A 67,515-nucleotide genomic window follows, 5' to 3' on the forward strand; every position below is an offset into this window, starting at 1 on the left:
TGAGTCTTACTTTTGACAAGATTTTTCGTCTTTAGGCACATTCTGATGTCAGAAAGAAGTTTCAGATTTCAGCTGCAAAGGCAATCTGTGACAAGAAGAATAATGACCAGAAGAAAAGTAGCCTGTGGTAGAGCAGTAATCTCTTGTCAAAAAGTGCTTTCATTCAAGTACAGCAACCTCATAGACATTTCCATCTATTTCAGTAGAGTCCTTAAATGACGGAAAAGGAAAATAGTTTATCCCTAAAAGGATGTTCTTCACAGTCTGTTTGCTGTTCATATTCACGTCCACATTGTGCCAAGAAGTGTACAGCCATGCTTAAACTCAGAGACCTTTGAACATCTCATTCTCCCTGCACATGATGTAATTCTCTCCCACATGGTACAAACTGTGGGGAGAACCTGTCAGCATTAGCCCAAATGTAAACAACACTGAAAGCAAGGTCAGAGAGGGGAGTGAGCAGATGCTGGTGGTAATTATGCAAAGTGCAGTCTGAATATTATACAGTTACTTCTAAGAAACCTTTCTCTCATTCTCCATCGACTGGAGCCACCATGGAGCTGTTGGAGCGGTTCCAGAGGAGGGTGACAAAGATGATCCGAGGGCAGGAGCACCTTTCCTATAAAGAAAGACAGGCTGAGAGAGTTGAGGTTGTTCAACCTGGAGAAGAGAAGGATCCAGAGACACCTTCTAGCAGCCTTCCAGTACCTAAAGGGGCCTACAAGAAAGCTGGAGAGGGACATTTTACAAGGGTGTGTGGTGATAAGACAAGGGGCAATGGCTTTAAACTGAAAGAGGGGAGATTTAGATTAGATATAAGGAAGAAATTTTTTATATTGAGGGTGGTAAGACACTGGAACAGGTTGCCCAGAGAAGCTGTGGATGCCCCATCCCTGGAAGTGTTCAAGGCCAGGTTGGATGAGGTTTTGGGCAACCTGATCTAGTGGAAGGTGTCCTTGCCTGTGGCAGGGAGGTTAGAACTAGATGATCTTTAAGGTCTCTTCCAACCCAAACCATGAGCAGGGCTACGACCTTATTGGCATCACGGAGACGTGGTGGGACGACTCCTATGACTGGAGTGTCAACATGGAGGGGTATAAGCTTTTTGGAAAGGACAGGAAGGGGAGACGAGGAGGGGGTGTCGCTCTCTATGTCAGCAACCGGCTGGAGTGCGTCGAGCTTCGCCTGGGGTCGGAGGAGGAGCTGACAGAGAGCTTATGGGTCAAGATTAGAGGACGGGGACGGATAGAGGATGTTACGGTAGGGGTCTGTTACAGGCCACCTGGCCAGGAGGACAGAGCAGATGAGGCGCTTTATAGCCAGATAGGAGCAGCCTCGCGGTCACAAGCCCTGGTCCTCATGGGAGACCTCAACCACCCTGACATCTGTTGGAGAGACAATACGGCAGGGCACAGGCAGTCCAGGAGGTTCCTGGAATGCGTGGACGACAATTTCCTCCTGCAGGTGATAGAGGAGCCGACAAGAAGGGGTGCCATGCTTGACCTTGTGCTCATCAACAGGGAGGGACTGGTGGGCGATGTGGAAACTTAAGGACAGTCCTGGCTGCAGTGACCACGACACAGTGGAGTTCAAGATCCATGGGGCAGCAAGGAAACTATACACCAAGCTCTGTACCCTAGACTTCAAGAAGGCAGACTTCGGCCTCTTCAAGGACCTGATGGGCAAAGTACCGTGGGAGGCGGCCCTGGAGGGACGAGGGGCCCAGGAAAGTTGGTCCACATTCAAGGAGCACCTCCTCCAAGCTCAGCAGAGGTGCATCCCGATGAAGAACAAGTCGGGCAAAAAGACCAGGAAGCCTGCGTGGATGAGCAAGGAGCTCCTGGACCAACTGAAAATGAAGAGGATAGCCTATAGAGGGTGGAAGCAGAGACAGATAGCCTGGGAGGAATACAGAGAAGCTGTACGAGTGACCAGGGATCAGGTGAGGAAGGCTAAAGCCCTGAAGGAATTGAATTTGGCAAGGGATATAAAAAGCAATAAGAAAGCCTCTATAGGTATGTAGGGGACAAAAGGAAGTCCAAGGAGAATGTAGGCCCCCTGCGGAAGGATACTGGTGCTCTGGTTACCGGCGACATAGAGAAGGCTGAGGTACTCAATGACTTTTTTGCCTCAGTCTTCACTAATAAAGCCTCTTGTCTTACCGCCCAAGCTGTGGAAAGAACTAGCAGGGACTGTGAGGATGAACCACCGCCCACTGTACTTGAAGAGCAGGTTCGGGAACATCTGAGGAACTTGAAAGTGCACAAGTCCATGGGACCTGATGAGATCCATCCGCGGGTCCTGAAGGAACTGGCGGATGAAGTTGCCAAGCCACTGGCCATTGTATTTGAGAAGTCGTGGCGGTCTGGCGAGGTCCCCGATGACTGGAAGAGAGGGAACATAACCCCCATCTTTAAAAAAGGGAACAAGGAGGACCCGGGCAACTACAGGCCGGTCAGCCTCACCTCTGTGCCTGGCAAGGTCATGGAGCAGATTCTCCTGGGAACCATGCTAAGGCACATGGAGAGCAAGGAGGTGGTGGGTGACAGCCAGCATGGCTTCACCAAAGGCAGATCGTGCCTGACCAACTTGGTGGCCTTTTATGATGGGGTGACAGCATCGGTGGACAAGGGTCGACCAATGGATATCATCTACCTGGACTTGTGCAAAGCCTTTGACACTGTCCCGCACGACATTCTTCTCTCTAAACTAGAGAGGCATGGGTTTGACGGATGGACCACTCGGTGGATAAGGAATTGGCTCAATGGCCGCACTCAGAGAGTAGTGGTCAACGGCTCGATGTCCAAGTGGAGACCGGTCACGAGTGGCGTCCCTCAGGGGTCCGTGTTGGGCCCAGGCCCTCTTCAACATCTTTGTCGGTGACGTGGACAGTGGCATGGAGTGCACCCTCAGCAAGTTCGCTGATGACACCAAGCTGTGTGGTGCTGTCGACACGCTGGAAGGGAGGGATGCCATCCAGAGGGACCTCGACAGGCTGGAGAGGTGGGCCTGTGCCAACCTCATGAAGTTCAACCAGGCCAAGTGCAAGGTCCTACATCTGGGTCATGGCAATCCCAGGCACAAATACAGACTGGGCGGAGAATGGATCGAGAGCAGCCCTGAGGAGAAGGACTTGGGGGTACTGGTGGACGAGAAGCTCAATATGAGCCGGTAATGTGCTCTTGCGGCCCAGAAAGCCAACCGCATCTTGGGCTGCATCAAGAGGAGCGTGGCCAGCAGGTCGAGAGAGGTGACTCTCCCCCTCTACTCTGCCCTCGTGAGACCTCACTTGGAGTATTGCGTCCAGTTCTGGAGCCCCCAACACAAGAAGGACATGGACCAGCTGGAGAGGGTCCAGAGGAGGGCCACGAAGATGATAAGAGGGCTGGAGCACCTTTCCTATGAGGACAGGCTGAAAGAGTTGGGGCTGTTCAGCCTGGAGAAGAGGAGGCTCCGGGGTGACCTGATAGCGGTCTTCCAGTACCTCAAGGGGGCCTACAAGAAAGATGGGGAGAGACTGTTCAGGAGGGCCTGTTGTGATAGGACAAGGGGTAATGGTTTTAAAATAGAGGGAGGTAGATTCAGGTTGGATATTAGGAAAAAATTTTTTACCATGAGAGTTGTAGAACACTGGAACAGGTTGCCCAGAGAGGTGGTGGATGCTCCATCCCTGGAGACATTCAAGGCCAGGTTGGACGAGGCCCTGAGCAACCTGATCTAGTTGGAGATATCCCTGTTCCTTGCAGGGGGGTTGGACTAGATGACCTTTGAAGGTCCCTTCCAGCCCTAACCATTCTATGATTCTATGATTCTATGACTGTCCATATGCAGATTCATGCTGAAAACAGTGTTCCCACAGTTATTAGAGCCCTCAACCAGGGAAAGCAAGATTGGACCAACCTCCTGTCTAAAAAATTTCAGGTGAAAGACTGCCCAAATAGCACTCTACCTAGCAGCTTTACAAATCTTGAAGTAATTTTACATACAGAGCCTGTGCCAGGTTACAAACATGAACTACACAAGCAGCTGTATCATTGTAAGTCTTCATGCCATGAGTGATTCAGGAGGATGGTCTTAGACACAATCTGCTAATCTCAAAGCATGTTGTGATTAGCAACCTTTCTGTGGCAGAAGCAACAACAACTCGCTTTACATGAGGGAGGAGTCTTTATCAAGAGATTTTTAATATTTTGTGCAAGTAATGTCCTCTGCTGGGTATGAATAGGATTTGAGAAGAAACACAGAAGGTCCATCCTTCAGGACAAATACAACCATGGGTGGAGACTTTATCCTGAAACTTTATCCTAGAAAAATTCAGCATATGAAAGATTAGCCACAGAAGTCCCTTTAAGCTTTTTAACTCAAACAGTGAATTCAGATTTAAGTTGGTACAGGATTTGTAGACGCAAGAGCAGATGCCTTTAAGCAAATGTACTAGAGAAGCACAGAAGAAAACCAAAACTGTTTCTACAAGCAGGCATAAAGACAAAAATGACTGCCAAAATAACTTTTACTAAGTTAATGGAGAGGTTCCAATTTTTTAGATTTTTACATATATACTAAATTGACATGGTGAAGATTTCCCTGGTGACAACAGATCCCTGCCCACACGTTATCCCCAAAACTTATACCACTTTTTTTATATACATGTGCCAAACAATGTTTTTCTTGCTATTGACATGGATATTTCTCAGTGTAAGTGAACAAACCCACTTTACTTGCCTGGACCATCCTGTTAACTTTCCACAATATGAAGATGCTTGAGTTTCAGGGACAAGACCCAGAGATTGCTATCAAGAGCAAGAAACTGTGGTAACTGCACACAGGAACAAAGGAAGTAGAGGAAAGAGAATTTTGTGGGCACATGGGGTAATTAGGATGCTTAATTCCTCACCTGTAGTGCCCTCAGGCTGAGCAGGACAGGGCAGAGGCTCTTGCCAGATAGTCTCACCTTGGTATTGGGAAGTGTCTGAGCAATCTCAAAGACAAGTGCGGGCAAAGACCTCAACCTCCTAGCTTGCAGAAAAATTGATATAAGGCTACCCCTATGTGGAAAATGATCTTTAGAGTATTGTGTCATTACCCATTGATGATCTGATGGTGTAAAACATAAGGCTTCCCACCAGGTGATGACTGACAGGAGAGTTTGGCTCCAGCCACATGGCATCCAGATATTCACTGTCTCAACAAAAATACTCCATAGTCACTGTTGAGTTGGATTTGCCATAAGTTTAAGAGAGCATCTTCCACTCTGCTTGCATTCTGAAGACATTTATATGCAAACATTGATGTATGAGCAATCAAACATGCTAGGCTTTTAGGTGACTGAAAGGCTAATTTTAAACAGCTAGGTTGACCAGAAGAGCATGACTAATAAGTCAAATGGCAATATTTTTTACTGATTTTTGCATCACCAAGAATTATTCAGGGTAAGGATGATTTCACGTCATTAACTTCACTGTTATCTTCTTGTTTTTCATTTGAAGTTCTTTAAACCACTTACTCAAGAAATCCCTTGCATGGCCTTGACATTTACTCTCTTTCAACAAGCTGAAAACGAGAGACGACGTTTATTTCCACAGCTTATTTGACACGAGCTTCTATTCAGCCCTGGATCACAAGAAAGTAGGTGGGAAGCAGTGAATACTGTTTCCACAGTGCTGAAAATGAATGCAGATCTTCAATATGACAATTTGGCAGAGAGCTGTTCAAGCGGCTGTCTGCTAGTACCTACAAACACACGCAGAACACAAGCGAAAAGAAAGTAACTTCTGGAAACTTCCTAATCTATTTTGTTGGGCTGGATGTATTCCGTCCCAGAAATGAAAGACAGAAGGGCCTTATATCAGTCTCTGAAGTTCAAACCTTTTATTTTAATCATGTGTCATGGTTTGATGTGGAGGGGGTGGGGGTTCTGGTGGCAGGAGAGGGGCTTTGCTCCCTGTGACCTCCCCGGCTTTGGAACCAGGTTAGACTTGGTTCTGGCCACCAGATCAGACTGCCATCCCCCTCGGGGTTGAGCCAATAGGGCGCCTCTGCAAATTGCCCTATTTAAGTTGGGACAAAGGAACCGAAAAAGGTGCTTTTGCCCAGGATCGAGCAGAGAAGGGAGGAGGGCACTGCCCCCGCTCCCTGGCTCCCAGCTGGGCAGCTGCCTGCGTTGGGCTGGCGCCGCCCACGGAGAATGGCGGCGGCGGAGCCAGCTGGGGAACTCAGGGGCACCCCACTCCCGGGGTGCCCACTGGGCTGAGTTCACTCAGAGAGGACTGAGATCTGAGAGAAACAGCTGCATCGACAGCAGGTCAGTGAGGATGGAGCGGGAGGAGGTGTGCCGGAGCCGAGTTTCCCCTGCGGCTGATGGTGAGATAGCAGGCGGCCCCCCTGCAACCAGGACGGCCTCGGTGAAGTAGAGACCCACTTGCAGCCCATGGAGAGGAGATGCCTGAGCCTGAGGATGGTTGTGTTGGGGTGCACGACAAGGCAGAGAGGCATCTGGAGTCTGCGTGACGACCCACGCCAGAGCGAGTGGCTACAGCTCCCTAAGTATCCGAGACTGTGGTAAAGCCCACACTAGGGCAATCTGTGGGGAAGGATTGCATTCTGTGGGCTGGACTCACGCTGGAGAAGTTTGTGGATTTTTCCTCGTGAGTAGGGGATCCACTGGAGCAGGGGAAAAGGGTGTAAGGACTCCTCCTCCTTTAAGAAAGAAGCAGCAGTAACAGCACGGAATGAACTGACCTGCACTCCCCCAGTCCCTGCTCCCTGCGCCACTGGGGGGGGGGTCGGGGGGAGGAAGGTGTCAGTTTTAAGATCTGGCTTTGTTTCTTTTTATCCTCTCACGTAACCGGTTTTGTTCCCCTTTGTCCTTTTAAGTAACCATCAATAAATTGTTTTGCTTTTAAGAAAGCCCAGTCTGTTTTGCCCAGGACCATGGTTGGTGGGTGCTCCCTCTGTTCTTGTCTCATCCCTCAGTCCCTTTATTATATTTTTCTCCTCTCCACTTTACTGAAGAAGGAGAGACTGTGTGAATTTTAGCTGCTGGATCAGCCTAAAACCACGACATCATGCAATACCCACATAAAGGTCTTCTTTTCCAATCTGATATTTGTAAAATTAAACTGGCAGCCAGAATTAGAAATGTCAACTGAGGGTCAGAAGCAGAGGTAACTATAACTCGTGTATCAGCCAAAACTTTCAAATCAACAATACCCTATACACGCAATGTGAGGATGATATAGCAGTCAGCTGACTGAAGTTAATTTGCTTTAGAATCATAGGATATCTCAAGTTGGAAGGGACTCACAAGGATCATCAATTCCAACTCCTTGCTCCTCGCAGGACTACCTAAAACTAAACCATATGCCTAAGAGCATCGTCCAGACACTCCTTGAACTCTGACAGGCTTGGTGTCATGACCACTTCTCTGGAAAGCCCGTTCCAGTGATCAACCACCCTTTCAGTGAAGAACTTTTTCCTAATGTTCAATCTGAATATTATTGATGTTTGTTAGATCACTTTAGAGATTACTAATAAGAGTAATTATATTGTGGCACTTGCTTCTCAGCTAACTTCCTAGTCACTATCAGTAGGGAAAAAACAACTACTTTTAGAGTACAATTTCTTTGATTTACTTTATATGTCTGCCTCAGGATGAGATGAATCATGTTGCAGGATTCTGGAAATCTCTGTTTTACTCCTTTCATTTAAATGGTGGTCTATCATCATTAGTTCAGATAATTTTGATGCTATAAATCCAACATATATCTTCAGCAAAGGAACTATAACATTTCCTCATGCATGTTACACAGCACCAAAGAATATTTGAAAACAGTACCCGACATATTGTAGAAACAACAGCCAAAAAATCTTCTCTTCCATTACAAAGTTACGAGTGTCAATATTACTGAAGTGAGAATAAAGAATTGTGTGGCGGCTAAATTTTACACGGAAAGAACAGAAATAACTATAGGCTACTTCAGAATGGGTTATTCAATATAACTATACATAGACCATTAGGAATAATCACGTATTTCTGTATCAAGGTTGCAACTTAAAGGATTGCCATATAAAAACTAATCTTCTACAGACCAGTTCAAGGACACTGTATACAAAACCTAGGGCACTCTGATGGAAGTAATTCTGACTGTACTATTATTAGGACATTTTTCCTCACTGCAGTGAAACATTTGCATGGAATGAACATCTCCATTCCTCCAAAGTTCATCATCTATTTATTTCCTAGCAATTTGCTGAGATATCATGATTAGGCTGTTAATTTTAAGGAGAAAATAAACAAGCTTGGTTCTGAAGTGGGTACTAGCATGGCCAGGAAGGTTTCTCCTTGTTGCAGTCTGAAGGGAATGGGCGTCATGCACAGTCTCTGAAGGCTCTGGTTTCCAACAATTTTAGAAGAGACAACAGGCACAAACTGAGGTTCCCTCTGAATCACATTCTTTACTGTTAGGGTGACCAAGCACTAGCACACGTTGCCCATGGAGGTAGTAGAGTCTCCATCCTTGGACAAAAGCTGTCTGGACACAGTCCTGGGCAACCAAGTCTAGGTGCCCTGCTTGAGCAAGGACGTTGCACCAGATGACCTCCAGAGGTCCCTTCTGTGATTAAGTGAATTTTTAGAAGTTCTAGTAGCTACTTTGCTTATTATTATTTGCAACCTGCATTTGGTCTCTGCTGTTTAGGCTCTAAGATAGAATTCTTCTTACTCAGTTTACCAGCTATTTTACACCCAAGCAGGTGCAACATTTGCCAACGTCAGTCATTCAAGCCTCAGCAGTTACTTTTTCTGCATCATGTCTACATTGAAGCAAGATATTAAAACATTACAAGCTGAGTGAAGAAGTGTTGTTCTTCCTTCTGTCTTTGTATTGGTCATCCCACACATGTACGGGCAACTTTTTGCAAAAAAAAAAAAAAAACCCAAACCCAAAGATGACAGGGGTAGGGGGCATTCATTTTTTGTTTAATACCATATCACAGCCTCTCTGAACCTTGTAGCATGATCCCAAAGGGAATAAAGGACTGGGCTATCTCTTTTTTTTTTTTTGACAAGATGTCAGACTCCAACACACCTCTAAGACATTATCTCTAAGATGGTATTATGGCATCTGCACTTACCCATGTGAGCCGACTTGAAAGGGTCATCTACCAGGCAATGTTTCTTCCCAACCCCATTCACATCTCCCTTCCTCCTGCCCACTGCCTACAGCAGGCTTGAAATCTGTTGATGCTCCCAAGGGACATCTCATATACAGAGTTGGTCAGCCTGCTTCATATTCTCTGTATGAACACACAAGGCCGAAGACTGGAAGCAAAGGCATTATCTTCCAGAACAGTTCATGAAAGTTTCACCAAATCTGGAGGTGAGAAAACGCAGAGTAACTGCAGATACACCAGCTTGGTCCAGTACTCCATCTGGCAGACAAATATCTTGCATAGCAACACAAAGAAGATGGTGCCAAGTGAAGTTTCAGCAAGATAAAAATAACAAGAAGTAAAAATTAGAAATTACTGAATTATGTAGGAATTAACATAATGTTCATATTGCAAAGCTAACAAGTATTACATCTGGGGGAAAAAAAAGTCCCTGCAGCTGACAGAATGAGGGACTACGAATACAATGCTGTAATTTTTGGAACAAATTAAGAACAAAAGAAATAAAACTGGTTTCACTACTAATGATAACGTTGTTGACAATGCAAAAACATTCAATTAAGTCTTCTGCATTCAGAAACAAAATATGTTTGTGCCACATGAGGATGTTGAAATACTTTCCTGTCCATTAGCAAACCAGAAGGAAGTTAAGCAAACATTGACTAGGTATAAATATTTCAAAATCAGCAGATCTAGACAATTTACAGTAAACCATGAAAGAATTTCCTGAAGAATGCTGCTGTTACTACTTCCAATAAATCTTAGCATTCTCAGAAAATTCCAGAAGATAATCTAAAAAATTTTAGTATTATTCAAAATAATAAGTTACTTGTAGACAGATTACAACAAGAACTATTCCCACTTAAAAATAATCACAGAAGTTGAAACACAATTAACTGGAAGAGAATTAAAAGAAAATAATTCAATCAGAAATAATCGATGTGGTTTCCAGGAAAACAAAGCTTGCCAAGCAAATCTAATATTCATTCCTGAATATATTTTTTGTACCATGAAGTTGAAATTATGCTATGCAAAGAAAAAGCAGAAACATCAAAATCTTGCAAGATTAACTGGCCACTCTCAACAGATAAGCTTTTCTATAAAAGTGTTATCAAACAGCTGCTTCCACTGATGTTATAAAGGACATAACATTACTAATGAATTAGTAACAAATTAATTAATCATCAGTGATCTGGAAGTAAATATGAAATCACGGCCGATGAAGTTTGCAGATGACAATACCTGGCAAGATGATAAACAGTGGTAACGACATCAGTTGCACAGACGAATCTGCGTGACTGTGGTGAAACGGCACCAGGCTGAGCTCATTTTAACAAAGACAAATGCCACTGCGTCAAGGAATGTAGATCTTATCCCAGGAATGGAAAGTAAGCCAACATGAACATCCAATGTACAAATTCAGAAAGGACTAGAAAAATTTTAAGTATGTATTAAAACTGCCAAGTCTTTAACTATACTGAAATCCTGTATACAGTCCTGGTATCCATATTTTAAGGACGACTCTGGAAAATTTATGAAGGTAGAAAAAAAGAGCCACAAAACTTGAATGACACACGTTTTAGTGAGAGAGAGTGCATGAGCTTAGTTTGTTTGGCTTATCCAAAAGGAAACTTGGATACTGAGAAATTATTTGATTACACCACCTAAGTACCTCCACAAGGAGAAACAGCAGGACAATCAAGGAGCATTTTACTCTAGTGCAGAGCATCATAAAGAGAATCAATGGCTGGAAGCTAATGCCAGAGAAATTCAAATGAGACACACCCATCACCATCAGAACAATGAACCATTGCAACACACTGGAAAGGGAAGTATTTTCCCTCTTCATGCCTTCAAACCATGGACTGGACGTTTCTCTGAAAGGTATGATTTAGCTGGACACGTTATGCTTTAGTCAAACAAATTATTGGGCTCACTACAGAGATAAGAGGGATAAATTTAATGGCTTGTGATATATGACAGACGAGACCAGATGAAGTAACGCACACCCTGAGGCTAAACTCTATTAATTGATTTATTGGTGGTTTATGCTGCCATCCATTGCTACAGTATCTGAGCACTTTCATATTAAATCAATAGCAATAGGGAAATCCCTTGTGGACTTCAAGGAACTTCTGGAACTTTTGCTTTTAGGAGTAAAACTAATCAGAAGGGGATTTTTAAGGTCTTCTAGAGGAGGTCAGAAAGTCTGTATTTATCCTCCTTGTTACAGACTGTATATTACTATATTTCCTTTGTGCTTATACAGTATTTTGAAGCAGTGAGCCAGAGATTTAAGTCAGGCACAGTAGTGCTAAAATGGTTCTGTTTAAGAAACACAGTGACGTTTGTCATCTCTAATGCTTGCAAACGTGCCAGTGGGTATCATGATAGAACCATCTCTGACCTCTGCTTTCCAGCGTTGTTTAAGGTAATGGATACCTGCTTTGCTGATACTAAGAAGAAACATTTGCATCCTCAAAGAGTCACAATTTAGACGAAGAGCAGTAGTAGGCCCAACGCACCATATAATCTAGTCCTTAAAAACTACATATCTTCAGAGACAAGACACCACTCTAAGAGGATAACGTGTCTGTTCTACAACAATTCTCATTCCAAAACAATTGGATTTGTTATATCTAACAGTTATTATAGACTCATGCTATAGGATGCAGTGCCCTCAAAATACATGTATTTTGCAAAAAGATAATTAAATTGACCTTGGACTCTACACATGATAAAAACATGAAAGTACTTTTTGTGCAAAACTTCAACCCAATGTACTTTTTGACAAGTGTGCCTTAACAAAGCAACTTCTAATTAATTTAGACACTGCTTGAGGTCTAAAACACCAAAAATTGAAAAAATTCTCTAGACGTTTCATTTTTCTTACAATCACAAACTGTTAACACTTTATTCTTCAAGCTAAATCAATTTTCATTAATTACATTCTATCCTTCTGGCCAAAGAAAGATCAAGGGATCAAGGTAGTCAAGCAGGATTACAGAAAAAATATGGTATTGATCTATTTTTTTAAGCAATATCCTGCTATTACTTATTTTTGCTGGTTTATTCATTGTTTTTATGGACCAGTGAAGAAGGTGCTTCTCAAAACCCATGCATTTCAATGGGCTATTTGCAGACGTTAATTTTTCAGCTAGAACAATTATACATACTGTGCACTCGCTATTGCATTCTGTAATCCCTCTAAAACTTTGTTTGGGCTTTTGAAGTCATAAATCAATTTTCTCTTTGTATGTGCACAGAAAGAAGACTCAACTGAAGAAGGCTTTTCCCTCAGAGGTTGCCCAGCACCTACAGGACCAGGGCAGAGGCCAAGCTCCTCACTGCACACCAGCTGCCCTGGCACTTGTCGTTTGTTCACACTGTTCTCCAAAACCCCACTGAGCCTGTCTGCCTCAGGCAAGCAGAATAGTTTTGATCACCTCTGTTTTAATTGTAACAGCGTCATCAGTCAAGCTTTCTTCCTGAAAGCATGCCTCTTGTAAAAAGCCTTTATCCCTACAGAAAAATAAGGAAGATCAAAATTTTCTAACAGTCTACACAAAGCTGAAAGGAAAACGAAGTTTGTTCTCCGAGCTACAGCCAAGAAACACACTGCTTAAGAACTACTTTGGGTCAAGAACGTGCTCATGTGTGGAAGGATACCTGAGACATGTGAACAATCCAGCCTTTCCTGGGAGCACGTGCCTGGATGCAGAAAGGGAATTCGACACCATGATGACGTTGCTTCCGGGATGCAACCAGTCATACTCAGGGGTGGGCTATTGTTTGTATTGTAACCAATCATAGATTGCCAAGTCTTGTTTAGAAAGCTATAAAGCACGCTGAGTGTATGCAAATAAAGGTTCACTTGTTTGATCACATTGATCGTGTCAGGTGTCCTCACTCATCTCCCGCAATTGGCGCCCGAACAGGGACCCTCAGAATCCTCACAGCAAAGTTGCAAGACTTGGCGAGGAAGAGGGTGGAAGGCCGACCGAATGATCCGCTGCCCCGGCGGAATGAGCAGTGACCTGCCCAGTCACTAAGTGGAAAAAGGTGCACCTGTTTAGTCGCTGGATCGACGCTGGAATCTCGCCTAGAAGAGGTGAGCGGTCGGGGAGACAGATGGGGTTGGATAAGCAACAAGAGGCTGTCCTAAATCTGCTCCAACACATGCTCTCTGTGAGAGGACTTAAATATGAATCCTCGGCTCTTAAAGGGCTGTTAATGTGGGCATGGAACAAAGAATTAATCCCCTCAGTAGGAGTCGTTTTTGAACTCGCTACGTGGGAAGCCATAGGCAGAGAGCTATGGGATGATATCAGTTCGGGGGGAGCGAGTGCAAAGGAGGCGAATAAATATGCTACCCTGTGGAAGTCAATTAAAGAAGCGTTACATAGCATGAAAGTCGAACGAACTGTTGCTACTGCTGTAGGTGCTGTGGCTCCTGAAGCTGCTCTTAGTACAATAACTGGCATCGTCTTCATCCTCCTCTTCACTCTCATGATCATCGTCTCTATCTTTTTTACGCGAATTTCTGTGCTTATCAAAGTAGAAACTGCGAAGTCAGGGACCACGTGCTTAGAACCGCGCCGAAATGGCGGCAGCCAAAATGGCGACAGCATGCGCCAAGATGGCGGCAGCACGTGGGCAGAAAAAGGGGACTCGGAAGAGAAGGGGGAAGAACTACAAAGGGGCGGGGGAACAGGCGGACGGTCCTACCGGCCTAAGTACCGCCTCTACCCTGACCTCCCACCACCCCGCCGAGAGCTCCACCCAGTGGACGAACCTTTGTCCGCACCGATTTCTTTGGGAGAACAACAGAAAAAGGAACTATCTGAAGAAGTCTTGCAGCAAGTTATGGACAAATTCTCGGAATTAAAAACGACAGATGCCAACGAGAGGAAAAATCTCCATAATACACCTAATCCTTTTGCTATGCCGTTATCACCGCCAGTGCCGACTGCTCCACCACCCTTTGCGCCACCGGATGAAGAAGAAAAAAGCAGAAGATGGAAGGGAGTTATTCGTGAAGCCTTAATCGAAGGAAATTTTCTACCATCTGCCTTTCCCATTATCACAGACCATGGGGGAAATAGAAAATGGGAACCTTTTGACTGGAAAATTTTAGAAAAGGCACGTTCTGCGGTATCGCAATATGGGCTTCAATCCAGTTATACTCAACAACTGTTGCAATTTATTTTCACAGCAGATGTGCTGATACCACATGATTCTCAACAAGTTGCTAATATTCTTTTGTCCCCTTCTCAGCAGCTTTTGTTTTCCAGGGCCTGGCAACAACTATGTGAACGTGAAGCTGCACGACCTCGGCAGCAGGGAGATCCTCTATATGGCGTTCAAGCACAAATGCTGATGGGTCAAGGTCCTTTTTCAAATACGGCATTACAGCAAGGGTTTCTGGGAGAAGTATTGCAGTTGTCACAACAATTAGCTTATCAAGCAATGATTTCAATTAGAGAACCAGGAAAAGTATATTCTTTTGCAAATACTAAACAAGGCCCCCAGGAAAGTTTTCCTTCCTTTATTGATCGTTTACATCAGGCTGTTCGAAGTCATCCTGATTTGGACGAGACAATGAAGGAACAAGTCTTTAAAATGTTTGCCTTTGAGAATGCTAATGATAAAGCAAAAAGGGTCTTGAGCACATTGCCTAGAGATGCCCAAGTGGCAGATATGTTAGAAGTTATGGAACGCACCACCGGTCCTGCATCTTTAGTTGCTGCTGCGGTATATAGTGCTGTTCGTCCTCTATTAGAACAAAAAGGGGGAGGAGCTAAGCAAAAGAAATGCTTTAATTGTGGGAAATCAGGCCATTACAGAAATCAATGTAAACAGCCACAACAACAGCAGCAATATAGTAGCAAGAAATGGTGCAAAAATTGCAAAAGGGATAATCATAATACCAATGAGTGCCGGAAGCAGGGAAACTGGAAACCGAGCGCGCCAGCCCCGCGCGCGATGATAGTAAATCAGGGAGCAACACCAGTATCAAGTCAGGAATTTGTTCCCTCCGTGCCGCCACCACAGGAAGTGCCGGAGTGGATGTGGAAACCACAGTAGATTCAACGCTCGTATCTGACAAAGTAGTAGTAATAGATACAAATGTAAAAGGACCATTAGGTGAAAGGTTATCAGCCTTATTAATTGGTCGCTCATCTACATCACGTCAAGGTATTTTTGTATTACCAGGAGTTATTGATGCAGACTACACAGGGATTATTAAGGTCATGGTATATACGTTAACTCCACCTGTTTTTATTCCAAAGGGCAGTAAAATTGCTCAACTAGTGCCTTTCCGTGCCTGTGTGCCTTCATCTGATGACTCTATAAAGATTTAAAAACAGGGAAATGGGAAGGACCAGTAGAATTAAAAGTAACAGGCAGAGGATATATGTGTTTACTTACAGGAAACGGACCACTGTGGGTTCCGGCGAAGTGGGTAAAACCATATATACCCGAAGCAAACTAGAATGTGGCTTCTTCCCACAGATACATACTGGTTACTGACAAGAAATGGTTCAAAAGACTCATAATAAGATTTCATGTTAATATGTAAACTGGTTTTATGTTTCTTGTTGTTTGGTATATTGCAGGTGTGGGGGTTGCTTGTATGCTTAATAATTTGTCTGTTACACTTGCTCACGAAAATGATTGAACGGGTTGTAAAACAAGTCTGGATTGTTCAAAAACAAGAAGGGGGATGTGTGGAAGGATACCTGAGACATGTGAACAATCCAGCCTTTCCTGGGAGCACGTGCCTGGATGCAGAAAGGGAATTCGACACCATGATGACGTTGCTTCCGGGATGCAACCAGTCATACTCAGGGGTGGGCTATTGTTTGTATTGTAACCAATCATAGATTGCCAAGTCTTGTTTAGAAAGCTATAAAGCACGCTGAGTGTATGCAAATAAAGGTTCACTTGTTTGATCACATTGATCGTGTCAGGTGTCCTCACTCATCTCCCGCACTCATGTGTCCAGGCATGTGCTCATCCATTAGCACCATGGAGAAAGCAGCACGCCCACTCCAGCGTACCCTTTTGGCTTGAAACAGTACAGTTAGCTTACCACAGCAAACAGCCCAGTTCTGAAAGCACGTACCTGGTGGCAGAAGCAATGTTGGTTAATGGTGGACCAGTCCCCATACCCAGAAAAGGCATCATGAGAACAGATGGAGTGACACCTACTCCTGGAACAGACAGGCAGCAAGGAGACCAGAGAGGTAGTGGAGAAAGGAGGCAAGCCAGGAACAGCAAGCAGGAAAGATGAGAGCCCATGACAGGGCAGTCAGGTATCAACCAGTACATCAAGTGTACTCACTAGACCAGTGAAAATATAAAATCAAAAGACAAATACAGAATATAACACACACTGGGTAGCAGAAGTGGGTTTTATTTCTTGGGTTTAGATTTGTGTTCCCAATTCACCTTGGATAACACTAACCATGGCATAAAAAACTTAAACCAAAACAACAAAATAAAACACAGCAGAATATTCTGAAATGAGAAAAACAGGAATACTAGTGACTAGTCAGAAAATGCATGACATCATACTTCTGAAGTTTCACAATATCCAACAGGCAAGTGGAGTGTCTCCCAGACACCAGCCTGCTCAGTGAGACACAGTAGGTTAGCATTATAAGGCTAAAACATCAGCTTTAATTAAATTTGATTTCTAGTCTTAAAACAGTTAAAACTCATTATATTGCTTTCATTTTCCTGGAAGCCTAAAAAAATCCATGCCCTAAATACTCATTAATTCAACCACAAAGATTTGCAGTTTAAGGTAACTTCTACATCTACTTTTGTATTTCAAAGTAATTCACATTAATATTACAGACTGATTTAATGTGAATTGCTCTAGAAAAATGTGTACACGAATGACTGACAGAACATCAAGATTCCTAAGACATAGATTAAAAAAAAAAAAGAATCTGTTGTACTCAGATTATAATTCTGAGAATGAGGATATGATATTAAAGGACCCAAAGGAAGAACAGGAGAGAAAGCGACCTCCCAGAATACGAAGGTAGTAGAAAATACATTAGGTTATTTAATAAATTGTTCATCTCACTTGGTTTAATAATACAAACTACAAAAAATAGAAAGGTCCTTCAGGAATACACAAAAATCGTTTTTAGAAATCAGTGTTCGATGCTAGAAATAGTGAGGAAATCAAAGACAGCGCATTTGGCAGCACTTCTCCAAGCAGTGAGGAAGTCACAGGCAAGTTCCAATTGCCCTCCATGACCATACAGAATCTGACACACAGAAACACATCACTAGCAATAAACTTCGCAGTATCTTTCCTTTCCTAGTAAAATTCTGTTTGGTTTCAAGGGGACATTTATTAAAGCAAACTCCCAAATTCTTGCTTTGCTCTAAAAAGACAAACAAATCATTATCTGCTGAAAATAGCACAGAGGAAAAAAAAAGGGGAATTTGAGTGAGCATATCCGTTCAACAGGCACCTTGAAAAGGCAGTCACAAGTCTTAAAGACTGTAGACTTAAGACTGATTATACTCTTACAGGCGTCTAACTGACTTACTTTGGAACTCTGGGAACATAATATACCTTTATCTTACAAGTTTGGCACTCTTTAAAACAGCAATAAGCTACGTCAAACCCGATGAGGTCCTGCTCTTGCAGACCTGTTTTGATAAACAGTGCAAGGAATTGTCTTGACTTTTAATTTACGAGTAAGGCCATGACCAGTGACAAGCATGTTCCTAAACGAAGGTGTTAATGTGTCAGGAGAAGCTATCAAGTTTCTTCTCCTCTGGCTTGACACGGATGCAGAAAGTTGGGTTTTGGGGTTGGTTTTTTTTAAGCGTCATATGGAATTCTAAAACACAGCGGGGCAGGAACTAACAAGGAGATCTTGAATAACTCCATCTTTTTCCCTCCACTTTCAGCATGACCATTAGAAAAAAAAACACTAAAACCAGTATCACTAAATATCTACAGCAATGACTTAAAGAGCTGCCATTCCTTTCCTTGGAGTTCAAAGGAAACAAGGAATCAAGTCTTTTCGGAGATACCTGGTCATTTGTCCACATAAGGAGCTGACACAGGAAAACTCAAATGATTTGACCGAATCAAGGATGCTAACCCTGAACACACCCCACCAAATCAGAAATTAGGCTCAAAAAATTAGGGAAAAGGGGGAGGGGAGAAGAAAGAAGCCTTGTAGAAATTTGCTAGCAAATATAGAGGAAGATGCACATTCATAAATTTAAATGTGGACTCTCTAAGAAAGAATTCAATGCAACTGTGCATAAAGCAATTACAAAAACTGAAGAGACACAACTGAACTTCAATGCAAGAATTTCTGATTACTTTAAATTCCTTCAAGAAACTTAAATTTTAATAGGCCCACAAAGGCTTAAAAAACGCATTGGGGAACCACAAATCTTATATCTTACGACAACGTTGGAGGTCAAACTGTTGTTATACAGATCCACTAAGTGGTTACAAGAGAGAGATTTTGAGAACTACTTTAAAAATTAGATTTTCTCCTCACTTCCTGAAGTGGAAAATTCACTGTTATCTCTGCAAACATCTTCTGTTCTTAAACCTGAGTAATAGTTTCTAGTAGTCTACTAGGACTACAAAGCAACTGTGAAGCAATCTGCATTTCTACAGAAAATTATCCTGTGTTACTTAAGGTTTAGCAGTTAAATACAGAGAGCAAGTTGTGTTTCTCTGTAGAGTTAAACTTGGATCAAACAACGTTGTTCTTTTTTCTAAGGAAACTTAAAGTATGTACACTAGTGTTTTAATTTGTTTAAATCTGACTTGCTGGGTTCATACTTTGCCCACTTAGGCAACTTGAACAAATAGCTTGGCTGTTACTTGCCCAAAACTTTGTAGGAATTTAAGTTATTCTTCTCAAATATGTAGATAAATTCAGCTGGACAGAACTGAAGTGCCAAAAATGAAAACATGTAGCAGAAGATATCCAAAAAGATTAGAGACACAACAGAAAAAAAAACTAAGGTTCCTTTTGAAAAATTCAAGTTATGACATCACTTCTCAGTGTTTCTGTGCACGGAAGTGCTCACACTGACAGCAATGGCCACATAAGACCCATCTAACATCTGTTTCAAGATCCATGGTGATGAGAAGTATCTTCTCCTTACTTCATACTTCTGTTGTCTATGCTACAAAAGAATCCATTTCCTGCTAACAAAGAAAAAGCCATACGCTCACATTACTGTTCTTTGCAACTTAGTTTAATACACAAAATTACTGGAGCTATTCCAAACGCCATCTATTCACAAAGTAGTGAAGTAGGCAGGGAAGCATTTATAATTACTGTAATCGTATTAGATACCACAGGAGAGAATGTAAAAATAAAAACTATTCAAAATGGACAATTTATTTAAAAAAAATAGAGACACAACAGTCTACACATTCATTTAAATTACACAGGAGTATTCCACTTAACAAGGTCAAAAAAAAAAAGTTATATAGTCAGTAAATGAATATTGTTAAACCTGTTCGATAGTTGAAATATTTTAATTTTAAACAGAACTAGACAATGAAATGAACTTAAGATTTCAAGAAATGGAAATTCTAGACATGTCCATGTATTTGGAGACACCTTTATTAACCAGATAAGAGAAACCAGAAGTCTATAGAGTTTTCCTACAGATAAGCTAAAAAAGTAGAAGACTGATTTTACCCCTCAGTTTCATCCCATTTAATCCACCATAAATACCATCACATCCATAAATGTGTGTAAATAAACCAGCAGTGCTTAATTTCTATTTTCACTCAAAGTAAGAGAGCCCAATAATGTACATATAGATAATTCATTACGCTTTCAGCTTACCTCTTACATGTTCTGCTTCTAAACATTCCAAGCAGACCCAGACCCTTCCTTCCTCCCACCACTACACTGCAGTTATTTCATTTCCATGCTATCTAGATGGGAAGTATAATTTGGGAGAAAGAGAAGAAAGAGGATTGACTTCTCAGTCATCCTGTTACGGAAATTGCACAGACAGAAGCGTGGAAAGCCTGTGTGGTCAGACTATGTCTAGCATGGAGAGAAGCTTGGTACAAATTAACAAAAAAGTTGACAGTTCAGTTTTCCAAACAACGTTTTCCCAGAAGTTTATAGCTTGACCAAATTTAGATCAAAACTAGCGAAGGCCAACTCCATATTGCTTTAAAACCAGTTTAAAACCAGAATAAGGAAAAATAAAATATTTCTTTAAATCTGTTTTCTTAACCTTTCTAAATGTAAATTGAAAGCTTACCAAAACCAATTCAACTGGCATTAAGGTCACCTTCAGTCTAAATTTTTTAGCAAAACTACAAATAACTGAAAAGACATTTTCATAAGGCTTATGCAGCCTTATTAACAGGCAGAGGTACAAGTACCATACCTAAGGTGTTTCGGTGCCATTACGGGATAGCTGGCCTTTCATATTACCTACACAGAGAGTGAGAATTTCCTACAAATGAGATAACACATCTTCAAATAGATCTCTTCTACCACGAGACTGTGATCCCTTTAAACAGAGACAGAATAACGGTACTGTTATATAGACATAAATCAAGTATGATGAAGACAGATTTATCTTCGTTTAACCTGAATGTACATTTCCTCATGTTTACATTTTTATATGAAACTTTACACTTCTATTAGCATTAAATAATTTTATAATAAATAAATCAGTAAAAATGGGATTTCTGAAGTTGGGTAATTTATCAGGTCCTACTTTGCCGGTCGGCAGAAAAAGCAATGTTTCTAAAAGTAAAGAGCAATAAAGATTCATAGGCTAGATGTAAGTTTCTATACTTATATGCACATAAACTTACAAATCAGGTATTTAAATGTTTGAGAGTATAACTGGTTTCTATCGCACTACTTGGTTTTCCAGTCTTCTTACTGTCTCCAAATGTTTTCTTTGTAAGTCAGGTTTGTTTTTAAAGGTAGGCTATCTTTCTAAATTTAAGAAATAAGGATTACAAAACTAAAAATTTATTTGAAACCAGTAAATACTCTGGAGACTTACCTAAAGATAATGGAAGGTACTAATATAAAAAAAAAAAAACCACACAGTCAAAACTAGAAAGTTTCTGCAAAGATAAACACAAAAAACAGGTCAAGAGACAGAATTTTTAAATACAAGCACACAGTACAAGTAAAAAAAAAAGCCAAAGACAAATTGATATAAAAATCAGCATTTATGTAAAAAAATAATGCATTGTATATTGTAAAATCAATTAATAACAGTATTCACCTTCACACAGACTTCTAGATTTTTCAGACTTCAAAAGGTTACATAGCAAGGAAAAGAGACCATAACTACATGTGAGGCAGACTACTTCCTAGTTTCCATCCCAGAAATTTACACCCTGAGCCAGCAGGGAGAACAGAAGAACATAAACTCTGCTTACAATGGAGTGTGTTTTTCTACTACTAAAGCATTCATCCAGCTCACATGGATACATAAGTCAGTCACAAATTAAGCTGCTAAAATGAGGTTGGGATGAAGGTGCAAGTCAGTGAGTGGATCCTCCATGTTCAACACACAGGAACTTTTCTGGAATCCAAAAACTCACTTTATGAAAACTTCATCTCAGTTAGGTTATCCAAGTTCAAATATACTTTACAAATACATTTCATACCATGCAAGTTTAAATAATATTTTACTGTAACACTAGAACTCAACCTTTTTCTTCATGTTTTTTCTCTGAAAAAAAGTTTGTATTACATAAACAAAACATTTTTTTTTCACTTAGTTAACTAAAGAAAGCCTAACTCTTACTGTTGTAAAACACTATCACCCTACTGACAGTAATGCATTCATGTAGTTGAGGGTCTGCCTCAAAACGATTTTAAAGCCACGTTATTAAAAAATATGGTAACAGGACATATTCTCTAAGAAACTCATCTAATATACAAGTCTGATGAAGCATCAGAACTCTTATTACAGCTCTTCACTTTTTAGGTACTAAATACTCTATAAACATGTAATAATTCTTTGTAAGGAAATACAACAGCAACAGCTTTCCGCTGTTTTGGTTGTTGTGGGTTTTTTTTTTCTACTTCAAAATGTCATATAAAGCTGCAAAACCATGTAATTTTTATAAAAGCATTGTAAGCCAAACAACTTCATACTGAATTTTCGCTAAAAAACACTTCAACTGTGCTCCACCTTTTGGCCATGATGGCTCAATGATGTTGAAACAAGTGTTGTATATTAGAGTCTCCGTATTTAGGGACAGAGAAAACTAGTATCACATAGTAGTTATTCATTTCTCAGAAAATCATATTTATAGTGTGCAGTTTACATCTAAGATAAGCAAAACAAGATTGTCAAAACAGTACTTCAATATGTAAGAGATGAACATATAAAGGCACGTACAGATTGTCAAAGATTACACACATTTCTTTGAAAACAAGAGTATTTTCTGCACTTGTAAACAACTTTGTTTACATAAAGGCTCACATCTTTAAAGTGAGGTTAGTGCTGCTGACTCAGTTATTGCTACATTCACAGTTTAACAGAATTTTAGACACTATTTGAGGTACACTCTTTAAAAGTCTTCATTTCTTCCTTGTTCATTTGATCATTAGATAACTGAATTATGCAGACTACAACTACTGACCATAGAAGTCAGTAACACCCAAATCATTGGACCCAAGATAAACAATAGCAGTGATTAAACTTCAAAAGAGCAAAAAGTCATCTTTGCAGAAAAAAGTTCCTGTTTTTCATTACATGAATATTTTCTTCATTTTTACGTATGCTAGTAAACTTTTATCTGGGCACATTAGGAGCTGATTCAAGCCATATTAGAATTTTTGCACCTTTTGACCAGTACGTTAATTCAGTCTCTTGATTTAACAGCTTGGAGTAAAAATCACCTTCCCTTTGATCTTCTGGCATACAAGTCTCTTATGCTTTTTGTTAGCTGCTTTATAAACACTTTGTATACTCTTCCACAGTATGTATGCATGGTTTTCCGTAATTCCAGTTCTAGGGGCTGCAACAGGGAATGAACCAGATCATCTCCAAATGAATACTGTAAAGGTATGTAAGAAAAGAAGATTTAAGGTCAATAAGGAAGAGTCTCATTATTCAGAGTTATTAAAGAGTTTTATAAAAATGCCTTTGAACATCATATTTGCTTTCTATAGGTTTATTAAATGTTTTCAAGAACTCAGAGTTTCTGAATGCAATATTTGAAAAACACCTCTAAATTACAGAAATGTTCTCCAATGCTTTCAATAAGCCTAACAAGGGAGATTTAAAAAAAAAACCACACAAGCATAAGCAAATGAACATATCCAGACAGGCAAGAAGGAAATTTAAAATTACCTTATTAAATTAAAAATTTACAGATCTAAAATTATTTCTGGTTATTTGTTTGTTGAACAGTAACCTTTCTGAATGACATATAACTTTTAAGGAACACAATTCTTATCAAATTATAATGAAACAACAGTATGAAAAGTGGTACTACTGAAGTTTCATTAAACTGAATGATGTTCAAACCCATACTATGTTTAACATGGACATGAAATAAAGAAGTCATTAATTCAAAAGTGCTATATTTTTTATAAACAAATGATAAGCTAAAACAGCATTTCAAAGTAACATAGTTTTGTTCATCTTATTACCACTGAATCAGTAGTGTTTTACATACTTTCTCTGACATATTCATAAACCAAATGGGATCATAAATAAAAAGAAATAATTTTTTCTTCTGTTTTTGACAATGCTCAAAGGAAACAAAGAAATCGTATTTTTATGGAAACACATTCACTTTCCCTGCAATGTATTCTCAGACCCCCAAAAGCACTTTTTTTTTATTTTTATATCCATATGACAACATGTAATAAAGCACCATTAAAATATACTATTGATTTTTGAAGGTTATACACACACAATAGCCTGCTACATTAAAATGTGCAACACTGCTAAATTTTACAGCTCTTCAGCGAGTATACTGGTATAGTGATAAATAGTTTATTAGATGACTTATTTGCAGAATGAGAAGAAGCCACTGTGCTTAGTATTTAAAGGAACAGCAACACAGTAATACACTGAATCTCTAGAAAAGGTCAAAACATAGTATATATATTTAAAAATATTAATATTTTCTACAATCCAAATCTAGCTACAATTAAATGCTAAAACATGGCAGCAAATACACACAAACTTTGGGAAGAATAAGGGTTTTTTTTCTGCATTTTAAAATCTCCAGAAAAATTAAGCTTCTAGTGATCTCCAAATGATCATACAAACAGTTTACTAGATGTATTTATTAAACAAATGGGAATAAAGCCTTTTAACAACTACAGGCAATGTTTTAGAATCCTAACCTAGACACAATCTACACTATGTTTCAAAAGATGCTCATCACAAAAGGAATACACTGGAATTCTAGCCAAGCAGTAAACGAAAAATTGGTGAGACACAGCATCACTTAAAAGAGAAAAAAATTACTTTGTGGCAATCAAGGTAAGTATCAACAAAACCTACAAAACACATGCAGCACTGTAAATATAAATACATTAAAAAAATAATCTGCACAAGCACATTGCTGAAAACACTTACGTTTTTTATTGCTTCATAGATAGCCCTAAAAGTCGGTTGTTTATCATCATGGTAAACACCTCTGTTTCCATGAAGAATAAATATACCTTCTTCTTCAGCTTCCTTACAATTGCTTCCATAGATGCAGTGGTCAGGCCGGTAATTCCATTGGCAAGGAAAGACATAAAGACTTTCTGTGCAGAAAAATGAGAATTCTGGATTAAGTATCAAAATTGTTTCAGGAAATATACTAATCTTTTCTGTTTTCTTAAGGCTGCTTCATAAATTTTTGTACAGTTGTTTTGAAATCTAACAGCTAATTACACTCTAGCAAGCTCCAGTGCTGACTTCTCAAAGTAAACACTTTCAGAAAACAGAAGTAGTGAAAAGTCCCTTGAATACTTTCACCGAAAGGAGAGAGAGTATTTTCCTGGATTTTTGAACATCACCAAAAGGATCAACTTTGTCATATTAGACTTAGAATCAATGTGGATTTACCTGGATTATGAAAAAACATAATGTTCAATAGATCCTGATCACCCCATGTTATGTTCAACTTGTACTTCTTGAGCAGTGGCATAAGAATTTCTCCCCACTGTAACCGGACTGGTGTCATATCATTCTATTAAACAAAAAAAAGGCAAAAAAAACACACATTCGGGACGATTATACTTATAAAGACAGAAACACCCTACAGAATCGCAGCAATTTGCTTTTCAAAGTTACAAATCTCAAACAGACAGATGATTTCTTTCTTTTAAACAAATGAGCACATCTAAGGCAAATAGTTATGGACGTTTCCAGTATGTTTTATTTCTCAATTACTATCTTAGAAGGAAAATTATAGGCATCTCCTACTTCTATTTAACTGTCACATTAAATTTTTGTCTTCAAGATTTCCCTCAAACATCTTAAATCAAGAGTTCTAAGAAATAGCAAGGAGATTTTATACAACAGTAGGATCTAACACAAAAACTGCATTTAAGTGATGCATGCAAGTAGATGGGCACTGTTTAAATATCCACACTTCATGTAATTTCTCTGTATCACAGAGGAACAATATACACAGATTTTAAAGTTAACTTCAAAAATTCAAAACAGATAATACAAAATTAAATAGTTCCAAACACATACAGCTAAAAAATATTGGCTACAAAGCAGTGTACAAAAATATAGAAATCCTTCAAAGGTTTTCCAAAGAATTTTCATTGAGTTGAACTAATTTTTTTTTAGTTACTGAACTTAGCTTCCACAGCAAAGGCACAACTTTTCACTTGCAACAGGTAGTAAGACTCTAAACCAACAGCTGTTACTTAATTCTCAAATTCTTGATTTAGTAAAATCACTTCGAAGGAAAAGGAGGAGGAATTCTTCTAAGGTTTTGGCTGAGGAGGTGCTACTTGGAATAAGCTGACGTACACTGACCTCCATGTTACCAAAGGGGTTACCATCTGCGGTGTAACAGGTTACATATTCTAAAGCTAGTTTCTTATCTCTACACCACGTTTAAGGTCAACTAGAACAGAAAACAACAAAAGCTGCTCACTCTGTACCTTCTACTTCACTTGGGAGAGTGAAGATGAAATATCAGTAAGAATACCCAAACTGAGCAAGTTCCTGAACAAGTACAGGATTGTACCCTTGATTCTTTTTAACCAAGTTGTAAGGAAAAAAAAAAAAAATAGAACTCCAGTATGGTTTGGGATCTGTATACAGAAACATCATGTTAAGAAACAGAAAAGATTACCAGGAGCAAAACATTCCGTTTTAGAATTATACTATCAAAGGTTTTCTTCTTCAAGCTTTCCACTGACAAACTAGAAAGTGCAAAAATTAGCAGTTCAGTTTTTAGTCCTTCCTCAAATAATTTCAGCCATCAAATATGAAGGGCTTTCAGAAGTGAAGACTAAAAAAAGAAATACTATCAGAATTCAGGCAAGAATTAATACAAAAAAGATCTATAGCTTATATTATGTAAGAAGCCAAACGGAATATTACAGTCCCTTCTGTCCTAAAAAATTTATGACTATGATTGCTTGCAAGTATTCGATGAGAGCAGGCATAAGAAATGCACAAGAGAATTCTTCTCTAGCAAGAATTATCATTAGCCTCAGTGCAATGTGATTTAAACAAAAGAAAGGCTTAACACCAAGCTAAAACTTTCTAAAAAAGCAAATCAATCAAACTGAATCACAGTGGGTAAAGATTACTCCCTCATCTGAACTTTGCCATCCATAGAATATTGACCTAAGGTTTAAATTTAGAATCAAAACCAGAATTGAATTAGCTCACTGATACCAGGATAATCAAGATAAGAATATACAGTAGTAAATAAAGTTTTAGAATGACCATAGAAATATTGCTTTAAAACATTAAAATCATTATTTAATACAATTCTCATTTAACTTGTATAGTTTTAATAGCAGTAAAATCCAGAGTATGTCCCAAGGAGATGCAAAGCAGCCAACAGCATACATCACATTGCCAGATGTCTAGAAGCAATATTACTTGACAAATAGTGCTATCAGGTTTAAGAATGGGAAATTGTAAAACTTACTAACCTTTGCATAAATAGAAGAGAGTTATATACTAATTTATTAACACTGATGTGTAATGAAACCAGTGTAGGAATCACAGAGCAAGAGAGACTATTTGAATAGTTACACACCCTCCTCCTTTAAAATTCTACTGATGAAAGAATGACTTTCAAAAGTTACTCAAGTAAATACAAGAAAAATAACTCTATGACAACTTAAAGATTTCCAGAATATAAACCTCCTCTCCAATATTCAACAAGTTGCAGAGAAGCTTAAAGAGGTTTAAGAAAAAACCCACAATGGTAGTGGATATTTCCGCGTTGCCATCAAGTTGATACAGACGGGCTCTTATGAACCCTCAAAATTCTAGGCTTTTTGAGTGGAAGAAAATGTGTAAGAAAGAAATATACATAAAGACATTACGATACTCTGCTACATTTTGCTGTTATTGTTTAGATGTTGTGCTTTAATTAGTCTGGTCATTAGTGATTTCTGTTCCAGAAGACTTCTACCTGGCCAAGGCTGAAGTCAGACTTACAAGAGCTGCCACACTTACCCTGTAGCAACCTGGTATTATCTTTCTCTTAATTCTAGTAAGAAAATACAAAGTTGAGGAAGAATAGTCAAATCATATAGCAATATCTAAACAAACTGCAGCTGTGTCCCACAAACAGGTGACCAATTTAAATTTCCTTATTGCCAAATGAGAGCAAGCCTCTTCCTTCTGGTTACATGACTCCATCCTGCTCTTGCATTAACTAACACTTACTGGATGTTTTTGTGAGCTGATTTAATTCACTAACCCAGCAGAAGGATTTCTTTCTTCTATTGCTACCAAGTTCAATTGAATCATAGAAGGGATCAACAAACACCAAAGGCTAGGACAAAGTAAATAAGAAAAGCAAGGAAAAGCAGCTGGTAAGAGATGGGAACCTTCCTTTTAAAAGCAATTAGCTTTTGCACAGGCTCACCATATTTCTTGGAACTATAGCCTTAAGCAATACTGAATGGTTTAAAAAAGTGTGTAATGGCTTAGGTCACAGAAACTCTCTGAACTTTGATCTTTTTTTGTCTAAAGCATACCCATGAACCTCTCCTTTGCATGCACTATTTGGAGTTACTTTGTTTGGGGCTTGTTTGATTTTCTATGAGCTCATTCCTTTCCATGACTGCCCATGTCCCAGGCATCACAACAACAAAGTTTCTTAGTAAATTTGACAAAAGTCATTGTTCACTATTCACAAAGCCTCGCTGGTCTAGGCCATTTCGTTAAAACACTGTACCTGTGGTATTTGCTACATCCCTTTGAGTTTAAAAGTATCTATATGCATATGAATATTTTAAAAAGTCACCTACTACTACTTCTTCCATCTCATAAATACTCTTGCATGTTTTACGCTCCTATTTCCTAACTGCTGTTTAGCAAAGACAACAGACAGGCACTATCCATCAGAAGCTTCATTACCAATTCTAGTCTTATATCCAGTTATGCACTGTTTAATGACCACACTATATTCAATAACATATATATGTATCTGTATATATGAATACACATGTGTGCATAAATATGCATATATACAGTGCATGTATTTGTCTCAAAACACACAAGACAAATAAGACACACAGGACCAGGAGTGATGACTTCCATTAGGCACCATAGATAACCAAGTAGCTCAGATGCTTGTCTGAAATGAATAGACCTGACAGTCTTGAGAAGATTGAGGCTTGAATAAGTAAGTGGATAGAAGATGACTTAATCATAGAATGGTTAGGGTTGGAAGGGACCTCAAAGATCACCTAGTTCCAACCCCCCTGCTGTGGGCAGGGACACCCTCCACTACACCAGGTTGCTCAAGGCCTCATCCAACCTGGTCTCCTGGAGCAACACATAGAACTAGAGGTTTTCTGCTACCTGGGCGAGCACTATAACCATCAGCTAAAGCCTCTGGTTCTCCTTTTTATTTATTCACCTTCTGCTTCCTCCCAATTCTTACAAATCAATGTGACAACAGAAGAAAAATGCTTAAACGCCTCAAGCAGCTCAGCCTGTAATTTCAGGCTAAAGAAACTACAATAGACAAAGAACCCATAAGTTTAAATCCATCATATTGGAGCAATATCCTGATCCAAAACTTCTACTGTTTAGACAAGTGCTCTAGCCACTAGATAGTCATACAAAAAGGTCTAATAAGCAGTATCTATCTCTACAAATCCAAAGCTTGAACAAATAACCAACATTACACTTGCCAGAAACATACAAAGACAGAGACAAAACACTTGGATGCTCCTCCACTAGATGCTCAGCATTTGTTATACAAGGACCTGAAAGATACTGTGGCAAGGTTTTAAATCAAGAAGGGTATCCAAAGAGGGCATATTAAAATGCTTCAGCTGAACCAGCAAATCCATATATGTCAAAACACCATGTATCCAAACATTATATCTGTTTTTCTTGCTCAAGATAATCAGATTAAGACTCCAGGAAAGATGTACAAGATCATGAGAGCAGGGGGGAAAAATGTGTAGGAGTGGAAGGAAAAAGAAGAATTTAAAGGAAGAAATAAGATCTCAGCAACCATGTTAAAAGCTGCATACACAAAAAAAAACCCTCAAAATAACTACTAAAAAACTCAGATACACAGAACACACCATTTTTTATTTCTTTTTCACTTCTTACTACCAAGCAAGAGTGAAAGAACATTTCTTTACATGGACCACTAGTCCCAAATGTTTGAGGGACAGCCACACTACGCACACAAGTATGAAGTTCAAAAGACATGCAAAAGCAAGGGCCAGAAGTATACATGCATCAGACACAGAAGGGGAAATCTAAGTTTGAAGTGACAGCAACGCCCTGGGAAGGATGCCGAAGAATAATGAGTAAGGATTAAGGGCAAAAAATGCTGTATTTCTAACATTTAGAATGACTGAAGTGGAGCAGGGGAATGGGTTGACTGCATTTTTTATTTTTGTTAACTGAAGTCGTCAAAAAGGGCTTTGAATTATGTGCTTTGCTATTGGGAAGCTTTGCTCTGTTTCTGCTTCCCTTTCTCAACTGTTTTTTCATAATTCTGAATATTTAGTACACTTGCACAGCACTGGGTAGCTCACTCCAGTCTCAGTTCCTTTCTCTTAATTGTATGAACACTAACCTACAACTTATCAAGAAGACTTGCTTGGTACAGTACGTTCTGAGTAATGTGATGAAGACCATTAAGATGAATGTTTTCAGGACAATTCAAGACTTCTTTTTTGTTCCAATTCCCCATACCAGTTATGGCACACAATCTTCCTTGCCACAGAAAGTTCAGTGGCCCACTCAGCCAGAAACTGTGCATCATGTTAGGTACACTGAAGTTTCTCAGCAGGATCATGACAAAAGCATACAGATTTGTGCCTCGCCTTACAGATGAGGTCTTATAAATCACAGATATTCACCCCCATAATAAAGAGTAATTATAAAAAATCACTTCCTCTAAGGCTGGTTTTGGTTTAGCAATCTGATATGTTTCAGTGCATAATAAATATAGAACATGGCAACAACAGGAATATGTAGCAGATATTTTCAGGACCTGGAAAATACTCCAGCCCTCTAGTACCAAGGGAAAGCAGCAATATTCCATTTTGAATTTCAAAATATTTATGAATTATTTTACCTACTTAAATCTGTATATATTGACTTAACTTTTGAGAAACCACCTGTTTTAGGTGTTAAGGAGAAAGGACTTTATATTATAGCCTTCTAGAAAATGGCATTTAATTTAAAAGACAATTTTAGTATCCTACATAATCTGTATACTTTTGAAAATTTTAACTCCAATTTTAGTAAACATGCATCAAATTTCCAACAAATAGATAACCAGAGTTATACTGAGAAGCCCAACCAGAATTCTGGCACAATATGAATAAAAGACCAACCTTATCTCAGTTTACCACACTAAAAATAATTCACTACACAGAAATGCATTGTCAGAGGTTAAGAGACACACAGTTTTCAGTCTCATATTTTTCTTGTTATACTTTTCAATATTTTACTTTCTCCAGATGCTATAATCAGGAAAACAAATAAAGTAGACAATGCAAGATTCCACTGGTGATATATACAGAAAAGTTTTCTTCTTGGGGAAACTACAACTATATACCATATAACTTCCTACTTTAACTACAATCGAGATCATCCATTCTCCATTTTTCTTAAATTCTCTGTATTTCCATAACAAAAACACACAGCAATTAAATCTTTCTTAAATTGGAAATGGAGAAGAAGTAAAGTCTACTGCAAGTTTATATTGTTTCTTTTATGGGGACACCTTCCAATAGTTTTTGACTGCATGATTTTTTTTTCCCCTAATCAAACTTCTCTTCAACATAGAATTACTTTTTCCCCAGCATAATCACATAGCACTGCTTTAGTACTTGTGTTTCAAGTAGGTAAGAAAAAAATTCCCATCTGTGAAGCAATGACCATTTCCGCTGCTGCATGCACTGCTTTAGTAAGTACTTTCATGATGAACTTATTTCTCTGCAAAAACTATGACTTCAAAGTAAATAAAGAGATAATTAAGGTGATAATCACCTGGTTACAATTTAAGAGTTCAAAATTTGGAAACAGTACAGTTAAAATAAGTTACTAAATGTTTTAGCACCACCTTCTGGTCATACTACTACACACATTTTTAAAGTTAGTTTACAGTATACATTAACTGTTTTCTGGGACCTCTACAGTGAAGAAAAAAAATACCAGAATATCTACTGATAAATATAATTTATAAACAGACTATATCAAGTCACAAGATTTCTCAGAACTAAGAAAAATTAAAACAATCAAGCACACTTGAAATTCAGGAATTTCAAGTCTTACAGTAAATGACATTTGTAAACCACAAGTTAGATATCATTTTAAGCACAGCGTATTTTTAGAGCTGTGTTTAAATTTCGTAATTTTCAATTACAAGAAAAATATTTTGAAAAATATTGTCCCTCATGAATTTGAAATGGATTAGAATTAAAATATGTAAAACCACAGAAAATGCAATAAAGGCAACACACGTACCTTGAAATACTTTCTTCTCATACGCGTCATATTCATTAACATGACTCCAGAATTTATTCCAGTTACTCCATAATAGGGATGTCTAGCAAAGCGATTATACCACCCGATACGAGGCTCTTCATGTTCCGGTGCCATTGCAGCAATTTGTGTGGAGTTGAACTTTCCCAGAAAAGACCATATATCATCAACAGGTCTCAAAAACAGGATGTCAGTATCAACATACAGTAGCGAATCCACATTTTTGAGGATTAACTGTGAAGGAAAGAAATTTAAACCCAAATTTTTAAGTCTTATTGAGCTTCTCTTCATAAAACAGAAGTTGCTGTCATTACACAATAAAGTTTAATACATTTTTGTCATATGCAAATAAATTCACTTTAGACTGACAGTTTGTAATCAATAAATTAGTCATCTTCCCTCTTCTCTCACTTTTGAGAATTTTTTTAGATAGAGGTTTTATACAGAATAGTAATCCAAAGGCACTCAGTCTACATTTTCTATCCTGGGGCTCCTCAAGAGCAGGCTGCAGGCTGGGTGAAACTTTACCGTAACAGGAGCTCCTGTCTTCCTCCTGTTCCCTGGCTTTCCTACGCATCTAAACAAACAAGGGGGAGGTGTAAGGGAGCCTGAGAAGAGACAATATTTGAGAGGTAACTGCCACTGCTATAATTCACCTAGCCTGGAGTATGATTTCTGAAGTGTCCTAGATGAGCAAAGAAAAGGCTGCACAAAACACTCTGGCAACAATAGTCCATTTCTTGTTTCATTTTCTCTAACACTTCTCAGACCCATGCATGCAGGAAACTTTCCAACTAAACAAAGAGATGAGGAGTGATAAATCCTTCTTACCTCTGAGAGGATGGCATGACCTGTACCTCTCACTGAGGATACTGTGCCATAATGCAGCATGTGAGAAAACGACTTTTACTCTACAGTGTATTAGTGCCACAGAAGAAGGTTAAATTCTGAGGGTTTTTTTAGGATGTCATGAAAGTACTTTTAGGAGTAGTAGTAGTAGTTCTTAACTTAAAACTAAGCAGAAAATAGATTAATGAGGACAGCTTGATGCTCCATAAACAGAATTCTGTACTGTCTTATTACAGAATAACTTACTGGCAAGAACAGCCTTTGTGAAGCACATGGTTTAAACAATTTCTTCCATTCTGCTGCGCTCTCAGCTGGAAATGTTATTGGATATAATGTGTAATTAACTTTTCCTTCATAGGGGAAGTCATCAAGCTATGTGAAAAGAAGAGATCATAAAAATTACTTCAATTCTATTACAAAAAAGAAATCAATCCTCCATTCAAATTGATAATCGAACACAACTGCAACACCTCTCTTCCGTAACAGTAATGCTTCCTGAACTACAAGAATCTGTCAGCTATTCAAAATACTCGAACAAGAAGTGGCACCTGCAGGCCACTCTGAAGAAAACACATCATATTAGATAATATACAAAAGCAGGCAAGCAAAATAAGTTAGTATTTACAAAACATAAACACATCAAATAAAAATTTTTCCTCTCTTAACCAGTTTCCACAGGAGAAATGCCAATTAAGTCTTTCTCAATTTGAAATAATCTTACCCAATTTTTGCCAGTTACTGTTCGCATGACATTAGTGCATATATAGTATGTATAACATACTAATGTCAGAGTTAGTATGACATTTTAAGCACAAAAATAGTAAAACCCTCCACAGCTATATACTAGTCAGCTTCTAATACTATTACCCCAGTCCTAATGTAACAGTCATTAACTGGAATTTACTAAAATTAGACATAACCATATCTACCATTTTCAAAGACTGATGTTTCACTTTGTTTAGACAACGTAAGGCTGACTCATACCATAAGCACAGATCTCCATTTTCTCTTATAAAACCAACTTTAAATAAGCTTACACAAGATAATTGGTTTGCATTCAGAACATCAGGTTTGTATTTAACAGATTCAAGGTGACAAATCAGAAACTTTTGGTCTGTCTCCATGAAAAACTTTGATACCAGCAACTGGCATTTTTCCACAGAAAAAAAAAATTCAAAAAACTCCATCCAACATTACGAAAGACTTGCACAATTTCCTTCTTTTTACACCCCTGAACTTCTGTCACTATATCAAACAACTACTATCCAAGAAGCAGAGAAATTGCTGAATATTACTCAAATTGTACTACAAATTGATTAAATAAATTATTTAGGTACTTACTATGTCTTTGAAGCTCTCATGCAATTGGTCTTCAGCAAAAATATGAAACTGGAGAGGTTTGATGCTGAAAATAATGGCTGATCTCAACATAGTAACCGTTTCCTCCAGTCTTTCACCACAGGCAACCACTGCTAGATGCATTTTCTCAGAAGGATGTGTTTTCATATAATCATATCTAATACAAAAATATTTTTTCATTTGACATTATTTCTAGCACAGGCTTAAGGAAAAGCTCTACTGTTTACTGCAGCATGTAATTTAGCAAAATATTCTTTATCATATTTAAATCAACAAAGGATAACTCAAACAGAACATACAAACTACAGCATTACACCTCATATGTAGGTTTACGTTAACCTGAACTATTCTCATATTCACTCCCACCACCCCAGCCTATGAGGGAAAAACAGGTATGGAAGCATTATTTCATTATTTTAATACAATAGGCTAAAATTATCATTGAGTAAATACCATTAGCTTAGTGGCAAACACAGTGGGCGTATTAAACCTAAAACCACATTCCCCTGGATTTCATACACTTAATTAGTCAGAAAAGCTTTCAAAGGTTTTAAACATACATCAACTCAAAGCCAACCTTCAAAACAATACTCTGCACTTGAGCTATACACACAGACTATGGGAAGAGGAGGGCTAATAGAACTAAAGAGTATCTGAAGGTTTAAATTACAACTTTAATTCCAAGTTATGCAGAAAAAAAAAAAAATCTGAAGTTAGAAAAGACTTTCCCCAACTAGTAAGAGTAGAGAAATGCTTGGCAAGCATACCACTCATTCTTAGAAACATGCCAGAGACACTTCAAAACACAAATTAACAGATCTGATTCTTAGCACATAATCTCCACCCAATTTATGTAACTAAAACATTTAGATGTATACAAGGTTTCCTTTAAATTGACAGAAAATATTATGCAAACATGCCTTTTTTTCTTTAAGGCATGGAAGAGCAACACACATTATTTTGAGTTCCATGAGGTAAAATATAAGCAAAGATATCACCATAAAACTGCTGAAGTTTAATGCCATAAATAATGGCTGCATTTAAAAAACATTCTGAGTTTTGGAAGAGTTTAATGTCCTGGAACTAAAAGACTCTAGCATCCCAGATATTTAAGCTAAATATATTTTTAATCAGAACAGGCAGTCAGTTTTAAGTCAAGGTCTGGGGCATTACTAAAAATCACAAGGATGAAAGACTGCATATGTAGGATTCAGATCCAAAATAGGACACCTAAATGAACATGCTGACATATGAGATTGTGTCCAAAGTCTCATTAAAGCCAACAGAGATCTAGTGAGCAGGATACGGAGCGCAGACAGCAATTCATCTTATTTCAAAATAAATACCTAGGGCATGATTCAATTTTTTAACATAGGTATAGCGACACTTAATAAGCTCTAGAATATCCCACCTGACCTCCAAGGTGCCAGTCTAAAAGGACTGTGTGTCTCAAAGATCACGTTTTATCTGCTATTGCTAAGGAGACACCTAGAATACCCAAGTGCTTCTCAATTAACATCAACCATTTACTTCTCACCAACTTAATGGCTAGTCACTTGGATCATTCTCTACACTCTTACAATTTTAATGACTGCTTAAGACCTACTTGACGTAGACACCTCTATGCAGACGTCTATATTCATATTATTTCATCCACAGACTGAAACCTTTTATAAGTCTTGCAGCAAAACCTGAAAAATTAGTTCAGGTTAACAGAAAAAAAAACTAAAAATAGAATCTTTTAATGTAACTAAGGCACACCCACTCAGACCTTTATACATAAACCCAATTTAAACACTACACTATGTAGAAGGCAGCTAACGTAAAAAACACAAAGCAAGCTGAATGTGATCAGGGCAGCTGAAACCCACAAATAAAAACACTGCTGCAGTCCGAACAAGCTGCAAGCAGCAGATTAGCCTCATCACTAATCCACTGAAAAGGGAATTACAATAATTAAGCCCTGAAGTCATTAGAGCCTACAGTGATATTGCAAGGTCATGTGATAAATAAGGGCACAACCTACACAAATTGCATAGCTGAAAGTAAAGTTCCTGAACCACATGTAACACAGCTTTCCATGAATAAGGTATGATGAAAATTACAACAAAGCAACTCTAAAACACACAGAGATTCAAAGACTGTATTTTATTTCTACATCTAGTGATATCTCCGAATAAAAGAACCAAGCCACACACAAAAAAAATCCACACTGATCATATTACAATGCTTTCACAGTCACTTTCTTCATATCATCTCTGTTCTATGAAATTCTGACTTCTTGAGTTCAATTTTTTAAATCTGTGCTTAAAAAATAATTTTTTAAAAAGGCAAAGAAATATGTAGAAAAAGCTAATAACTGAATTTCAGCTTGCACAATATGGGGAATAGTTGGACTAGAATCTAAGTCCACAACACAAAGCTTTATCCCTGCAGCAGATGGAGCAAGAAGCAGGTGGAAAGAACAGGTCACTGCTCCCTCTGGGAACTATCCACTAAGAAAGGAATGAGACATACTAGATTTCAGAGGCATGTTATGGCCGGAGAAGTTATGAGACTCCAGAATTGTGGTTCTTACTCCAGACACCACAAAGAGACATCCTTTAGTGATTGTAAGCTGCATTCAACTTCCCTGCATACAGACCACCAGCAGTCACAGCCTTCTTTTCAATAATCAGGACTCAGTGCTGCTCCTCTCCCTACATATACATCTCTCTCCACTCCCAGAGGCAAATCTTCATCCAGAGACACTACTTACCCCTTGTTATGAAAGATGCTGACAGTGGAGCATTAGCACTTTTTCCTTCTCCTACCACCAGAAGCAGCATAAAGTTCAAGTTGTCCAGCAGACCTTATCGGCTTGAGCTCTGCAGTCTCACCTATTCAATATTTGCAGCTCAGAAAGCCAACCATATCCTGGGCTGCATCAAAAGAAGTGTGGCCAGCAGGTCGAGGGAGGTGATTCTGCCCCTCTGCTCTGCTCTCATGAGACCCCACCTGGAATACTGCATTCAGCTCTGGAGTCCCCAACAGAAGAAGGACATGGAGCTGCTGGAGTGACTCCAGAGGAGGGCCACAAAGGCCCTCGTGGGCTTCGAGCAGAGGGCTGGAGCACCTTTCCTATGAAGACAGGCTGAGAGAGTTGGGGCTGTTCAGCCTGGAGAAGAGAAGGCTCCGGGGTGATCTTATTGCAGCCTTCCAGCACTTAAAGGGGGCCTACAGGAAAGCTCGAGAGGGACTTTTTACAAGGGTGTGTAGTGATAGGACAAGGGGCAATGGCTTTAAACTGAAAGAGGCAAGATTTAGATTAGATATAAGGAAGAAACTTTTCACTGCGAGGGTGATGAGGCACTGGAACAGGTTGCCCAGAGAAGTTGTAGATGCCCCATCCCTGGAAGTGTTCAAGGCCAGGTTGGAAGAGGCTTTGGGCAACCTGGTGTAGTGGACGGTGTCCCTGCCCATGGCAGGGGGGTTGGAACTAGATGATCTTTGAGGTCCCTTCCAACCCTAACCATTCTATGGATTCTGTGATTAACATGTTCCACCCACAGAGCCAGTTATCTATGCCATGACCCATCTCACTACCTTCTTCAGCGTCACGTCCACATGAATTCAGTCCTTCCCTTAATTCCTTTCAAAATTATCTGCCCTCAACTGCTCCCTTCTCTACTTCTCCTTCCTGAATTTTCCAGCCTCTGTAACCCCTTTCCCTGTCTTCCCTCAACTGCAGTTAGTCATGCAACTACCTCACCAGAAGACAGAGAAAGGAAAACCTTGTTCATTTAGGCAGCTCTAAGTTGGGCACGACCTAATGACACAAGCTTATTCAGCAATACAGATTTTTTAGCAGTTCAGAAGCAGAGTTGACCATGAGCAAAATAAAACGTATTTTACAAGAACTGTAACTTGTCTGAACCTGAGCAAGTTCGGTATCAGCGTATTGCAGCTCTGGTATCAGAGCAATACCTTTATTGAACCTCTAATATCAGTGATTAGGAAAAGGACTAGGAAAAACATGGATCCTCTCCAGAAAGGAATGAGACACCTGGTTACCCAGGATACAGAGAAGACTGAGGTAACTCAGAAACTTCTTTGCCACAGTCTTCACTAGCAAGAGCTCCAGCTGCACAGCCCAAGATGCAGAAGACAAAGGAAGGGACTGGGAGAATGAAGAACCACCCACAGTAGAAGATCAGGTTTGACAACATCTAAAGAACCTGAAGGTGGACAAGTCCATGGGACCTGATGAGATGCATCCGCAGGTCCTGAGGGAACTGGCAGCTGAAGTTGCTAAACCGTTATCATATTTGAGAAGTCATGGCAGTCCGGTGAAGTTTGCACCAACTGGAAAAGAGGAAACATAGCCCTCATCTTTAGAAATGGTAAAAAATTGAAACCTGGGGAACTACAGGCCAGCCAGTCTCACCTCTGTGCCTGGCAAGATCACAGAGTAGATCATCCTGGAAACTACGCTAAGACACATGGAAAAAAGGGAGATGATTGGTGACAGCCAACATGGCTTCACAAAGGGCAAATAGTGCCTGTCAAATTTGGTGGGCTTCCATAATGGGGTTACAGCATTGGTGGATAAGGGAAGAGCAAATGACATCATCTACCTGAACTTGTCCAAAGCATCTGACACTGTCCCACATGACATCCTTGTCTCTAAATTGGAGACACATGGATTTGACAAATGGACCACTCGGTGGATAAGGAATTGGCTGGATGGTCACACTCAAAGAGTTGTGGTCAACAGTTCAATGTCCAGGTGGAGGCTGGTGACAAGTGGTGTTCCTCAGGGGTCAGAACTATTTAACATCTTTGTTGGTGACAAAGACAGTGGGATTGAGTGCACCCTCAGCAAGTTTGCTGATGACACCAAGCTGTGTGGTGTTGTGGACATGCTGGAAGGAAGGGATGCCATCCAGAGGGACCTTGACAGGCAGGCCCATGCAAACTCCTGAAGTTCAACAAGGCCAAGTGCAAGGTGCTGCACATGGGTCGGGGCAATCCCAAGCAAAAGTACAGGCTGGGCGGAGAATGGATTGAGAGTAGCCCTGAGGAAAAGGACTTGGGAGTGCTGGTGGATGAGAAGCTCAACATGAGCCAGCAATGTGCGCTTGCAGCCCAGAAAGCCAACCGTATCCTGGGCTGCATCAAAAGAAGCGCGGCCAGCAGGTTGAGGGAAGTGATTCTGCCCCTCTGCTCTGCTCTCATGAGACCCCACCTGGAATACTGCATTCAGCTCTGGAGTCCCCAACAGAAGAAGGACATGGAGCTACTGGAGTGAGTCAAGAGGAGGGCCACAAAGATGATCTGCGGGCTGGAGCACCTTTCCTATGAAGACAGGCTGAGAGAGTTGGGGCTGTTCAGCCTGGAGAAGAGAAGGCTCCGGGGAGACCATCTAGTGGCCTTCCAGTACCTTAAGGGGGCCTGCAAGAAAGCTGGAGAGGGACTTTTCACAAGAGATGGTAGTGATAGGACAAGGGGCAATGGCTTTAAAATGAAAGAGGGGAGATTTCAATTAGATCTAAGGAAGACATTCTTCACTCTGAGGGTAGTTAGGCACTGGAACAGGTTGCCCAGAAAAGTTGTAGATGCCCCATCCCTGGAAGTGTTCAAGGCCAGGTTGGAAGAGGCTTTGGGCAACCTGGTGTAGTGGAGGGGGTCCCTGCCCATGGTAGGGGGGTTGGAACTAGATGATCTTTGAGGTCCCTTCCAATCCAAACCATTCTATGATTCTATAATCCAGGCTCTGAAAGTGGAAGACACTTTCAAAAGTGAGGAAATACTTTCAAAAAAACGTTCAGAGGCAACGTGGAAAATACCAAAACACAAATGTAGATTTTTTTTATACGCACATTTCTATTTACTAGCAGCCTGATGTTTTGGTGTGGAAGAACTTAGTAGAGAAACTGGGAAAAGCAACAATACAGTGAAATATAAACAGCGTATTTTAGTAAGGCTTTTAGGTAGAATAACAAGGAAAACTTAAGAGTCCTAATTTCTAAAGAATAAAAAACAATCTCTGATAATGTCAGAGTCCTAGCTCCTGCAGGGGAGGTAATAAAAAAAAACACTCTGATAATTAAAACGGAAGGGCAAAGAATGCTCCAACAGAAGATACTGAGCCAGAAGCCGTAACAGGATTTGAGTGTTTAGGGACAGATAATATAACTTTTTTTGTCTGAGGATGCTAATTACACATAAGTGGTAGGGACAGCAAAAATATATTAAATATATCACTTGAGCAAGAGGTCCACACATACTCCCATGAGTTTAGAAAACAAATGAAAAACAATCCACACTGACACTGCGGGAGCAAAAACACATACTTTTAAAACATGCTGCTCAGCAGCAGCATAAGGTCAGGTGCAAGCCTTGCCCTGAAGTATTTCTGTGTTGAAGTTCATTCTGTACTGAGTAATTCTGCTGTGGTGTTAATAACCTCTGACAGAGGAACAAAGCTGGATATGGTCGATGAATCTGCTACAACAAGATTTTTCAGAGCCTGTCTGTCAAGACACTGCCTTATGTTTAGGGATATACACCATGACACACTGTACATTAAATTAGCATTTCTAGGTCAATTAAAATCATAAAGTAATAATTTGGCAACAAGCCATAGAGGTATGTTTTGATGGGTTGTACTTTCTAGAACCTTCGCTGCATGACAGCTGAACTTCTTGCAAAAAACTCAAAACCCAAATGATATTGTCCCTAAAATACTCATCAGCTCCACGAAAACCTTTCCTCTGCCCTCCAGATTTAGCACAAGGTACTGCAGTGGGGGTCTTCTGCATACATTTAAGGTAAGGTTCTCCTATTCTTATTCTTACTTAACACATTAACAGCACAGGTGAGAGGGCACCAAACCCTCAGAAACACCCAGACAGATGTAAGGAATCCTGTATACAACTCCATCTAATTTGTGATCATTAAGCCTGTTCCAATCCCAGCCTGCTTTACTGAGGTCACAGTACAACAGCACAAACTTCTGCCTTCCGAGCTCCAACCCCTCCAGAGCAGCTGCAGTGTTACAGCATCTAGTGTGACCTGGCTCCATTCAAAGACCCGTCAGTGCAACCAAGGGCAATTTTATTTTTCTCCTTTTTTCAAGCCTCATTCAGGTATAGTGGCACTGTTACTACAGAAAGCCACGAAGGAACCACAGTCAGCCTTAATTCTACGTCACAGACTTGGTGCACTGGAGTTCCTTTTTCCCATCCACTGACGTACTACTAAGAACATGCCTAGGGATCAACAGGAAGCTCCCTGCACAACTCCACTGGCAATCAAGCTGTCCTCTCTTATTCCCTTAACACGGCTGCGGAAGCCAAGAGAAGAAAGATTAGCATGCAGGTACCGAGAGCACAGAATAACTGAAGCAATAAATTGACCTCAGTTGTCCTTTCAAATTTTATTCTGGTCCATTGAGGAGTTACCATTTTTAATAGAATTGCATGAGTTTTGAACAATGTAAAAATATCTGTAATTTTCTGAGAAAACTGCCATCATCCTAACTTGCACACATGTTTTCATGTACAACCAGCACCATATTACATAATGGTAATACAAGGATATAAGAATTATTCTGTAGGTTACAAAAAACATTTTAAAAATTATTCTACATAAAACCAAGTTTTCCTGCACCGGTTCTGATAGAGCTACAGCCTTGCTTTTCTTTGATCTTTTCTCCATATAGTCTGTAACACACGAGGCATGCAGCTTCCTAAACAACGTTGCTTAAAACATCTCTCAGTACTTCCACAATATCATTAATCTAACTTTCCTTGATATTATTATCAAATGGACTAGGTTGCCAGGCTCAGCTGTGTTAAAGTTCTTTACACTTACAAGAACAAACAGAAGCCTACTGCAAATGTGTTTTCTTCTTCAGTATAAAAAGCTAAGCACATTATCAGTGCAAATATTTTACCCATGCAAGTTTTTTGACAATTAGCATGGAAAATGCAAATTATATTCGTTAGAATATGCATGGAAAATATTTTCATATAACAACCTGCATTATTGCAAACCAGGCACCACCATGTGCATCAGAAAAACAAACAGTGGACACGTAAACGCAATACAGATAGCTTACTTATTGCAATTCTTTTTTTTTTTAATGCTTTGTGTTTGATCTAAATCAATTGGTCATTAAGGAGCCTAACCCAGCAGCCTTTTAGTCACAAGACAAAAAAACAGTAAATAGGCAGTGAGACAGCAACAAAGCTTACACTGATTAAAATTAAACTGTTAAATCATTCCCACACTTACTAGAAGCAGGATCAAGGTAACTACAGAAATTATCTGGATTTGAAAGTGATGAAAATTCTAGTTTCTAACTCAGCTTCTTAACTTTCTACTTGAATTAAAAATAGGTCATAATCAGAGCTTATTTTGTAAAAGTATGTAAGAATACCAGTGCATATGATGCCCAAATGTCATCTATTCAATTACAAACTCAATTAGTAGATCAGCTTTGAAGTTACAATATATTAGTAATTTAAAAATCAATTATGAAAGTCCAAAGCTCTGTCCTCCAATGAGCTAGCTAGTTTAGAAAAGAAGTCCTGTTTTTCAGGACTGTTACAATTCATCTCAACATATCCACACCACCAGGATCTCAACATACTCAAAAAATAGTGAAACTTATTTCTTTAATGAGCAATGGAAGTTAAAACCCACTCAGAAGCACCATCCAACAACTGAAATCAGACAGGTCAGACAGCCATACCGTGCTGCTTTTGGCTGAGAGAGAGTTAACTTTCTTCATAGTAGCTACTATGAGGCTATGCTTTGGATTTGTGCTGGAAACAATGCTGGTAACATGGGGATGTTTTCGCTATTGCTGAGCAGTGCTTACAAGGGTCAAGGCCTCAAGCAAAAGGCTGGTGGGTCGAGACAAGGACAGGGAGGGATCACTCACCAATTTTGGTCACAGGCAAAATGAACTCAACTTAGGGGGAAAAGATCAATTTAATTTGTTATCAATCACATCAGAGAGGATATTGAGAAACCAAATCAAATCTTAAAAAAACTTCCCCCACCCCCTCCCTTCCTCCTGGGCTCTGCTTTGGTCCCCATTTCTCTGCCTCCTCTGCTGCAGTGGCACAGGGGGAAGGGGAATGGGGGTTCTGGTCAGTTTGTCACACACTGTTTCTGGCGCTCCTTCCTCCTCAGGGGGAGGACTCTTCATGCTCTTCCCCTGCTCCAATAAGAGGTCCTTCCCACAGAAGACAGCTCTCCATGAACTCTTCCAATGTGAGACCTTCCCAGGGGCTGCGGTTCTTCACGAACTGCTCCAGCGTGGGTCCCTCCTGCAGGGTGCAGTCCTTCACCAACTGACTGCTTCAGCATGGGCTTCCCACAGAGTCACAACCTCCTTCAGGCACAGCCACCTGCTCCAGCATGAGGCTCTCCACTGGCTGCAGGTGGATCTCTGCTCCACCGTTAACCTCCACAGGCTGCAGGGGAATCTCAGCTCTGGCACACCCCCTCCCACTCCATCTTCACTGACTTCGGTGTCTGTGTGGCCGTTTGTCTCAGATCTCAGTCCTCTCTCCGCTGCAGCTGCGCCAGGCCTGACAAACTCTGGCAGCCCCAGTGGGACAAGTTCTACCCAGCAGGTGCCCCGGGAGCAGGGAGTGTCGGGGTGCTTCGAGCCACTGCCACAGCCACCCTTGGCAGGTGGGAGAGGGGAGGGGGCAGCCCAGCACAGACATCCACCCATGTCTTCCCCGTCTCTTCACTGCAGGTCCCATATGGTACAGGTTTCTTTGTCCTTTCTTAAATGTCATTCCCAGAGGCACTGATGGGCTCAGCCCTGGCCTGAGGTGGGTCTGACTTGGAGCCAGGGAAGCTTCTGGCAGCTTCTCTCAGGGGTCACCCCTGTAGCCCCTCCCCTGCTACCACACCCCCATTACACAAACCCAGCACAGACCTCAAAATCCAAAAGCTGAAGGACTACCTTCGAATGTTTGAAAAACTTCACTAGGAAAGGGAAAGGAGACATTCTAACATCGAGATAAATTTTATTAATTCACTATCGCCAAAGAAATTCTCGCTATATGATCTGCTCTTCTGAACAAAGTCATTTGGTTAGTTTAATGGAACAGCAAGAACAGAACACCAGAATCTCCATTCACAAACTGATTTATGATCTTGATAAACAGTGTTGTTCTCTTTTTACAGATTAAACCAGGCCAAATAGAAGATTCAAGGCAAGTGTTAGTGCAGTTCCATGACCAGACTCTGCCATTTCTATTAAAAGCAAACTCCGTAGAATTCCCATTATTTTGTTGGCACGTCTATAGTCAGTAGAGTTAGCTGTCCTAAGATTTCAATCAGATATGCAGCTCTTAGGTCTTTCTCATCTCCCTCTCCCTATCCTAATCTCTTCACAGTCCAGCTTTATTCTGCACCTCACTACAACTGCACTTAACAAGAACACAAAGGCTTTGTCGACCCAGGATCAAAATTATCTGGAATAAGACACTCTAACTTCCTTCTATTTCAGAAGATACCCGATTTAGAACCACAATATTACCTCTTTACAGAAAAAGCTTTCAAAAAGCTTTATCTTCATGAAGAATCTTGAAGTGGCCCTACACGTACAATTTCATAAAACAAGACTGCTAGACTTCATTCGCTGTGGTTCACAAACTTGCATGCAATTAAGTTCATTCCTCTTCCTCCAAAAATCTGACTGCAAACTTGAGAACAACTACTAAGTATCACATGCAAAGCATAAGATGGTATCAAAGGTCTAAACCTTTCAGCTTCTCAATGCACCTAGTATAATGCACATATTTTGTTTGAGAGTGAAACAAAACTGTGACTCATATCCAAAGCTGCAACCGAACTGCAACTATCTTCTGTGTTATTCCAGCACATACAAGGAGATGAGGCTTAGGCAGCAGGTTCAGAGGCTGAGCCGTTGCAATCGCTTGCTGCTCTCCAAGGAGGGAGCACTTTCTCTTCCTCTCTGCCACCTTCGTCACTTCTCTTACACAAACTCACTGCACCTCTCTGAAACCAACTGAACTTACTCAACGGAGCAAGAAATAAATAAAGTTTGGGGGAGGCTCCCTGTGAAGTTAGAGCATCTCACTGAGGAATTCAATGAGCAGAGTCAGTACAACATATGGGTATTAGTTTAATAGTAATATATTGATAAAATAATCAAACAACCTGAAATGATTAATCTGAGCATCACATCCCCTTTACAGATTTAAGTAGCTTTTTTTCTTTCAGTTTCAAAATGTATAAACATGAAATTTTGCAAATATTAGGGGTGCACCATGACAACTGTTTCACCATGAAAGAAACTGCACTTGTCCAGTACTGTCATAATCAGTGCATACTTCAACAGACTTGTCTTCACAGTCATGTAGGGCATTCTTAATAGAATAATACAGCTTAAGGTACGTGCAAAGGAATTGCATAGGGTTTCTCCACATCTGGTTCCAAGGTCCCACTTGCCTAAAGCCTGGCAGAAAATCCAGAAGGGAAGTTTTCTGCTATTTTACTGCATTACACTGTATTGTGGACAGTTTATGGTCATCACACTCAATGGGCTCAGAAGACAGCGAGACCTTCTCCTCTCTCAGCACTACACAACTGTTAGACTGGCTCAGATGTCCAGGGATGAATGAACAATCAATCACATCCTATCCCTCCACTAAGCACAGGCTAAGCCCCTATGCCCTCCACCACAACAGCACTGACATTTGGTTTACTCTCCTGTGCTCAACTTCATAAAGCTAAACTCCGAAAAGCTAACCTTTAAGGAGAAAAAAAAAAAAAGAATTGAGTCCATTCAAACGGCTAAATCTGCCAAAGGGAAAGTCAGATGAACCTCTCTGGACTGATACACTGGCTTCCAAGGGCAGCAATAAAGACTCAGCAGTCCCAAATTGCAGGTACAGTTAACAATCTAAGCCATCTCTTTAAGTAACTTCTTGGCAACTGATAAGCTTAAAAAGCACTGACAGCACACAAGTAGAGAGGAATAGGGGACAGATCTAAAGTCTTTTCCACAGTCATAATTTTCAAAAATACGTTAAGCCTTGTGAAGCTAAACTTTTTTTTTTCTTTTGCTTCCCTAGAAATATTCAAGTTTCAGACTAAGAAGAAGAGATAACCATATCAAAATATGATCGGTAAAATTTTAAATACAAGAAAAATTGACTTACAACTTCATCTACTGAAGAGAACTATACAGGTTAACAGAACATATCTGTCAAGTAGCTTAAGGCTTCTTCCATTTCTTTTCAAGCTATTTCCATAATCTGACAGCCTAAAGTATCTGAACAACTGCATCAAAACACTTAAACTTATTGTTAAAGATTTAACTTTCAGGACATAGTCTATGCTTTAACATATGGTATCTTAAAGCACATTCTAAAATAGTTGTTTCAGTCCTTTTGGATGAAGTACCCTCCTCAAATAAAACATGTAACTTGAATAAAAAAACTCCAAACTTAACTGCTAAGCATGTCTGACAGTTTTTATCGCAAGTTACATCATGGGCATTACTGTGTAGCAAGTTTTATTTATCAAAAATAATCAATTCATCAGTAACTTTTCAGACTATATTCAGGTAGACTTTTTACCAATGTTAGTAAGTCTCTATTTAATGAAGAAACATGACTGAAACAATCTACTCTTTGTAATAACACTTGAGTTTACAATTTTAAAAACACAATAGAACAAGAGAAAGCCCACCTAAAGGCAACCATAATATAAGCAGGTGAAATGCATGTGAAGCAATCAAAATATTTTGCTTTGTCACCTTGCTAAACAGGCAAAAATACTTATCAGCTACACCTGTCTGCGATCAAATAATAAAGTACTATTTAATAATAGATCCTACCTAAAAGCAGCTTCCCAAAAGCAGTTCATTCCACAAACATCAGAGGGCAGCATCCAATAGGAATTCCAGAAAGATACAGACAAATTCTTACACCTAACAGGATAAGACAAAAATAACCTATATAAATGTTACTGATTTTATGGCAAAGTTAAATGGATTATTTTCTAGCTCAAACATAACTTGAATAGTTAATTACCTGGCAGAAGACTGGCTATGTAATGGAACTCGTATAATATAAGAGAGGAGGTATTAGGTGCCAACCACAAGGATTTTTTTAAGGAAGAACAGTCCCCATCCTTTAGCTTTTCCTCTCCATATATTTTCAGAGTGATAAAAACAGAAGGGCTGGGATTTTTGACGGTCATTCTATGTTCTCAGCTTAGTATAAGTTCATAGGTAAGAGAGTGAATGACAACACTTAGTGCTGGAGAAAACTCCACCTTTGCAATACCTTTGTCTACTTCATGAAAAGGAGCAAGTAGAACATTTCATTTTCAAAGTTACATTTTACAGATTTTCCATTTCACAGATTGTCCATTTAAACACAATCCCTATTCATTCATGACTATTTGGTGCAAACCTGCAAAGCTGATTTTTAACAAAAAACAGGGCTTTGCAGCACCAATGAATTCCATTGTTTCATTACAAAAGGTTAATGCAATACAGAAATAATCACCACATCTGGCAAGTTTTCCTTCTTCATGCAAGACTAATCATTTATTGACCTGTGCTACATTAGCAACAAAAAAGCATGTTTTACTAGTCTGCCACTACATTTTATGCAACAGTAATACAGGAAATATTTTAAGAGCGCAACAGAAGTGTATTTTCAGAGGTTCTGGTGAGGAAATAGACATCAAGATTTAGAATCTTAAATGAGCACATAGAATATTGAAAAGCAAGTGGTGCACTCCAGTGACCTCCTTTGCTCCCCCTTCCTGCCCTGGTGACACAATGCCAATAGTGTTCATCCTCCTTTGAAAGTTGGTATCTGTGAATGAAAGACATGTGGCAAGAAGAAAACCCACACAAAAGCTTGATGATTAAAAGGTATTTAAAGACTACAGCTCAGAACTCTACTGGAAGTTAGCTTTGCAAGTTTGAAATGAGTCATCTTGGTAGGGTTATCCGGTATCTGTAAAGGCCAATGTTTTGTGAATACTAGGTTTAACAGATTAATGTAGCATCAAAAATGGCAAGCTGTGTCATTTCTTCTTTTTTCAATACTTGAGAAAAATGATCTGATAAACACAGTGTTTCACAAAGCCTCATTAACTGTTGGGGGGGTGGAGCAGTTCTTTGCTAGAGATCACAGGAAATCCTCATATCCTGTAGATACATGTGTTTGCAAGAATTAGTCAAGTAATTTTATCTCATGCCTTAAGAATGGTCTCCACAAATAAACATCCAGGTACAGAAAAGGATAATGTAGATTGCAGCTAGGACATCTGCACTCTTCTGGGGAAAGTGAATAGTATAAAACCACAAGTTCTCTCTGCCAGATTCTTTCTTTACATTAATCTTTGTGGCTTTTGAAGCTTCTTAAAAACTTCAAGGCACATTAAGACCTTGTGCTTATCTGGAGAACAATCTTTACAATCTCCACTGTGTACCTTTTTGAAGCAACTGTCTCTCACTACTTTTGGGATAAATTAACAGACTACCTCTCAAGAACAGTTTTCTGGTTTGGAAGATTATTATCATATTATTATTACAGAGGATTCCTCTTCCAGCTGTCAAAAGCTGTGCTTTCTTAGCTGCCTTGAGCTACTATCCTACCCAGACTATGAAGGCAAGAGGCAAGCTTGAGTTAATGTCCAAGTCATTTCCCTGACACGTTATGCCTTTCTGATATCCCATTTAGCACAATGACAAGGTTTTCAGCCTTGGATTAGATCCATAAATCTCCTGTTTGAAACCAAAATATTACTGAGATACATATGTATGTAATTTACCTAATGTTAGACTAAGACTTTTTTCCTGCCAGCTAAAGTCTCTTTCAACTGACCATACACTACCATATTCCATAAAGCTTTCACATACAAAGATTAAGAGACTGGAATCATTGGACGGTATTTTCTTCTTGTTATTCACAGTATGATCATCCAAAATGCCACTCACGAGGATTTTTTTTTTTTTTTACTTGAAATAAAACTTGAGAAAAGCTTAGACTACAAGTAAGTACCATGAGTGCTTTACAAAGCCAGGGAGATTGACTGTATGCATTCATCAAACAAGTACAGTCACTGTTACCTGAGCAAGGTTACTAGTCAGACAGGAATAGTCGCCTTCAGCATCAGGGAGGGACATTTTGCTCTCATCTATTATAGGTGATGTGAGTAAAGCCAGTCACCACAAACCGAAACCAGAAAACAACATCAGGTGAAGGAAAGCCAGCAATCTACCACAGGCATATGCAGCACTCTGACCCAGCCCCAGTGCAGGACAGCAGTCAGCCCATGGGCCAGGCAGAAGTTCTGCCAGATGAGACAACAGGAGAGGCTCTCCAGACCACCTTACCGACTGTCTACAGCGGTCACTGCCTGCAGGGGTGTGGGGCTTGTGAGATCAAGGTGGACTGAGGAGGAATGAGAATGCAAAAACGCAGAGAAGATAAGAAGGTCCAGTCACAGGTAAACAGGCTTCCAGTCAGTACAATTGGCCATGTTGTGTGCCTGATCACCTGTCTCCTTATTAAACTCAATTTCTATTTTCCTGGGTGGATGGGGCTCCATTCCACATATATGTGTGCACAGATGTCCAAGTGCCAGCAAATGGTTGCTGTAGATCATAGAGGCCCAGGAGCCTGTAGTACCAGAAACTGGAGAAACACATGGGTGTACACGTTGGCACACGTAATCACTAGTAAGTATCAAACCAGAGTGGCCCACAAGTAAAGCGAGAGGCTTGGGAGCCAGGTATCCAACAGGCCATACAGCTGGGCCAGGTTCTGCAGGATCAGAGGGACTGAGCTACTGAAAGAACTTCTCTTAACCTAGAGAGACTAGGGTTTGAGGGACGGCTACTGGGATCAGAAGGTCCAAGCCAGCCACCAGAGAGGCCTTGGGGTTTGAGGGCTGCCTACTGTTAAGGCCATATGTGTGGACCAGCTATCCAAAAGACCTATTCACCTAAGGCAATCCTGTGGTCAGCTGCCACACGGGCTAAGGCCAGTAACTGGAAGTATCCATAGTGTATGCATCTGTGCATGTGTGTGCATGTCTAAGAAGGTCTGAGTACCAGCAACTGAAGTGGGGCTGCAAGCCTCGTGGACTTGCATGCCCAGGACAGCAACAGGGGAGACCAGAGGATCAGGAGCCAGTCCTGGATAGACTGTCTAAGGCCAGTTACTGAAGGGATCCACACTGTATGCATTAATATATTTTTCACTAAAAGCCCTTCACCCTGATCAGCCAGAGAAGGGAACAGTATCAAGCCACTTGTTTTGCTTTTGGTTGTGCAAGAGCTGTTTTCTCTGTGTTGACCTCCATGGCCAGCCATGTACACATGCACTGTGGGCATGTATAGCCACTGGGAATAAACGCTTAGCTTTGCTGCTAGCTGGACCCAGGGACATGCAACTGCAGCAGCCTCACCTCCATCGCACTACTGAGCTGGACAACTCCTAACATCAAAAATCTAAAAGCAAAGAAATATAAGGTTTTAAAAACCACTGGTATGATAGATAAACTTTCTCAAAGATCTCTTTGCCAGTTCAAGGTATCTCTCTCCCTTTTATTAAGGAGAGATAATTGAGTTTCAGCACAACTGGACAGTAAAAATTTTAGTCTTGCAGACATAGCAAAGGTGTCTATATTGTGATCTGAAAAGAAGAATTCTTTTCAAGATTAAAGGACAATTTTAAATTTGTGTGCAAAATACATAGCAATGCACACGTCGCATTCACAAAGACTGAGGCCCTGTGCTCAAGCAAGTCAAGTTTTAACTGTAAGGAATCCTCCAACAATCAGTAGTAAAAAACAGTCTTTTTGTTAAGCACACTGGTGGGCTTACTGTTAATGGAGATCATAGCTTTCAAGTATCCTTTTCAGTCCCTGTGGCATCTTTTATATTCCTGTAGCTTCACAGCAAATTTAGCAGTGTGTTCAAATGGTGAGGGTTGCAGTCAACTAGCCAGAGTCATGACTACTGCCTTCCTGTTAATACTGCATTAACAATCCAAGTCTAATCAACTGCGAGAACCAACTGAAAAAGCCAGACTGGCGTGTCTCCACAACGGGCAGCAAAACAGGAAGGATGCATTTTTTAGTTCCTTCCTTCTTATAATCACAGGAGTAAAAACTTGGGAAAAGATGCGCAATTCAACTCCCAAAGGCTCTGAGAATTTCTGATTCTCCTGAATAGCTTTCCCTGAAGGTTTGCAGCAAGGTCACAAATTTGTTACAATGTATTTTGTCAGAGAAGCAATGGCTTTATTAGATAGGAGGCAGCAGATGTAATGTTAAATGTGTGACACTGGACAAACTTTTAACTGGAAAAATCTTGATAATGTTTCATTAATTTACAACATTTCTATGCAAAATAGCATTTGCTAGTGAATTTAACCGCTTGACAAATTGAACAGATTCTTTTTTAAATGAAGTTTCAACTTAAAATTGTTCAATGTTTCACCCTTTTAAAAAGTTTTACTCATATTCTGAAATGCTTAGACAGTTTCTAGACCAATTTCTTGAGGCACAGGAGTAGCTGAGAAGCGTTCTGGTGAAATTGCTGTTTAAGATCTGACACAGACGAAAGCAGCCGCGCATAGTGCAAGGAAAGAAGTACCTACCTATTCCAACCACCCTCCTCTGCTGTCTAAGCTTGTGGGCATACGTCTTACATCTTTCTGTGCACTATAACCCTCTTAACTCTCCTTTTGACAGGACAGCTAAGAGAGCGAGACAGATACAGACAGATATCAGTGTCACACATAACAAACCAGTATGGCTGGCTGCATGAAAATGCTAAACTACAGCATAATGGAAAAATATTCAATTTTAATAGGGTCAAATTCATTGACCTCACTGAATTCATGGAACCGACGACAGACTGATTCCTGCTCTACTACTCAAACTTGCCATTAGGATAGCACTGAATAGAAAGATGAACATTATCTGCCTATAATTGAAGTGGCAAAATTGATAAAATTAACTGAAGATTCACTTCACATAAGCACAGTCTGCTAATTAACTGATCTGAAAGCATGTGGAGAAAGACTGACTTCAAAGGATACTCCACAGACAGTAGATCATAGCACTATTAAATGACATATGTGTAGCAAAAACACATTTATTCACTCTATGGGGTTTTTTTTTCATTTTTGACAGCCTTTTTCCTCATCCATAAATCATACTAGCAAAGGAAAAAAGGCTGATTACATATACCAGCTTTTGACTGACTTTGTATCTTCTGGAAGTAGACACTTCGATATTTTCTTTTTTCTTCAAGTTCATACCTGCTGCTCATTTAGCTCTAATGAATAGTACTGACTATTCATTACTACTTTTCTCACTGGAATGAATAATCAGGAGGACAATTTAGCTTCAACATTAATCTTTCTTCACAGCTAAAACCCAACCTTAGGATTTAACTAAAAGTCTTGAAATGTTTTTCAGCTATTTATATCAAGTTTCAGGATACAAGCCTTTAGTTTCTAGTCATCTTGTTCCTCAGGCTACTGTAGCCTTTGAAACAAACAACTCCTTACCGAAGTGATTGCCCAACAAGTTCCTCCAAATTATTATGTTTATTGGAGGATCTTGCCTCAACCTGTAATTCCGGTTTCAATACAGTACTTCCTTTTTAATTAAAGATTTTCTACCTAAAAGCATCATCGCTATTGCAAAATTCTTCCAGGTGTGGTATTCTGAAGCTTTATTCAAAGCTAGCAGTTTTCATGTTTGCACACTTCTGAGAACCTCCAGAAACCTCGACTCCCCTCCCTCCCACCACAGAGTATGATTGAGCTCTTTCTGCCCTTATGTCACATACTGAACCAGATTATTCAGGAAAAGAAAACCTTTCTTGGCTAAAAAGAGAAGAGGAAATCACTGCTGAGCACGTAAATCTCTTCAGATGGCAGTTACGTCTGCTTTGCCAAACTGTATTTTAAAGATATTGGTGAAAATAGGTGAAGCGACTCATTACTGAAAGCTTCTGTTAATGCATATGAAATGTTAAACTCCAGGAAGGATGAGAAGGTTATCTGAATACAATTGACTCTATAAGGTTATGAACCCTTTAGGGTACTACACAATCACAAGATAGTCGGAAGTGGGCATAAAACAGCCATGTGGCTCTCATGCTCAGTCTCCACTGGAAAAAACAGCTGAAATATAAAAACTGAAAAACAACAACACATTCACCAATATGTGTGTGTCAATTACACAAGAGAACTAAACACAATCTAATACTTGAGAATAATTGAAACACGCATCTAAAGGAACATTCAGTGGGGCTTTAACCGCCACAGGACAGATTTTTCCCTTAAATAAAACCCTTTTAGGGACTGGTCTAAGGGACTGACTCGCACCTGAGTTTTGCACACACTGTTTGAACAAACATCATATAAACTTCAATAATTTACAACAAGATGATATTAATCTTGAGTCTTCAGTTTGACAGCAGCTTATAGGTAAAGAATTCCCATACAGGTGTCAATAGACACTGATTTTGCAAGGAGATACGCCTCCGTGAAACTGTATGCACAGGAATTATTTGCAGCACTTAAGACCTTTGGAAAAATAACTTTCTCAGGTTGTAAAGCTGTTCCACATTGCATCACAGGGCAGATTTATATCTCATTTCACCTCACTGCAGCAAGCAAGAAGCTTCTTGCACCTTGTCAGGGTTCTCCCCCACCAGTATCTTTGTCTTAAAAACTACGCTTTAGTGCAAACACTAAAAAAGAAAAAAGTAGAGCTTTTAAGATAAACTTGGTTCTTCTTTTGCTAACCAGAGTATGATGCACCTGAAAGGAATTTCAGCATTTACTGATAGAAATTATTTAATTATCATGTATTACTCAACAGAAGTTTTCTTTATGAAAACTCTGTATTTTCTTTAGTAAAACAAATCACCATACATACGATTTTGTTTCCCTTCACGTTTCTATTTCAAACTGATTCATTAAACTGATGAAATCTTACCTAAAACTGTTAAAAGTTAACTGTTAAAAGTTAACTCTTTTATTCCAGTTATGTTCTTTAAAACTAGTAGATTTCAACTTCTCGCAAGTTTTTAATCATGAAGTAGGAGTGAGGAACAAGCATCCTCACATTTTTTCAAGTCATAATCTGCATTAATCTGCACTAAAACAAAAGCATGGGGAAAAACATTCTCTGAAGTAGTTACACCAGACAAAAGCTGGGTTTCACATTTCAGCTGACTCCACCCCTACCAACTCATAATGCTGTTTCATGATATTTTAAGATGATTAAGCCACAGCTTGTCATCCTGCCATCCTCCACAACTCCTTTGCACCAGCACCAACGCTTTCATAATTACACGACCAGTCAATTCAGAGCGCTGAGCTGGCCAAAACCTAGGTAGTTTTCAGGCAGGTCAGCATGCTGGATCAACTCATTTGTGCGATCGGAGGAGCACAAGCAGTATAAGGCAGGGGAGTGCCAGGGCATGTGCAGCATTGGGAAGGAGGGACAGTCACCAAACCACTGAACTTACATCACTTTAAACTGCTGTGGAATCTAAGCAGATTTAGAGATAGGCTGGCTCAGAAAGGCCTGGTCCTTATTTCTCCTCCAGCTTTAGCAACAGATTTCTTGTCACTCCTCTTTTCCTGGCATTAGCATTCTAGTAGCCACAGGCGTCCACCTGTTCACATCATGAAACTAATCTAAAGGAAAACTAGTATTTTTTTTCATTCCATAATCTCAGTCACCACTTGACCACATAAAAATTTCTGCTGACAGGAGGCAGGCAACAGAAATACGCGGCTCTGCAGAGCGTGAGCAGCTCAGATTTACACCACTTGAACTGTGGAACTGATCTCACAGTTCCCTGTGAGAAGACTGGCTTCATTAAAGTACCCCACAGCAAGTAGTTTTGTTTAAATAAAGTTATATCTGATAACCATAAAGCTACCAAGTTGCAGAACTGAGCAGCACCCTGAAAGTGTCTCAGCTGGAAAGAAGAAAACGCGCCCTCCCCGCTTACGTGCCGTGCCCCAAGAGGGAAGCAGCCTGACTCAGCGCAGGGCGGCTGAAGGCGGCGGGCCGGCTCCCGCCGCAGGACGCCAGCTCCCTCCCGCTTCGGTGCCGCCCGGCCTCGCAGCGCACACGCCCGCGAAGGGGGCACGGCCCGCGGGCAGCGCAGCCCCGGGACCGGCTTCAGCCCCCGCTGGCCCCGCAGTGGCTCCCGCCCGCCGGCCCGCCACGCCACTTTTTAAAGTTCTCCGTTTGTTTATTTTTAATGCTTTCTCAGCCTCCGTTCCGCGGTAACCGCCCCGCCGGATACCGGAGCTGCTCGGGAGGGAGCACACAGCGACGCCGCCGGCCCCGCTCCCTCCCAAAGCACTTTCCCGGCCTCGCGACGGCAGCCTCGCCTCCGCCACACCGCCCAAGCCGAGCGGCCGCACCGAGCAGCCGGGGGCGGCCGTGGGGGTCGAGGGCGGGCGCTGAGCCCCGCTCCGCCCGCCGGAGGGCGGCCGGCGCGCTCCCGCGCCTCCTTGGCCCTCCCCGCAGGAATGCGGGGGGAACCATCGTCCGTCCGCCCGCCCGCACCCGCGCCCCCGCCTCCCCCTCCCAGCCCCGGCCCCCGCGCCCCGTACCTGCCGGCCCCCGCCTCGCCTCGGCCCGCGCTCCCCGCCGCCCGGCCGCCGCCTGCCTGCCCGGCGGGGTCTCGGGCCTGCCGCTCCCGGCCGTCGCCGGGCTCCTGCTCCAGGGAGAGGGCCAGCTGGCTGAAGCCGTAGAGCAGCGAGCAGACGCCGCAGCCCAGGCACAGCAGCGCCACCCGCTCGAACCGCCGCATCCTTCCGCGCCGGCCCCGGCAGCAGCGCCAGGCGGCGGCCGGGGCCCAACCGGCAGCGCGAGCCCGAACGGACGCGGCGGCGGCGGCGCGAGCCCCGGCATGCGATGGGCGGGGCCGAGGGGGGGCGGGGCCGAGAGGGGCGGGGCGAGCCCGGAGGGAGCCCGGTGCCGCCGGCGGGGCAGGGCGGGGCCTGCGGCCGGGCCGTGGCGGCTCGGAGCCGCCGTTTAATTGCCCCGAACGTGAAAAAAGCTGGAAATGCCCCTTCGCCGCTGCGAATAGCCCGTGGGGCGCCCCTCGTCTCCCTCTCCTCTCGCCGGCGGGGCCGTGAGAAGCTGCTCCCCTCCGCCGGGACCCCTCGGGTCAGCCGGGGCTCGCCGCCCACTCAGGCCTCTGGAAAACGCGTCCCTGGGAAGAATTCGGGAGAAGAAACATCCCAGGGAGATGCAGCAACCAGTCTTGTCGAACCAGGAGTCGGCAGGCTCAGCACACAGGCTCGAGTCTCACCTTGGCTTCGTTAAGGGCAAAAGTGAGGGTAAAGTCCCCCGAAAATGACATTTTTCCCCCCACACTCAATGTTTCTGTTGCAGTATCTTCGACTTTCCCATGTAAAAGCTTCACAACTGCCTTTTCACAAGGATATTCCCTCATGTTCCTTAGGCAGCTGGGGTTGCACAGGTGTCCGTTCTCCTTGTAGAAACACAACCGGAGCGCGCAAATCAATTTGGACTCCAGCCCCCTTCCCTGCTCCGGGCTCGGCACGCAGGGCCCTGGGGAGTGGGTCCCAGTGGGGCATTGTGCCGGGCGGGTGCTGGTCTGGAGGAGTCCGGTGACCGGGGCCTGAAGGATGCATTTGTGGCCACTAGCAAAGACAGAGTTATCTGGGCTCACCAAGTCGTGTTTCTGGAGAACAAGAAGTAGGTCTGGGAAGCAGCACGCAGGGGAGAAGAAATAATAGGTGTGTGTCCTGCTAGACAGGGAATGTTGGTTGGGTTTCAGCTGAATTCCATTAAGTGTCACATCCCCTCTCTCTGGCACAGTCTGCTGAGCGAAGGCCCAATGGCCTAACCCGCTATCGCCAAGGTAAGTGTTTTAAAGCCATCAGTCAGTGCTTCTCCCTCGGCTCCTGACATTGTTTTTTTTTAAAAAAAGACAAATTTGAAATAATTCTGCTTGCTTTTTTGTCCTTACAGTGCATTTGGCTCACATTTTCTCTAAGGACTGGAAACATCCTCTTTGAAAATAAGCAATGTTATCCCCACTTAATCACATGAATTCAGGACCCTGAATTTTAAGAAAAATGCCACTATGATTTACAATAAAGCTTAAAAAATAGTTCTATTGTAGATTCTGGGGCTTGAGTGTGTATGTCGTATGTGAATGCCCATAAAACCTGAGCTGTAGCTTACTGCTGCTCTTGGCTCTGTTTAAAAGAAGGGGGAAAGCAGAATGCCAGCTGGAAACTCTAGTAGCTGGAAGAGAAGTAATGACAAAATTGTCCTGCCAAAATTGTTCATCACCTCTTCCTCAAAACAAAAGTAGAAGTGAGGAAAAAGGTGCCCCTCAGAAATACTGGATACTCAGCTATGTTTGCAGAAAACTGAGAAAAGAATTAGAATCCAAGAGAAGTAAGGAACTGGGGAGGATGAGGAGCAATGATGAGAATTCGGGGCCAAAGATGGCAAGGTGATGATGGGAAGAGTCATAGATGAAATGGGGGAGGATTTGTAAAGAGGACTCTAGAAATAATTTGCTTAGTGAAGTAAGGGAAATTAATGTCTGAGTTACATGTGCTGGCATGCATCACAGAAAGAAGCAGCTCTGAAAGTGCCACTCAAGGTCTTAGCTGGGCTTTGCGCCCCTCTGTCTTCTGTTCCTCTGTGCTCTCTGTCACAACGAATGAACCCACCGCTCTGCCAGTGTCCTGGTTTTAGCTGGGACAGAGTTAGCTCTTCTTTTTAGCAGCTAGAAGAGCTCAGTGTTTTGGTTTTACTCAGAGGCTCGCTCTGAGAAGAATGCTGATAGCAAGCTGATGTTTGTGGTTGGAAGTGAGACTCCAAGGACTTTTCAGTGTGCCGTGTTCTGGCTGGAGTGCAGAAGCACGGCGGGATAAGGGGGAGCATAGCCGGGACAAGGGGGACACGATTCCCCTTGTGATTTGTGGTGGAACTTAAGACTGAGGGCCAAATTGGCCAGTTAGCATTCCATATCATGCAGCGTCATGCCCAGTATAAAAGTGAGGGTCAGCCGGACAGAAGGGCTTTTCGCGCTTTGGCTCTTTCGCCGCTTTTGCTCTTTTGTGCTCCTGCGCTTTTGCTCTATTGCCTTTTTTTTCTCTCTCTTCCAGTACTCCCACTCTCAGAGTACTATCTCTCTCCTCACCTCTCTATTTTGGGGCCTTGCGTTCATCCGGGATTGCAGCTTTGGGACGAGACAGGCTGCGGATAAGAGGGGGTGGTGAGCATCTACCCTGTGTATTAAATCATCTGTATTAAATTGTTCTTATCTCAACCCATGTGTTTCCCATTTCTCCTTTAATTCTCTCCCTCGTCCCTGGGGATGGGGGAGGGTGAGTGAGCGACTGTGTAGGGTTTGGTTGCCAGAGTGGCCTAACCCACGACAGCCAGCTTTCCTGAGTTTGTGTTTGCTTTCAAAACCCAGCTTATTGCTCTCATTGCATATCTGCCTGGAAACCTGTGTCATGAATTTGCTCACTGTCCCATTTCACAACCTCTTGCATATGCTATCAAGTCCCTGTGGTAGGGAATAAGTAATATAGCGATATGAGTGTCAGAGCGAAGAGACACAATAGAGTATTCACTGACAGTGAGCACAAAAGTGAAGACCAGTTAGTCCCTACTGAAGTGCGACAGTTGCCTTTTGTATTGAAGAGTGTTCCAGTCAGCGAAAATGAGGTCTGAAGGGTGTTAGAGAGGGATCAAGAATGAATGTGGCAGCTGGGCAGCAATAATGATTTCATGCTTCAGAAGAAGGAAGTATACTCTTGTACAAGAAAAGAAGAAATCAGGAGATGACATAGGGAGAAAAAAATATGGTTTGGAATATCAAACATACCATTTCCCAAATAGGAATTCACAGCATTCTCTTCATTCAAGTGCTGTCCAACAATGCCTGAATAATTAATGAGTGAGAATGTACCTGCAGTGCTCTAGAAATATATCTGAGGCAAGGTCAGAGAGAAAGTTAGTATCTTTTTTTAAGGTATCTGATGCGATTGGGGAGAAAAAAAAAAACACAGATAAACTTACACACACATACACAGGCCTTTTTTCACACTGCAAAAATCTGTTCATTTATAGCTATCAGTTAGGATAGGTAAAATGCTTCTCACTAGAAACTCGGCTTTGTGAATAACAAAGATAAGCAAAAGTGACTGAAATGTCGTACCTAGGTTGTATCACTGAGAAAAAACACTATCAGATGGTTTCCAGTTAGCTAATTCAGCATTTAAAATTCTTTAAAGGCAAATAATTATGTATCTTTATTATTCACCATAAACAGTTAACGAACAGTATGTAACATTTTATGCTGTAACATTTGCTAGTCTTTGATAAACTTAAAACATAAAGAGGTATAATTAGATGCACCTTTCAATAGATGCAAGGTTCTCTCCATTTATTACCGATTTTAATTCCTGAAATCCTTTCCTTGACTGGAATTTAGTTACTTTTACTGGTAACTCTTGTATCTTTAGGATTCAATTCTATTTACTATGTCCAGAAAATAACTGAAATCCGGAAAACAGTAATCTTAGTGAACTACAGATGTTAAACAAGTAGTTAGGATAACTGATTTTTCAAAAGAATCAGCATCTTATACTTCTGCAAGTGTGTTCAAGGGTCATAAGAGCAGTTACTGCATGCCAGAAAATGAAACCAAACTTCTAACAACTCATTAGATCAAGAGATAGATCAGAACAACTGACACAAAAGAATATTCACAATTATGGAAGGAGATTATCTGATGCAACAGAGAGAACAAAGCAAGAAATCAGTTTCCACTCCAACTTTCTGCTAATTAAAAACCCCAGTCCTAACCAGATGCATTTGTATCATTCCTTCTGGTTTTGCCCTTTCAGGAAGTTAAACCATTAGTTAAGCTGGCAAAGCAGTAAGATTTTGCGCTGACAGATTTGTGTCAATGCTGCCTCGTGTGCAGAGCAGTTGAGGGTTTTTCAAAGGCAAAGACACTTTCTTTGATGTTCACGTGCCCTTCCACACAACCTGCAGTGTCAACGCTTTGCTATGATAGATTGCAAGGTGGGGTGAGCAAGGGGAAACTGCTTTACTACCATGTGTTGTGCACATGCTACCATCAGACTTCTTGGTGCAATGTTCCTTTACTGTTGCCGCCAGGCATCATTTTTCTTTCCTCTCAGTCCATTTTTAAGACAAGGATTTAGTTTGTTACAACTGCCTTCTACTGTTACTATATCTACTCTTCAGATTGCCCTACATCAGCCCCCAATGTTAAAATTGTCAGCAAAAATTCTCAAAATCAATTTTTATGGATGACCAAAATATTATTGCCCTCTCTCATTTCTTCCCTTTTTAGCTCTCATTGTTTTGCATTGTAGTGTGTGTTTAACCTATGTAGACTATAAGCAGGAGTTTAAAATATTTTGCAGTTACTCTTGGTATAGGCAATATACACACCTGAGGAAAATAGTACACAAAATTAAATAAGCTGCAATGTATGCAGTTTGGGAAGTGATGTGATACATTGTAAAAACCCTAGTTTCTTCTAATTTGAATCAATTGTTTCTCATCAACAGTCAATTTACTTCAAAATTTACTTAATGAATCCTCTGGGAACAATTATAAGTTATTAAACAGTAAAGAATAAAAATATTTATATTGTTCCTCTTAAGAAAGTTCAACTTCCATGTCCCAAATAAATAAATAAATAAATAAGCATCTATATGTGTAGACTTGCACAATTTTTAGTGCTTTACTACACTAAAAAAGCAGAAAGAATATGTTGTGGGTTAGGCTGCTCTGGCAACCAAAACCCACACAGTCGCTCACTCACCCTCCCCCACCCCCAGGGATGAGGGAGAGAATCAAAGAAGAAAAAGAAAAGAGACCCGAGGGTTGAGATAAGAACAATTTACTACTACCGCTACCAATATATATATATACAGATATGTACAAGGATAAACATATGCAAACGAGTGATGTACGGTGTAATTGCTCACCACCCCTTGACTGAGGCCCGTCTCTTCCCAAAGCTGCAATCCCGAAACAGATAAATCCCGATACCACAATCCCGGATGAGTGGGAGGCCCAAAATAGAGAGAGAGAGAGAGAGAGAGAGAAAGCACTCAGAGAGTCCGAAAGTGAGAGTCCCGGAAGGGCAAATGCCCTTCTTTCCGACTGACCCTCACTTTTATACTGGGCATGACGCTGCATGATATGGAATGCTAATTGGCCAGTTTGGCCTCAATCCTAAATCCAAGTACAAATTGTAAGGAGAGTCGTGGGCTCCCCGTCCCGGCTATGCTCCCCCCTTATCCTGTTGTGCTCCTGCACACTGGCAAGAACACGGCAGCTGAAAAGTCCTTGAGACCTCAGTGCCAAATACAAACATCAACGCGCTATCAGTGTTCTTCTCAGAGCGAGCCTCTGAGTAAAACCAAAACATGGAGCTCTTCTAGCTGCTAAAAAGAAGAGCTAACTCTGTCCCAGCTGAAACCAGGACAGTATACTTTCTAGGAGCATAAAGAGAATTTTCTTTTTATCTCTTTTTCTGTATTTCTGGGTCAAAACCTTTCTTTTTCTGTGAAGACTTCTAAACATGGAGCTCCAAAACATCAGTCCAAAGGAGATTCTTGGTGTTGGCTTTTGTTTCTTTGCCTCACCTAAAATTCTCCAAGGACCATACCTGGCACAGGTATTTGTGTTTAAAGCACTCCTGGAAGGAGTCAAAGCAAACTCATCTACTTATGCACATACGTACCATGTACAAGAGTATAGAAGTAAGGCAAGCAGGCCTGGCTTTCTGTTTGTTCTCATATAACTATATGTTTAAAAGCCCTTATCATGCCCTGCTGTTGTTTGCTACAGCATCGAGTGCTCCGAGTCCTCTGACACCCAGATCAGGGTCTTTAAGTTTCTACGATACAACACCATTTTTTTCTTACTAACAGTAATCATACACAATAGCAGCTTTGCCTTCTGGCTTGAAAGTTCGATTTTTAAGATGAAGGACATTAACTAATCTGAAATCAATCCTGTAAGGTGTTTTCTACCTTTTCCACTTTACAGTGACAGTGCAGATTCTACACAGTGAATTTAATGCTACTTGTAATAAGTATGCTCATCCTAGTCACTTTTTTGAAGACTCTTAGAAGGAATGCATTAGCTCATGAGATCCTCAGACCACAGGCTGAAAACTACTGCTTTTTTTTTAGTTTATTTTTTGCATATTGGATGTAAAAAATTTATACATTTTATGTATTTATTATTTCCAAGTGCAAAAAAATCCTGCATGGCTAGGAGAGTGAAACTGCAGCTAGCCAACAGCTAAAACAACCAACCAAACAAACAAAACGTTAGATGACAACTGCCAGCTGCCCCTATGAGAGGAAACAGAGGTTTAGGAGAGTTGTCAGGGATGCTGGGAACCATCCAGCAACACAAGCCAGATGATGTGCTGGAGGCAGTGAGCCAGGAAGCCAGTTGCCCCTATTTCGAAACAGCAGCGTAACCCGGAAAAAAATGACAGACAGTTGATCATTCAGTAAGGAGAGGTTTTGGAAAGCAGTCAGTCAGTCAAACCAGGTGAAGAGTTGATTCACTTTGTCAGTTTCTAGCAAGCCCACTTGCTAATTTACTTTTTTATTGTGTTTATCTGTGCTCTGCTTTTGCTCTGTTTGTGCTTTTTTAATGTTGTAAACCAATGCAGAGACCTACCTATTGAGGACAGAGAAAGGAAGTCCTAACGTTCATCTCTCCATGTCCTTCTCTCTAGAGGTTGCTTTCTTTGCATAATTACTAATTCAAAAACAAGATTAGAGCAGTCAAAAGTGCTAGCTGTTAAAAGAATTTAGTGCTTGAATTATCAGGAAGAAGAGGTCAGACATTAATACTTTCTTTCGTACTGACTGCCCCTTTTAAAACTGAATAGAACAGCCACATAACAGGCTTGGGTATCTGATATCCTTGGTCAACGGTCTTGGTCACGTCTGAAGTTCACAGCAGTAATTACAGTGAACAGTCAGCTTACCCTGCACAGTCCTGTGCCACTCCCTGGTGCATGCAGACATCATACTGATTTATCTAAGATGTCTTTAGAACTGTGTTCTCAAACTATTCCACTGCATGAGTGGCAGCAGTGGTGGTGTCGCACCAAACTTTGAGCCTGAAACATCTAAGATACCTTCCAGCACTGCTGACTCATGATTGCACTTATGCATTACTCAGCCTTCTTTCACTCATCTTTTATCTGTAGCTTTAGAAAGATTTATTATTTTTTTACTCTTTTATTTTCTTTCAGGTCAAGAAAGGGTAAAGTAAAATTGGACACTGTCCTAAGCTATCTCCAGGCACCAGGCTGTAGTGGAATGCTGCGATCTCCCATGGCTGGCAAAAGATTTGTATGGAATTTAAGAAATTTGTTTTGATCTTCAGACCCGTAATTGTGTAGCAGACTTACCAAACAGTCAACAGAGGAAAGAAATTAATAGAAGGGTGATAGAAAGTCTTTACAACTTGCTCTCCTCTTTGAATGCCTTCTATTCTTCTAAAATAGACGAGTAAGTAGACTAAATTAGACTTCCTTAATTAGTGACAACAGTCTCATTCTGATATCTGATGCCAATGTAGTCCCATACAAGTCAGTATTTCTGCTAGTACCAAACTTGGTAGTCATGTTAACGGTTTGCTGCCACTCGCTGCCTGCACTTTGGGATCTATGCCCAACACTTAAAAAAAGCTTTCTGCACCTGCGGATGTATCAGCCTCACACCTTGCCTCCTTGGAGCAAGGATAAGTTTACGTACTCATGGCCAACACTTCAGTCACCTGCTACACAGAAGGGAAACTCCAACGGCCTTCACAATGGAACCAGCTTCTTTCAAGAGTGCCTGGTAGGATCTTAGCCCCACACTGCAAGGCAATGCAAACGACAAACAATTCACGGAGCTGAACACTGGAACTGTGTGTGGTTTGAAGATAACTTGAGGCAACCCACACAGACCATTTTTTTAGAACCTGCTTTACTAACAAAGGGTAGTTGTATATCCAATGAGATGAAGCCTTAGACAAAGCCACCTTCTTACCTCAGTTGTTGCTTTAATTTGCAAGCATGGATGCTTTCACAGTTTCTTGCCTTGGCAGTAGTACTCCCAGTTCTATCTCAGCTTCCATCACAGCCAAAAGGGGTAATGAATCCCTTGTGCCAATAAATTAGCAGAGGCCTCTTAGCATTTGGAGATCAAATTCCCTAAGTCTGCTGTTTATCCCCAAACTGCCCACTTGTATTTCTTCTCCCTTTTCCTAGACAGTACAAATAACACATTCAGAGAAGGGTTCTGAACAATTTAATAATTTTATTTACAATTTTATTTATCATAACACACCCTAAGCATCACCACTGCTAGTCAAGACTGAATATAGTGCACCCACAATATTTAGTTTTCACCAAAAATAATTTCTCATCAGATTGTTCACAGGAAAGAAGTATTCATTTATTCCTGGGGAAGACATTTCAATATGTGTCACTATTCTGGGCTTCAAACACATCTGCTTACACTCATCTGAAACCAACTGTGTGTTATCAAACAATGTGAAGTAACAATAGAGTTATTCATTTTTAAACATAATGTATCATTAATTGTGTAGTATTTCTTCTGGGAAAATAATATCTTTGCACTGTGATTCCTACTGTTTCTTTACTTCCAGACACTTCCCCTCAGCTTTTCAGCCAAGCTTTCAGAATTTTAAATTGTTTAATAATGTCTTTGAATTGAGGTCAGGAAGAGGTTAGTTTAAGGCAGTGTCCTAATGGGTTACTATACACTTGGCTAAATGCAATGTGTTGTCATCTTTATTTAAAGGAGTACTTAACTGGAATTGAACATAGTCTATCAGACAGAAAATTTGTGGCATCTCATGATGCAAACTGTATTTTCTGACTGCTACACAGAGACCTTTAAAGTCCAGACCAATATACTGGTTATATTTTTCCGAGGGTACCTCTAGAATTTTTATAATAAATCTGTATATATTAAAAAATTACAACCACACACAATCTTTTGTTCACAGAGATGTTTATTTTAGTCTTCAATGTTTGTAGGGAATACGATTTCACTACAAAAGTGTCTCAGAGAAACTCCATTCAAAGTCTAGGCTTAAGAATGAAGGGAAAATATACTTTCAGCTGTACCAGTCCTGAGCAAAGTTTAAAGAAAAAAAAAAAAATCATCTAGAGATAGGAAGCAGCACCAATAAAACCAAAGGGCCTCTTACTGATATCTACTCATGCTTTATTTTCTGCTTGAGAATTGGTAAAAACTTAGGTAGGAAGAATTACTTTATCCGAATGTGGACCCAAGATTCGCAGTCCCAATCTCTCTCCAAATACCATGCATTCTTTTACAGTCAGAGTTCAGGGCCTCAGTTTTACTTTCCATTAAGTAGTCAGGACTGCTAACAGCAAGACTGTGCTCCCATGGTGTAACGTTTTCTCTTACTTAAATTAGTAAATAAATATTTATTTAATATACTACTTTTAATAAATATTTATTTCCTATCAATATCAAGTTCCTGAAAAGTTACATTGTTCTTAGAAGTATACTACTCATAGCAGTTATAAAACTTCTGATAACATCAGGTCTCAAAATAATTCAAGTGGCTTACATTCTGTCTCGTTCTTTCAGTGAAAGGATTTCAAGCCATTGGTAACACTCAGTACTTCATAGTTGGTTTATCCAGGACATTCAGATTCAATCTCACAAAGTAAATACTTCTAAGAGTCAGAACAGAAAAGGCACTTACTCATTTTGGGGAAGACACCTAGCAGGTAAGATTTTTATTTTCAAAATAACAAGCCCTTTTTCTGACAATAAAATCCTTAAAAACTACTGTTGGATAAACCTAAACTCTATGAATAAAACCAACTAAGGTACCCCTTCCCAAGAAAGGTCATACTGTCCTTGATTGAGAAACTGAGAAGTGTGAAAGCATCCAGAAATACTCAGAAGTTTTATTCACTTCTGTGATATTCTAGTAGGCTGTCACAGCTGACTGGAAGAAAAAAAATCTCCTCCGAAGAATGTATGTTTTACAAACTGAAAGCCTCACAAATTTCTGGACTGTTTCTTATTAGGTACTTGTATCAGCAATAAAATATAAGATTATTCTAGTGTGTTATAACCAGGAACATCACCTTGGTTACAACTGATAAGCTGTGACTCCATCCAGAGGAGTAAATATTGTGTCAAACTTCCTTTCAATCAAACCATTGCCTCAGTGATGCTCTGTATAAGGCACTTAGTAAATTTTAAGAGCATCTGACAGTGCTATTGGTAGTTTTGTCTGTGAGGATGCTCTACCAACGCTTCAAGATCAACGGGCTAAGGTGTGGAATAATCACTGAAAACAGCCATATGAGCTACTGGCCACAAAACTCTTTTCAGAAGCCACATCTGTCCTAGTCTGGGTTCTTATTACCCTTTCAACATAAAGTTGTCCAGGAATCAGACCCTTTAAAATTGGGTAGTCTCTAAGCGTACAAAAGGAATCTATTTTGTTCCTGACTAGCTCTATAACCAAAACTACTGCCCTTTCATAAATGACCTGTACCCAAGAGAGAAACGTTCACGGTACTTACTATGAAATTCACAAAAACCTACATCTATCTTTAGGCCAAAAGTCACTGAACCAACAAGTACCAAGAACTACAAAGCAACACACACCTATGAGAAGTGTGGGATGCTGCCTACTTCCAATACAGTACACAGAGAAAGGAATACTAAACACACAAAGAAGCCATTATGTAGTGGCTTTTCTAGGTATTATTCTGAAAATACATTTTCTTTGTTCTTTCCT

General features: G+C 40.6%; 1 protein-coding gene across 1 annotated transcript; it reads right to left on the bottom strand.

Annotated features, from left to right (window-relative positions):
• Positions 1-22,777: 22,777 nt before the first annotated feature.
• GXYLT1 (glucoside xylosyltransferase 1) lies at positions 22,778-56,446 on the bottom strand. Its single transcript, XM_086610141.1, has 8 exons — positions 56,247-56,446; positions 47,456-47,548; positions 34,558-34,732; positions 33,463-33,588; positions 32,350-32,601; positions 25,258-25,381; positions 24,781-24,953; positions 22,778-23,242 (listed from the first exon to the last, which is right to left on the bottom strand). Exons 1-8 carry the CDS (start codon positions 56,444-56,446, stop codon positions 23,081-23,083), a joined length of 1,305 nt encoding a protein of 434 aa, XP_086466267.1. The 3' UTR covers positions 22,778-23,080.
• Between the last annotated feature and the right edge of the window lie 11,069 nt (positions 56,447-67,515).

The sequence above is a fragment of the Tauraco erythrolophus genome, chromosome 4 (genome assembly GCF_009769465.1).
Source record: "Tauraco erythrolophus isolate bTauEry1 chromosome 4, bTauEry1.pri, whole genome shotgun sequence".
Lineage (NCBI taxonomy): Eukaryota > Metazoa > Chordata > Aves > Musophagiformes > Musophagidae > Tauraco > Tauraco erythrolophus.

Coding starts and splice junctions, on each gene's coding strand:
- GXYLT1 (XM_086610141.1), bottom strand. CDS start 56,446: ATGCGGCGGTTCGAGCGGGTGGCGCTGCTGTGCCTGGGCTGCGGCGTC. Junction 25,382..32,349: donor TGAGAAGAAAGTATTTCAAG/GTACGTGTGTTG, acceptor TTTGTTTAATAG/AATGATATGACACCAGTCCG. Junction 23,243..24,780: donor TCTATGAAGCAATAAAAAAC/GTAAGTGTTTTC, acceptor ATACCTTTACAG/TATTCATTTGGAGATGATCT.